Genomic DNA, 72,089 nt, shown 5'->3' with positions numbered 1-72,089 from the left:
TAGAAGGAGTAGTCCTGGGGAGAGAGGAGGATAATAGGAGGAGTAGTCCTGGGGACAGAGGAGGATAATAGGAGGAGTAGTCCTGGGGGGAGAGGAGGATAATAGGAGGAGTAGTCCTGGGGGGAGAGGAGGATAATAGGTGGAGTAGTCCTGGAGAGAGAGGAGGATAATAGGAATAGGAGTCCTGGGGGGAGAGGAATATAATAGGAGGAGTAGTCCTGGGGAGAGAGGGGTATAATAGGAGGAGTAGTCCTGGATGTGAGGAGTATAATAGGAGTAGTCCTGGAGATGAGGAGTCTAATAGGAGGAGTAGTCCTGGGGGGAGAGGAGTATAATAGGAGGAGTCCTGGGGGAGAGGAGTATAATAGGAAGAGTAGTCCTGGAGGGAGAAGAGTCTAATAGGAGGAGTAGTCCTGGGGGGAGAGGAGTATAATAGGAGGAGTAATCCTGGGGGGAGAGGAGAATAATAGGAGGAGTAGTCCTGGGGGGAGAGGAGGATAATAGGAGGAATAGTCCTATAATAGGAGGAGTATAATAGGAGGAGTAGTCCTGGGAGGAGAGGAGGAAAATAGGATGAGTAGTCGTATAATTGGAGGAGTAGTCCTGGGGGAGAGGAGTATAATAGGTGGAGTAGTCCTGGAGGGGAGGTGTCTAGTAGGTGGACTAGTCCTGTGGGGAGGTGTCAAATAGGTGGAGTAGTTCTGGAGGAAAGGTGTCTAATAGGTGGAGTAGTTCTGGGGGAGGTGTCTAATAGGTGGAGTAGTCCTGGGGGGAAGTGTCTATTAGGTGCAGTAGTCCTGGGGGGAGGTGTATAGGGGCTCAATGTGTGTGGGGGGCGTGGTCGGGCGGTCAGAGCGTGTGGGGGCGTGGCCGAGCGGGCAGTGTGTGGGGGGCATGGCCGAGCGGGCAGAGTGTGTGGGGGGCGTGGCCGAGTGGACAGAGTGTGTGTGGGGCATGGCCGAGCGGGCAGAGTGTGGGGGCGTGGCCGAGCGGGCAGAGCGTGTGAAGGACGTGGCTGAGCGGGCAGAGCGTGTGGGGGGAATGGCCATGTGGGCAGAGTGTGTGGGGGGGCGTGGCCGTGCGGGCAGGTTTTTGGGGGCGTGGCCGAGCGGGCAGAGTTCATGGGGGGCGTGGCTGAGCGGGAAACTATGCAAAGCGGAGTAGTCCTGGGAGGAGAGGAGGATAATAGGATGAGTAGTCGTATAATAGGAGGAGTAGTCCTGGGGGGAGATGAGGATAATAGGAGGAGAAGTCCTGGGGGAGAGGAGTATAATAGGTGGAGTAGTCCTGGAGGGGAGGTGTCTAGTAGGTGGAGTAGTCCTGGGGGGAGGTGTCATATAGGTGGAGTAGTCCTGGAGGGGAGGTGTCTAATAGGTGGAGTAGTTCTGGGGGGAGGTGTCTAATAGGTGGAGTAGTCCTGGGGGGAAGTCTCTATTAGGTGCAGTAGTCCTGGGGGGAGGTTTATAGGGGCTCAATGGTTGTGGGAAACGTTGCCGGGTGGTCAGAGCGTGTAAGGGTGTGGCCGAGCGGGCAGTGGGGGGGCGTGGCCGAGCGGGCAGAGTGTTTGGGGGCGTAGCCGAGCGGGCAGAGCGTGTGAGGGGTGTGGCCGAGCGGGCAGAGCGTGTGGGGGGCATGGCCGTGCGGGCAGAGTGTGTGGGGGGCGTGGCCGTGCGGGCAGAAGGTGTGGGGGGCGTAGCCAAGCAGACAGAGTGCATGGGGGGTGTGGCTGAGTGGGCAACTATGCAAAGCGGTTTCCATAGTTGCCCGATGTGTATCATGGTTACCAGCGTAGCCAGCTCCGGGACACGTGTGGCGGGAGTCGGGGTAAGCTAGTAAGCATGGTACACATCAGGTAAGTATTAAAAGCGACAGTGCTGGTTCCCTTGTTATTGTCACAGTGTTTGTGACGCACATCCGCCGTCGTTAGCGACATCGCAGCGTGTGACACCTAGGAGCGACCTTAAACGATCGCAAAAGAGTTAAAAATCGTTGGTCTGTAACACGTCGTTCATTTACCAAAAATCGTTGTCTGGTCAGTAGCAAGGTTGTTCGTCGTTCCTGCGGCACCACACATCGCTACGTGTGACACCGCAGGAACGATGAACATCTCCTTACCTGCCGTCCACCGGCAATGAGGAAGGAGGTGGGCGGCATGTTACGGCCGCTCATCTCCTCCCCTCCTCTGCTATTGGGCTTAGTAACGTCGCTATGACGCCGAACACATCTCCCCCTTGAAGGAGGGATTGTTTAGCGGTCACAGTGACACCGCTGAAAATGTATGTGCGTTTGACGCTGCCGTAGCGTTAATGTTCGCTACGGCAGTGATCACCAAATGTCGCACGAACGACGGGGGCGGGTGCTATCGCGCACGACATCGCTAGCTATTGCTAGCGATGTTGCAGCGTGTAAAGCTCCCTTTAAGGGGGATTTACACGCTAGCGATATCGGTACCAATATCGCTAGCGTGCGTACCCGCCCCCATCGTTTGTACGACACGGGCATATCGCTGCCCGTCGCGCACAAATTCGCGCTCCCCGTCATACGGCTTACCTGCCCTGCAACGTCGCTTTCTTTCTAAGGGGGCGGGTCGTTCGGCATCACAGCGACGTCACACGGCAGGCATCTAATAAAAGCGGAGGGACGAAAATGAGCGGGACGTAACATCCCACCCACCTCCTTTCTTCCGCATAGCCGGTGGAGGCAGTTAAGGAGATGTTCCTCGCTCCTGCGGTGTCACACACAGCGATGTGTTCTGCCGCAGGAACGAGGAACAACATCGCTAATGAGAGAAAAACTATTTTTTGTTTTAGGACGACCTATCCGGGGCAAACGATTTTGGCCGTTTTTGCGATCGTTTTAGGTTGCACAAAAGTGTCACAAGCTGCGATATCGTTAATGACGCCAGATGTGCATCACTAACGATGTGACCCCGACGATAAAACATTAACGATATCATAGTGTGTAAAGCCCCCTTTAGTCCAAGCTGTAGTGAGCAATCACCGGCTCATCATATCCCAAGAGAAAGGAGAACAACTTCCATTACTAGACAGCCTACTCCACTAGATTTCTTTGGCAGCCACACATTGCTTCAATTTTAAAATGAAGCTGATAAACAGCATTTGCTAGAGTGAATGGCAAATGCTGCAGCAAGTGACCTCTCCTCTTCCTGCACCTCAACATCACACACAGTTCATTCCTCAGAGGTGCCAACCCAACTAAACTTGTTTCCGCTCATGTCACAAATCTCCAATCTGCAAACTGACTGTAGGGAACCACACATGGGCTGGTCTGCAGAGCTGTTCACACATTCTATCGCATGGGCATCAGAGGTCTGCTCCAAAGATTCCCAGACTCAAGAGACTCAAGATTACAACACTCACCGATGCCCAAAATCTTTGTGACTTGGATTCTGGCCTGGATGAAGTAGGGTCTGAGCATGATTCTGACCCTCGTCAATTGATGTTAACCCACAGAGGTGGAGGTGATGATGATGAGACTCAGATACCTGAGGCGCACGTGTACTGTCCTGTGATGTCAGGTAAAAAAGAGGAGTGGGACAACATAGAGCATGACGATGAAGTTCTAGCTCCCACTTGGTGTGAACCTAGAGGCACGTAGCTGAGTAGCTCAGCAGATAAAGAGGAGGAAGATGAGGATTTTATGTTGGCAATTCCCACACAAACACATAGTTATGCACTTATGAGAAGCACTGCATCATCAGCCACAACTCTAGCTGCGGCCAGCAGTGGTTGCAGGTCTGCAGTTTGCAGGAAGGGTTGCCTAGCCTAAGCCTTTTTTGATACCACAAAGGATGACCCAACTTTTGCTATCTGCCAACATCGTAAACAATGACTAAGTAGAGTCAAAAATTCAAAAAAATTTACTCCTACACGCCTTATCTGGAATGTAAGCAATCAACATGCATTACTTTGGGAATGTTACTGCAGTAAACTGTGGACTGCCGGGATTACCCAATCACTATCTGCCAAATAAACCAAGTCTATCTTTTCCTCCTCCTACCTTTTCACCATTGAAACTATACTCAAGCAGGTCTCAGACTGCAGAACCTCCACTTGTTAACCCGGTATAGTCGGGGTGAGTGAGCTCCCGTTGGCTGTTATGGAAGTGTCCCAAGTCAGGATAAACTACCCCAATGGGAATACACCCCTCCCATTGGGGTAGTTTATCCTGACTTGGGTGCTGTCCTTGTAAGGGCAGAAGTATTTTGCATGGGCTTGACAGGGGTAAGGATTTATTGAATTTGTCCCCCCCCATTTCCAACTCTGCCCTCTTCTGCCTTTGGTTTTCCGGTGGTGTCTGATCTACTCGGGAGAAGTATCGGGTGAGATCCATCCTTTATTTATTATTTATGCACTGCACTTTATTATCTGTCGATCTTAGACAATTGATATTAAAAGTTATATTGTAATGTGGTGCAGACTGCTATACATGCCCCCCACCCTTTTATCCGCATCTGTGATTGGTTGCAGTCAATTTGCTGTATAGTAGTATAGAATGAAAAATAATAATTTTAAAAAATGAAGCTGGCTCCCACCATATTTTGATAGCCAGGGCGGGTAACAGCAACAGGCTGCAGCCCCCACCTGTGAGCTGTACCGCGGCTAGATATCAAAATAGAAGGGATCCTAAGGTGTTTCTTTTAAATTATTTAAATGAATAATTAAAAAGGCGTAGGGTTCCCACAATTTTTGATAACCAGCCACGGTAAAGCAGGCAGGTGGGGGCTGGTATTATCAGGATGAGAGGAGCCATGGATATTGGCCCCTAATCCAAAAAAAAAAAGCCCGCAGATGTCCAGAATTGGAACATTATCCTCATTTCTATTCTCTACTTTCCCCGCCCACTGGCACTACCAACATCCGTGATTGATTGCAGTCAGACAGTGCCCCCACCCTGTATAATAGCATATGTAATGTATGATAGCATGTGTAATTGCTTGCAATAACACATGCTGTCTGCATTTCTATAGTGGTGTAAACATAAATAAAAAAGTAAATAAACTGGTGAGGGTTCCTCTCATATTATGATACTGAGCACAGATAAAGCATATGGCTACAGGCTACAGCCCCCAGCCATGTAGTTTTATTGGCTGTGGATCAAATTAAAAGGAATGATATGCAGCTTTTTTAAAAAAATACATTTAATTCATTTTAAAAAACGGCATGCAGTCTCCCCCAATTTTGATACCCAGCCATGATAAAGCAGACAGCTGGGGGCTGGTATTCTCAGGCTGAGGAAACCCATGGTTATTAGTATTTTGGTGTTACAAAACTGAACACTATTGCATGATCTGACCAAAGGATGTTTCCAATGCTGGCATTAGAAAGCAAATGTAGGGTTTTATATTGAAGAAAGTTATAACCCTGTCAGCTGTACGAATCCTGTGGGTGAGTGTAAAAACTATAATCCCTATCTGAAGGGTGTGGAAGTCTCCAGGTATCATTTAATTGTAGCTGTAATAATGTTTTCTTAGCACGTATGAAAGATGAGGTCGCACTTTAGCGTTATCTAAAACCGTTTTGAGATTGACATTCAGCTCGCCACACAATAGTACAGTCCCTCGGACCAAAGGAAGAGCAGGATCAAGCAATTTGCTAAAGAACTTAGCCTGGATTTGATTGAGGACAAACACATTAATAATTTTAATCGCTTGGCCACAAATGGTTAAGGAAGAATACACAGGGTAACAATATTTTGAACTTTTGACTTTCAGGCTCCATATCTCACCATCCACTACAGCTTCAAACGTGAGACTACCTTCATTTCAAAGACAATCATCTTGGCTATTTCATACATAAATTTTTCTTACAACTATGTAGCATATGATTAATTATGCAGATTCTTGTCATGTCATTGCATTATTACTATTTTGCTCCTTTTGGTGGAAAAATCTTTTTCTTCCTGTATACTACAAATTACAACCTGCTCTCACATTCCCTATTTGCTCAGTGTGTTACTAGGTTACTAGGTTGATTCCTAAGGAAAATTTACTGGTTTAAATTGAGGAACAGTCATGAAGAAGAAAAGAAAAACAGCATCATCCAGCTCATTGATAGCAGTCTCTTGGACAAGAACATTATCAAACTGCATCATGTGAGTTGGAAGAATATGAAATGAAGTCTGTTCATCCATTTAAAAGCCAAGCAGTGGGTGTCCAGGTAAAATATTGCCGTCAACAAGTCAACTCATCACAAGGTCTATCAGTTCTGGTGCAGCATACACAGTAGTGGAGGTAGCTTGTATGCTTTGTAATAGTGAGATCACAAACATCCATGCAAGCACCGTATGATACACGTTACACCAGTTTGGAATTGTGACCCAAGGTGAAGAAGCCTCGATTTCAATATTGACAAAATTGTCAGCAATAAAAATAATTAAGACATAATAAGAAAGACATAAAAAATAAGACATTGGATGTTGGCCAAGATCAATCGTGGTCTCAATGCTGAGCTATATGTGAATATCCTTCAAGATTAGTTACTTTGTACCCTTGAGTACAATAAGTATAAAAAGGGCAACATATTGTTCCAGTAAGACAAAGACCACATTGTGGAATACATTGTGATTTTCAAATTAATGGTTCAATGACAATGAAGTAGAGGTGCTGGATTGGCCCCTACAGTCCCCAGAGCTCAACTCAATTGAACACTTCAGGGCAGAGTTGAAGAAAACGTTGATTAGGAGCATGCCCAGAAGGATTCAAGCAGTTTTTAAAGCCAAGGATGGATTTACAAAATACTAACAATATAACAATATAGTAGAACTTAAATTTAGATTTTCTTTTTAGGAGTAAATCAGTAATAATACATGACAAGACTCTGCATAACGAATCATACTAAATAGTTGCAAGTCAAATTTATGTATGAGACAGATGATTGGCTCTGAAATTAAGATAGTCTCAAGCTCAAAGCTTTAGTGGATAGTGAGATGTGGAGCCTGAAAGTCAAAAGTTCAAAACATTATTACCCTTTTGCTTGTCACTATATAATGCAAATCAATAATTTGATGTTTCGAGGACTTATGGATAGAAATTGCCATTCCTTTAGAGTGCAAGTCAGTCAGGATTATGGGCATAATGTAAATTTATATAATGCTTGGTGTTTAACTAATGGTGTTTAATTAATCGTGAGTTGTGTGTTTCTTGAAAGTGTGCCACCCTGGCAAAACCAGGGTGTCACAGAGGTCTGCATACATCTTTATGGTGCAGAGCTCACTCTCCCTTGGGGAGTTTCCCACACCAATACACACCAACCAATCAGGCCGCACTTGCTCCCTCCTCAGGAAAACGGGGGGAGGGAGAGAGGAGCTTGGAGAGAGCAGAGTTTAGTTTCAGTCAGTCTGCAGGAGGAGAGAAGTCTGGACGCAGCTCTGATGGGAGCTAGGGAGAGTGGCAGTGAGGGCCTTAGGAATAGGCTAGCCGCTTGTGGGTACCGGTGCCAGCTGTTGGGGCGCTATCCAGACCTGTGCACGGAGAAGACACAGACCTCAGGCAGGAGAACAACACCTGAATTACACACACGGGTGTGGGACCCGTCCTCACAGCAGCCGTGGGCACCAGTTACCAGCAATTTGGTTTACAAAGGACTCTGAGTATTTCTTCCATCTGTGTTCCTGACCCTCCACATCAATCCAGCTTCATCCAGCACCACAATAACTGAACTGTGAGTGTACTATTCCCTGCAATCCCTGCCACCACCTCAACTCCCAATTGGGCCCCGAGACTACACCTCCCCTACCCGAGGAGGGGATTCCTCCTTGCTGCCCCACACCACCAGTCCCGGGCATGGTCCCCAGAGGCAGCGGCGGTTCCACCATCTCATCATCGCAACCCACGGGTGGCGTCATAGACAATTCCCCTGCACATAATCCCCTTTTTGCTGTGGAGCCTGGGATCACAGACCGGGTCACGCCACCGTACACCTACAAAAGTGACCCCTTGGCCCGGATCTGAGTACCCCTTATCCCTGGGCGACACAAAAGCAAATTATATGTACCTAATGCCAATGAAATTTCTGGAGAATTTGTGAAATTTTTCGGGGGTATTGCAGAGATATTTGAGTTTGCCTTTTCTTTCCCCAGGAGGATGTAGCTAATCTTCCATGGTCCCCATGACCAAGGAAAAAATAGAAAAGGAGGGTTAGGAATGAACTAAACCAGGTAGAAAGAATTGTAAACAAAAGGAGAGGGACAGCCTCTGTAACAGTAACTTAAGGATTAGAATCATTTTTAAGGAGCTTGAATGTCCTCAGATGGCAAGATTGAGGTTCCCAACCTATTTGGGGTAAGAAAAGGTAGATGTGTTATGAATCAGCTCCTATAAGGATAAACATATAACAACTGACATATTTGCAATTGTCAAATTGTGTGTGTGTGTGTGTGTGTGTGTGTGTGGGTGTGTGTGTGTATGTTATGTAACATAATGGGTAGTGAACCGAAATGTATCACATCACTCAAAAGAACTAATAAATAGAATATCTGCAGTTACTCTTTTGACTTGAAGGCAAGAGGGATGGGCTACTCGGTTTAATCACCCACCGACCCACAATCCCATTTTGGTATAACACTCTATTTGTTTGAGACTATTATTTTTGATAGACCCTATCAAAGGATAGTGTTAATTTCAAAAGGAAAAATAAATCAAAGATAAAAGTGCTGGTGATGTCCATGTGACGCCCTGGCCAGGCCAGGTAGTCACAGATAGGGCCCTGCATTACACCCTTTCCTCACAGGCAACACACAGCCAACCTTAAAACCCTAGTCACCCCCCTAAGGGCTTGATAGACAAACCAGGGGGGGCGGAACCAGGCGGTTGGAAGATGCCCACCTAGGAGTTTTAGATAGCCCGGGGCGGGAAAAAGCCAGAAAGGTTTTAGAGTTCAAGTTGGAGAGTTCAAGTTGGAGAGGAGTGTGGGCTGGAGCTGTGTCCAGCTCCAGCAGAGGCGAAAACCCAAGAGTACCAGGGTAGGAGCCCTCGTGCCTTTGGCTAGGAGGCAGACGGCGGTCTCTGTCTGCAGGAGCCGGGAAGACGGCTCGGTGGAACCGAGGTGGATCGGGACAGGGTAGTGGCCCGCCGGTTCTGACCCGGGGAACCGACTTGGAAACCAGAGCACAAAGGGGGTACTCAGACCCTGAAGCTAGGCCCAGAAGCTTCTGGAACTAGTTAATTAACTGATTGCGGCCAGGACTAGAGGTCCTGTCCCACCCAAAGTCCTGACTGAAGGCAACAGCCCACTGAGGGGGATAAAAGGCCACCGCCACGGCTCAGAGATCCCACGGGCCAGCGTCTGCGGGCAAAAGGCTCCTAAGGCAACAACAAGCTGGGAGCGGACTCCTGAAGTTGCAAGCGCAGGCAGTCCACCATTCTAAACAGGTGCAAGAGAAAGAAAGAGACCACCAGCCAGGTGGGGGAACCCAAACGCAGCTGGCTGCGGGCACTGACCACCATCACCTTGGTTTACCAGAGACTCATGTGTTTTCTAATAGTGAGTACACCAGCACCCTGCGGTCGCCCATCTCCCTGCACCAATACCCCAACGGGTCCCGGGGCCACCATCCCTGCCCACGGAGGGGTTAACAACTTGCTGCACAACATCTCCGCTGGGTGCCCCGTAACTGCAGCGGTGGTGTCCAATATCACCACACACCGTGGGTGGCGTCAAAAACTCCGTACGGCTCAGCCCGTACATATACGTCCTACATCCACTATCTCATCACTCCCCCTTTTCATTTGAAGTGACCGTGGGGCCCCCGGGTCCGGAGACCCTCGAGCTACCCACAGAAGGGCCGGATCCGAGCAGCTCAGGTGCCGAGAGTGGGGCGGTACACCTCAAATTTCTGGCGTCGTGAACAGGATACTTACTCATCCACTTACCTTGTGGAAGTGCGCCTTGTATTGAAGTCAGCGGTGATCCGTTGGAAAATTTCCAGAAAACGCCATCTTGCCACCATCTTTTGGCATGAAAACTCCCGCCCAAGGTCTCCTTCTCCGAGAAAGGACGCGAAGCTGAAGCCCCAGCACCTGGGAGCACGGCCGAAAAGCAAAGCCGGAAGTCGCAAAACGAAACTTACCGGCCAAAAAGAGGAGTGCCAAGAAAAGACCAAGGGAGGGCGGGTGAAAATTATGCGACATGTGACCGAGCAGATAAAGGGCAGGGACTCCAGGACCCTGCCACCCTTCTGGTTCTTGGACCCCGTGAGAGCGACATAGCTGACCCGTCCAACAAGTCCGGAGTACCGGAGCCCGTGCCCGGAACAGCGGCTTGGGTGGAAGCCCAGACCGTGCGGATGTGTAGCCAGATCCAGGCACAGACGAGCTTTATAATGGAGCGGTGCTAGGCCGAGATGGAGGAGCTGGCTGCAGCCGTGCGGGCACGCGAAGTGGAGGCAACTTTAGAGGAGCGGGAAAGCAACCCACGCCCCTACATCCCCGAGGGACCAGCCGACCAGGCTGAGGGACCCGCTCTGCCCCTGCCCTCTATATTGCCTCCCTCACAGTCCGTACAGGTTGCTGCCGACCCCCCGCTCGGTCCGCTGCTACCAACACCGGCAGTGGAGTCCGTCCCACCGGCCCGCGAGGATCAGCTCGAAGAAGCCGCCAACAGCCAGCCCGTCACCGCCCTGGCACCAATCCTGGCTCCATGAAAGATCAACCTCCGGAAGATGCCCTGTCCTGCCTTGAACCCACCGGTCCCGGAAGAGGCTGCGCCCCAGTCGACCACGGCTCCGGCAATCTGCTCGGCCATGATGGAAGTGGCTGCTGACCAGAAATCGGCCCAGTGAGCAAAGCTGGCGGCTCCCAAAACCCAGGCCTCGGCTGGGGCACCGCGGGGCTGCAGCTGTCAGGCAGCCGAGCAGGCCACGACACAATGGGGTTCCCTAGTGCAGAGAGTGTCGGTCGTAGCCGGCACGTGGGAACTCCGGCTGGGTCCGACCCCCGCGCAGAGCAAACTGGAGCAGGCAGACGCTCCATACTGGGAGCGGCAGCAGCACCAGCTGGGCCGGGAGATCGCCACCTGCGAAAAGAGGAAAGCGGAGGTGCTGGCCCAGACCTACACGGAGAAAGATAACCTACGCAACGCCACCTTTTGGGTAAGGGGCCCAACACACAAAGGCCAGCTCCGGCATTTCGACCCCCAAAGAGGATGGGGTTTCATCTTCGAGCCGGACCTGGAAGCAGAGATCTTCGTGTCCCGGATGGACGTCTACCCACACCTGCCTATTGGCCATCCTGACCGGGACATGGAACCCGGAGAATTGGTAACCTACACCCGACATTGCGGGGAGAGGGGATGGTCCGCCCTCGATGTCAAGAGGAGGGTGAGCAACAGTGCCTGGAGGCACGCCCATTCCCCTCCCCCGCCATCCAGTCCTGAAGATGAAGAATATTAAGTGGTAGCGATTCCCGGCTACCTTTCTGCAAGTCCCCATTGAGACCCTGTTGATGTTCCCGTTGTTTTATTATCTTTCATATCTTTAGTACAAAAAGACATGGCTGAGAACTTGCAGACCAACCCAAAAACTATTGGGCCTTGTAAATAGTCCCTGACCAACCTTTTCATCGTCTCGCAGTCTGCAGAGAGGCTGGTTGGAGGAAGGGCTTACGGCAGAGTAGGCCGAGGTTCCGTCAGCATGGAAACCAGTGACTACCCTCCGGGTCAGGGGTCCCCTGGACGTGGGGCCTCTGAGAGAGACTGCCGGGTAAGGAACTTGTTACCCGGCCAGTGTGGGTAACACCCGGACCCGAACCCGTTTCCTGGACTGAGGAAAAGGGGTGCGCACCAGTGCTTAGCGGTTGCACCAGGGCTAGGTTTGATTGGGAGGCTTAAGGGGAAAAAGACCCAGTCCCGTCCCGTTTCGTCCCGGTTAATGAAAATGTTTTATTGCAACGTTTAAGCAAATTGCCTCCTGTAAGGGAAGAAACTATGCCTTCATATAATGTACATATGTTATTATAATTGTAAATGTGTTTTATCTTTTCCAGTTCGAAAAGCAAAATAAACCGGTGGTGGTCGGACAGCCCGCGGTCTATGATGTCTAACAAGTTCAATGGGTATTAATATAGGGAGCTACCAGGACAGGCAACCAAATAGGAGCAATGGTTAAAGATGTGAATGTTACCACTTCACCCTGATGAAGGCCACGTGCCGAAACACGTGTAGGTTTGGCGTCAGTACGGCAGTGGGACATGACCTCAGGTAAACCCTCTCCTTCACATCTTTAACCATTACTCCTATTTGGTTGCCTGTCCTCGTAGCTCCCTATATTAATACCCATTGAGCTTGTTACATATCTACATTGAGATACTAGTGCCTATTTGGTCACACCTTTATAATGAACCTTATTATTGCACCTTAACCTTTTGCACTTTAGCCTTGCACCTTAAATCAATTATGTGGCATTACTTCCTACATACTATATTCCATTTTATATTACATATTTTACAATTTAATGTGCAACTCTGTGCTGGATATGTGTGTTATCTTTTTGTACCTGTAAATTTTACTTGGGAGAATATACCACCATGGACGTATTTTTTGTATTTATTGCTATTTATGATTGATTATTATCTCTTTTACAATGTTTTGTTATATCATTTGGAGCCTTTAATAATATTCCTGTAAATTTTGATACTACTATATGTCCTTTGCTGTGCCGCCTTGTGGTGCATTTTGCATGATTTTCATTTTGTTTAATCATTCATTAATAAAACTTAATTTTATTGACTCTATTATTGTATTGGCTATTTTTTGTTTATAGGGGTACATGATTTATATTTATAGCCTTTCCATATATATTGGATGGGGGATATGATGGTATATTGATACCATCGAACATTTTGGTTATTCCCCCACGTTTGACATCTTGTAGGCTCTGTAAAACATTGACACCTGTCCCTTTGGTTTGGAACAGTATATCTAGCTTGGAGGTAACTGAGGAGCATTCACTGAAACTGGGCAAACTCTTTCATGCATTCGTCCAGTACTTGGTTAACTGGGGCTGAGATTTTACTTTTGGTGGGTCTTGACTATAGAAGTGCTTGTAAGTCCACTAGTAATGCTGGTCAGTTGTCATCAATGTATAAGGATATTAAGGGTAGGGGACCTCCCAAATGATGCTGACCTTGCAGAGCAGGATTATAGTGCATTTTAGGTTTATGCAATCAATATAGGCATCCAATCTACATCAGGTGTAACAAAAATGGGTCGAGAGGGGTTTAAAATGGTTGTATCAGTTGCACAACATGGTAGCCCTTGGACTGATGCAGATTCTGTGAAGAGATGATGGGAGGATTCAGACCAGGAAGAGCCAGTAGACCATCTTATGAAGGACAGAGGCTGGGTCCTTGAATGCGGCAATGTCGAAGTCAAATCCCCCTTTTTCATAGGAGGATGGGGGTAAGTTCCAAAACTCTTGAGTTCAGGGGATCATGGGGTTAACAATGTTGAGGGAGGCTATGGATAAAAAAAGAGACTTTGCAGCCTAAGTGTATATCACTGTATTGTGAATAGTGTCTACTTTTACCAGTATGGCTTCATTATAAATGCAGTTTGAGAAGGGTTGCAGTGAAAAGGAGACCCTCAACTCCTCTGGTGATAAAGGTAACTCCCTCCTTTGCAGTACCCTCACCTCCACTTGATCACCAGTCTATCCGGAGGCTGACATTAAGCTGGATCAGCGGGAAGATGAAAATTCTACAGCAAACCTCCCAGGATCCCGGGCATGGGCGGGGTCTGGAGAAGTTCCCTCATCCTCCTCCATAGTAGGGCAGCTCAGGTATATAAGCGCCTCTGTCTCTGATGTCGGTTCAACTCTAGAGACATCGCATCAGAGTCTGACGGTAATTGATATGGACATAATACCTGGGCTGACCATTGAGGACCGATGAGATAAGCTTTAAAATCCACATGGGGCTTACGATCTTTTGGAGGATCTGGTCCTAGTTTTTTGTGTTTTTTTCTCATAGTAAATGCAGGATGTAATTTACCTGGGTTATGTTGATGAGCTCTGAGAGACAAATCCTCACTCACTCAGGTCGAGCCTCATCCCCAGTTTATAGATTTTTTTATCACAAATTAAATATTCCTTTTTTCCTATAGGATCAATATGAAATTTAACTTATAGGAGTTGTCAAATCTACCGAAGTGAGGTTTAAAAACAAATGCAAATGGAGAGCAGCATTAATAGGTGTCATATTGTTATCACATAAGAGGAACCAAATAGACAATAAAAAATGGAGTTATGATGTAGGTATGATTGCCTAAATCTGAATCTCCATACCGGAAATTCAAAGCCAGAATATTGATAGTACCCTACACAAAAAGACTGTCACTTAGGTTTCCGACATGCAAGTGTGACGCCCTGGCCTATCAGGTCGTCACAGGGTATTGTGCAATCTGCCCTTCTGCACAGTATCCACTTCTCCTTGGTTACGGATCCTAGTCCTTTGGTGTTGCTAACAGCTTGGCCAGTCAAAATCCTAGGAACACTTTGCACCATACCCACCAGACACACCATTGGGAGGCTTGAAGGGAATAGGGCCGCCCACATGGGGGGTTGGTAGGGGAAAGTGACAAAGTGAAAAGGAGTTGTGCGGTGACTCTCAAGGAGAGAGGTTACAGGTGTGTTGTTGGAGGTCAGGAGCAGGGCTCCTCAGTACTAGGTGGCAGACGTTGGTCTGGGCTTGGTAGGAGCTGGAACCCCGGTCACAGGTGATCATGTCAAGGGACACAGACTGCCGAGGAGGGCAGCCGGTGGCTTTGAGCCATCACCGGGCAGGGGCCAGGGCACAACAGGGTACGTGGACCCTAGGCTGGGAAGTAGCTTCATGCGTCCTGATAATTTACCCGACGGGGGTGAAGACTTAAAGATTCATCCCCAACCCGCTCCAAAATTGGGGTACTAGCGCACCGATGGGATAGGACTTTCCCAAACTACAGTCCAAAGAAATCCTAAGCGTGAACCCTGAGAGCAAGCTCACTCCGTTAGCCACATGGGTGAGCAGGACCCAAATAGTTCCAAACTTGAGGGTCCAATAGTGAGAAGGTGCCACGGAAAAGTCCACAGGCTAACAAGCAACACCAAGGGCACAGATCCATGCATGCTCCCTCCCTGCTACAGTGGTGCTCAGATTTCTGCTTTATAAGCTGTCGGTGTCAGTATTCTTAGACTGAGTGAGTACACTGAAAAACTCCTTTTCTCTCCCCAATGGCACCATGTCACCAACCCCCAATGGGCCCTGGGTCACAACCCCCTACCCACGGAGGGGTTAAACATCTTGCTGCTACACCATCTCCACCGAACTCCCCAACAGCAGCGGTGGTCTCCCACATTACCACGCACCATGGGTGACGTCACGAACTTCTAACTCCCCTGTATATACAACCCCCCTTCTTAGCTTCGAGTGTCCGCATGAACCCCCGGGTCCAGAGACCCCTTGAGCCACCGCGGTTCCGGATCCGAACGGCTTGGCCACTGGCACGGGGGCAGTACACATGTATATTTTGTTATTCACTTTAGTATGCTACAGTAAATTGAAGTTTTAACATTGCATATTCGGTGATTTTAGACATTCATTTGAATGGTCAATTTTGCAACAAAGAATGCACTGAAAAATACATTGATAAGGGCAAAAAATCTTAATTGATATTCAATGCTATATGTTAAGCTTGCCTTTAAAGGGAGAGTTTTAGCAAAAAGAGCATCAGTATTTACCTACAGACACAGTGCTAATCTGCAGGTAAATTCCATGTGAAACAGGTTTAACAATCTAACTAGATGTTCAGCTACAGGGAGAAAATTAATTTATATTCTCCATGCAGCCACTCACTTCCTGAAATGTTCGTGTGCACAGCAGGATGCCAGTAAGCTCCGTGTACTCATTGAATTGTTTCTTGATTGTTTGGTACTGGTAAGTGAAGACTCCCTGCACCACCCCAATGACTAAAAGAAAGTGGCTGCAGGGAGAATATCACTTAATTCTCTCTCTGCAACCGCACTTCAATTTAAACTGACATATTTTTACTTAAAATTACCACTAAATTTACAGGTAAATGCTGTTTTGTTTATAGCAGGTTTCCTTTAATGTACTCTGAGCAGCATTTAACAGCATCACAAATAATAAATAAAAGAAAAATAAAACAAATAAATAATATTACATTTCTGCTGTCAATTGAGTTTATATAACGATAATTTCTCTGACTCTAAATTTTAAACTTTGTGAAATGATTTGACCACTTCTAATTACCTTATTAGTAGAGTTGAGCGCGGTTCGCGGTTCGTGGTTCTTCAGTTCGCGGCTCAAGTGATTTTGGGGCCTGTTCTAGATCGAACTAGAACTTGAGCTTTTTTGCAAAAGCTCGATCGTTCTAGATACGTTCGAGAACGGTTCCAGCAGCAAAAAACCCAGCTAATTCCTAGCTGGCTTTCCGCTGTAATAGTGTAAGTCACTCTGTGACTCACACTATTATGACATTTTAGTGTATAGTGTGCGGGAACAGCGCATTCAGATCACTGCTGTTTGGATAATGGCGATCCCCATTTTTTTTTTTTCCTTGTCTTTCTTTCCTAAGCGCACGCGTGTAGTGGGGCGGGCCAGCATGTCAGCCAATCCCAGACACACACACACAGCTAAGTGGACTTTTAGCCAGAGAAGCAACGGCATGTGTGATAGGATGTCCATGTCACATGTCCCTGCATTATAAAACCGGACATTTTCCTCCAGCACGCCATTATCTGCCTTCTGCGTCCTTGGTGTCAGACATCACTGGCGCAGCTCCTATCGCCGATACAGCTGTATACGCTCCACACACAGCGCTGGACAGCATAGAGATAGCACTTTCTTTCAGTCCTTTTAAGGGCTAATACCGGCAGGGTCAGAGCCATAGGTGACAGGTCCTGAAAACAGAGTTTAACAGCTACACAAGATGACAGCGTCTGTGTAGCTAAGGTCAGGGATTTCCTCGCTGCATTTCCCCATTAGGAGGGATAGAAAGGCAGGCTTCCTTTCCTCTACCCAGAGACATACAACCCTGCCACTGTACCCTCCTGCCCTTTGCACACTCCAACTCATTGTTACTAAGCCATTATACTAGCAAACACTGAGTGAACTTAGTGGCATCCTAAACGTGGCTATTGGACTTCTGTATAGTCCCAGTAGTGCAAAGATATTTGCAGCACATCTGCCTGCATTGCACACTCAAACTCATTATAACTAAGCCATTATACTAGCAAACACTGAGTGAACTTAGTGGCATCCTAAACGTGGCTATTGGACTTCTGTATAGTCCCAGTAGTGCAAAGATATTTGCAGCACGTCTGCCTGCATTGCACACTCAAACTCATTATAACTAAGCCATTATACTAGCAAACACTCAGTGAACTTAGTGGCATCCTAAACATGGCTATTGGACTTCTGTATAGTCCCAGTAGTGCAAAGATATTTGCAGCCCGTCTGGCTGCATTGCACACTCCTACTCATTGTTACTAAGCCATTATACTAGCAATTTTTGCTGCCAGTTTAAGGGCCGTAGTTGCATTGTCAGGGATATTTATTCTTTATTATTCTGCTGTTAATAAAGCTAGACCACCGCTGCAATCTACACCACCTCTCAATTTTTACTACCACATTTTCAGTGCACAATCTTGTCGCAATCAACATGAGTGGCAAAATGACAAATGCTGGTGGAAAGGGGAAGAGGCGTGGTGGAAAAGGAAAAAAAGGGTTTGTCCATGGGGAAGGTGGCAAAGCTCCATTATCATCTGCTGAAGATAGACCATCTACCAGCAAAAATAAGATGTCTACTACTTACCGTGGACAATCCGATGTGCTCTCTTTTTTATGGACACAAACAACAGGAACAAAGGTAGATGATGGCCAAAAAAGGAAAATGCTTGAATGGATCTCAAGTGGTCCAACAAGTGCCCTCTCCTCCACCTCAACTACCGCATCCAAAAAACACCAGTCCTCTGAGTTGTCATTCCAATCAAACTTGCTTTCTCCCAGCTCTGAAGTCTCCATCAGCCCTGCACAGTATGGTGGAACTGAGATGGCTGAGTCTTGAGAGCTGTTCAGTCACACTATAGCCTGGGAATCAGAGGTCTGCTCCCAAGCTACAGTGAGTACAGACCAGGAAATGGTCTGCAGTGATGCCCAGAACCTTTGTGACTCTGATTCAGGCCGTGATGACGAAGTTTCTGAGCATAAAGTTGACCCTTTGTCACAAACTGTAACACCTGTGGTTATAGACAATGAGGAACATACTGATGACGATGAGACGCAGATACCAGATTGGGATGACAACTTAAATATTCGGTCAGGGCAAGAAGAGGCTCAGTCTCAGGGGGAGGGGAGTGCAAACACAACAATTGATGATGAAGTTCTAGATCCCACCTACTGTCAACCCCCAGTCAGGCACTCGAGGAGGTCAACAGAGGCGGTGGAGGAGGATGCAACTGACGACAAAGTTACCTTGCGCCTTCCTGGACAGAGTCGGAGCACTGGTAGCACGTCTACAACTGCATCATCAGCCACCACTCTGCCTCTGAGCACTAGTCGGGGGGGCTCAGCAGGTCGCATGCCCTCTAAGCCTTGCCTAGCCTGGTCCTTTTTTGACATAGAAAAAGATCGCCCAAATTATGTGATGTGTAAAATTTGTCGTGATTCTGTTAGTAGAGGTCAAAACCTCAGCAGTTTGACAACTTCTTCCATGAATCGTCACATGAATAAATACCATAGGTCCCAGTGGGAAGTTCACCGTGCTGCAATGCAGCCTAGCGGAGCGAACCATCCACGGCCTGCCCCTTCCAGTGCATCCGCGCGTTCTTCATCTTCTAGGACTGTGGGGACAGCTGTCACACCTGGGTTTCCATGCACAACTTCCACCACTGTAACCGCAACAGGCAGTTTGCTTGGTAGGTCGTCAGTTGGTTTGGAAGAGGAAACAAGTGAGTGTGCACAGCTCTCTCAGACATCGATAGCACCAACGTTGGATGAAGGCAACATCATGTCTCCGCCTGCACTTTCCTCACAAACCTGCATTTTTCCAGGGACACCCTACTCAACACCGTCTGCACACACACAGCAGCCAGATCTCTGTCCCTCAGATGTGGTCAAATAAAAGGCCATTTCCTGCGACCCATGACAAAGCTAAGAGGTTGACTCTATCCCGCTGTAAGCTCTTGGCTACCGAAATGCTGCCTTTCCGCCTAGTGGATACACAGGATTTTAGAGACCTTATGTCTGTCGCTGTGCCCCAGTACCAGATGCCTAGTCGCCACTACTTCTCTAAGAAAGGTGTGCCCGCGCTACACCAGCATGTCGCACACAACATCACCGCTTCCTTGAGAAACTCTGTGTGTGAACGGGTGCATTTCACCACCAATACTTGGACCAGTAAGCATGGACAGGGACGTTACATGTCGCTGACTGGGCACTGGGTAACTATGGTGATAGATGGTGAAGGGTCTGCTGCACAAGTCTTGCCGTCCCCATGACTTGTGTGTCAATCCTCTGTCTGTCCAAGTTCTGCCACTGCTTCTGCCTCCTCCACCTCATCTGGGTCCTGCACCTCCGCCCCAAGCCTGCCTGGTCAGGCCACCAGAGTTCTCACTGCGCAGAAGGAATCACGCACCCCTCATTACTATGCTGGCAGCAGAGCGCAACGGCATCAGGCAGTCTTTAGCTTGACATGTCTTGGTAAGAGGAGTCACACAGCTGAGGAGTTGTGGCCAGCTCTGCGGTCCGAGTTTAATAAATGGTTGTCTCCACTCAACCTGCAGCCTGGTAAGGCCGTGTGCGACAATGCTGCAAACCTGGGTGCAGCCCTTCGCCTGGCCAAGGTGACACACGTGCCTTGTATGGCTCACGTGTTGAACCTTGTTGTCCAGCAATTTTTAACACACTATCCCGGCCTAGATGGCCTTCTGACCAGGGCACGAAAACTGTCTGCTCACTTCCGCCGTTCAACCGCCGCAGCTGAGCGACTTGCATCGCTCCAGAAGTCTTTCGGCCTGCCGGTTCATCGCCTGAAATGCGATGTGGCGACACGCTGGAATTCGACTCTCCACATGTTACAGCGACTGTGGCAGCACCGCCGAGCCCTGGTGCAATACGTCATGACGTATAGCCTGGGCCAACGAGATGCAGAGGTGGGGCAGATCAACCTGATGGAGTGGTCTCAGATCAAGGACCTATGCACCCTTCTGCACAGTTTCGACATGGCGACGAATATGTTTAGCGCTGACAATGCCATTATCAGCATGACAATTCCAGTCATTTACATGCTGGAGCACACGCTAAACACTATTCGGAGTCAGGGGGTGGGACAACAGGAAGGGGAGGAACTACAGGAGGATTCATATGCGCAAGGGACAACAACATCACCAAGGTCCAGACGTTCATCATCACCAACGCGGCAGGCATGGGACCATGGGGGACAGGGATCAACAAGGGCGCATAGAAGCAGGCGAAATGTTGAGGAAGGTGCAGGAGAACATGAAGAAATGGAGGAAGAACTGTCCATGGACATGGAAGACTCAGCGGATGAGGGAGACCTTGGTCAAATTTCAGTTGAAAGAGGTTGGGGGGAGATGTCAGAGGAAGAAAGAACGGTTAGCACCTCTATGCCACAAACACAGCGTGGACTTGGTCCGCATGGCTGCGCAAGACACATGAGCGCCTTCTTGCTGCACTACCTCCAACATGACCCTCGTATTGTCAAAATTAGAAGTGATGATGACTACTGGCTTGCCACACTATTAGATCCCCGGTACAAGTCCAAATTTTGTGACATAATTCCAGCCATAGAAAGGGACGCACGTACGCAGGAGTATAAGCAGAAGCTGTTACTCGATCTTAGCTCGACTTTTCCACCAAACAACCGTGCAGGTGCAGGGAGTGAATCTCAGTTGTAACTTGACAAACATGGGATGGTCTCTTCATCTTCAACAGTCTACCCGTACCAGTAGGACTGTATCTGGTGCTGGTAACAGCAATTTTATGGAATCTTTTCATAATTTTTTTAGACCCTCCTTTGCAAGGCCACCAGAGACAACAAGTCTGACACATAGTCAACGGCTGGAGAGGATGATACAGGAGTATCTCCAAATGAACATCGATGCCATGACTTTGCAAATGGAGCCTTGCTCATTTTGGGCTTCAAATCTAGAAAAATGGCCAGAGCTCTCCAGTTACACCTTGGAGATTTTGTCGTGTCCAGCTGCCAGCGTTGTCTCTGAACATGTCTTCAGTGCTGCTGGGTGTGTGCTGACAGATAAGCGCACGCGTCTGTCCAGTGACAATGTGGACAGACTAACGTTCATCAAAATGAACAAGTCATGGATCCACCAGGAATTTACTACCCCTGTGTCATCCTGGGGAGAGTAAATGCTTGTGGATTTTGAATGTGCTTGATGCAAATCTAGCTGTGAAGTGTACAACTAGGGCACAAGTGCTGCCACTGAATGGGTGGGTGTGTGTGGGGCACAATTTTTGGAAAAAGGGACACTCCGCTTGGAGTAACCCTTGCTTACATAGTTTTAAAAAATGATCCAAGATGCATACAGCTGGGATCAGGAAAGACTTTGCTACCTACCCCGGTGTCATCCTGGGGACGGTTAAGTATGGCGTATTTTTGAATGTGCTTGATGCAAATCTAGCTGTGAAGTGTACAACTAGGGCACAAGTGCTGCCACTGAATGGGTGGGTGTGTGTGGGGCACAATTTTTGGAAAAAGGGACACTCCGCTTGGAGTAACCCTTGCTTACATAGTTTTAAAAAATGATCCAAGATGCATACAGCTGGGATCAGGAAAGACTTTGCTACCTACCCCGGTGTCATCCTGGGGACGGTTAAGTATGGCGTATTTTTGAATGTGCTTGATGCAAATCTAGCTGTGAAGTGTACAACTAGGGCACAAGTGCTGCCACTGAATGGGTGGGTGTGTGTGGGGCACAATTTTTGGAAAAAGGGACACTCCGTTTGGAGTAACCCTTGCTTACATTGTTTTAAAAAATGATCCAAGATGCATACAGCTGGGATCAGGATAGACTTTGCTACCTACCCCGGTGTCATCCTGGGGACGGTTAAGTATGGCGTATTTTTGAATGTGCTTGATGCAAATCTAGCTGTGAAGTGTACAACTAGGGCACAAGTGCTGCCACTGAATGGGTGGGTGTGTGTGGGGCACAATTTTTGGAAAAAGGGACACTCCGCTTGGAGTAACCCTTGCTTACATAGTTTTAAAAAATGATCCAAGATCCATACAGCTGGGATCAGGAAAGACTTTGCTACCTACCCCGGTGTCATCCTGGGGACGGTTAAGTATGGCGTATTTTTGAATGTGCTTGATGCAAATCTAGCTGTGAAGTGTACAACTAGGGCACAAGTGCTGCCACTGAATGGGTGGGTGTGTGTGGGGCACAATTTTTGGAAAAAAGGACACTCCGCTTGGAGTAACCCTTGCTTGCTGTGTTTTTTAAAAATGATCCAAGATGAACAGAGCTGGGATCAGGAAAGAGTTTGCTACCTACCCCGGTGCCATCCTGGGAACGGTTAAGTATGGCGTATTTTTGAATGTGCTTGATGCAAATCTACCTGTGAAGTGTACAACTGGGGCACAAGTGCTGCCACTGAAGGGGTGTCTGTGTGGCCCAATTTTTGGAAAAAAGGGAGACTCCGCTTGGAGTCACCTTGCGGTGTTTTACATGATTTTAGAAGGGCATGCCATGCCTATATCTGTGTCTCGTCCTCTTTTTCCTCGTAACGCTGTTTTGTTTTCGCATGAGAATTTGTCCTTGTCACTTTCCCATGTGTTTGTGTTGTGTTGTGAGTTGTTTGTCACCTTTTGGACACCTTTTGAGGGTGTTTTCTAGGTGTTTTTATGTGTTTGTGATTGCCTGCCATTGTTTCCTATGCAGTTCGAGTTCGGTTCGTCGAACGTTCGACGACCCGAACTCGAACGGGAGCTCCGTTCGGCGAACCGACCTCGAGCCGAACTGCGACCGGTTCGCTCATCTCTGCTTATTAGGCCAGGGTCACACGAGCGTATGCAAAATCACTCCAGTTGTCATTCAGGAGAGTTAGCTGAGTGCTCTCCATATGGTGATCTGTGTGTGTAATGCAAGTGCAAGGCGAGTATGCGATTTTTACTAACATTTAATCCGTATGTCCAAGGACATCCATATGCAATTTGTATGCACTTCAATTTTCTCCATGCATTTGCAAGTAAAAATCCCTATAAAATTAATTTGCTCAATGCTTTAAACCTATAAAAGCACATTCTACAAGGCCCCGCATTGGGACCACACAATATTTTGTTAAGATATCACTAGCAGGCTTAGCAGAGAGGCATACCTTGATTTTGTTTGTAAAATTATATGTTTTACCACTACACAGTCTGTTGTGTCGATGATTTTGTGACCGTTATCAAGTTGATATGGATCCAAATAGGCTGCGACATCCACTCCTCACGTAATGCTCCACAAAAGGGCACTTAAATCGTCTGTATGGATAGCTCAGCAAGAATCCCGAAAAATTCTTCACCTACTGTCATATGAGCCTGGAAACCTTTGATTTTCTTTTAAAGGAAATGAGACCACAGATAACTTTCCAAAATATGAACATGAGGATATATATTTCTGTGGAGGAGCGCCTTTTACTTATCCTAAGGTAGTTTATATAAATTTGTGGGCAGAGGGTGTAAGAAATCCATAGCCTTTAGAGATGAGCAAACCCATAGTTCAGAGTTTGGTATCCTTACCGAGCACAGACTTTTCCAAAAAAACACGTTTCAAGTTCGGGTGCTTTACATATGCAAACCACTTGCATGAGCATCATTATGCTCGGGTACGCTCAGTGCTCAGCCGAGTGAGAGCCACTTACAGTGTTTAAACAGCGCACTGGAGGTAACAACAGTGTGCACCCCCACAGTGTCGCTTGCAGTGTTTGAATGGCTCACACTGGGGTCAATAACAGCATGATCAGATGTAATGTGCACCATTAAAAATAAAAAAAATTGGAAAAAGAACCCCCCCCCTTCAGCTCATCCCCAAAGTGTTCTATTTATGGCTGGCTACATGTGCACAAAGACCTGAATTGTCAATTAGTGGCTTCAAATATAGTTCAGGTCAAGTCCGGATCCCAAACTGAACTTTATCAAAAGTCCAGCTGAACTCGCCAAACTGAACTTCAATGGGTCTGCTCATATCAAGTAGCCTTACAAGGAATGACATGGGTTTTTTTGTGTGGATAAGCTCTAAGAAAATATTTCCAGCACACCACATATTTCATGCAGCAAAATGTGTCATGTGTCTCTTGAGGGCACATGCCTTTAGTTAACCAATAGTTCAAAATTTTAAATGTGGCAAATGTGTGTGTATGTGCATGTGATATGTAGTGAGAGTATCATAATACACTCAGACAAGCTTACAAGTACTTTCACAGCCATTTTAAAAAAATTTTGGGGGGGGGTCAAAGGAAACCAAAAAGTCCCTTAATCAAGAGAAGATGATGATACACAACATTTGGGGCTAACTTTGCCTTCTCTCATGTCAGCATGGTTTTCTATTAGCCCTTTGAGCCATATCTCCCTTTCTCTCAACATATATATATATTCCAGGCATGGTCCACTCCTTCCCATCTAATCTTAAAATTTAGTCTCAGCACTCAAAAAACTGTGTCTTTTATTCGCTCATTACAGCAATGTTTTGAATCATATGTGGGCCAAGAAAGGTACATATGTGCACCAAAATGTTGCTGTAATAGGCTAATTGACAGATAAAAGACACATTTTTTTTTTAATTGCTAACTAGTGATGGGCGAATAGTGAAATATTCGAGTTTGGATTATTGTCTTGAATATTTCATACTATATATTCACCCCAAATAACAAATCTGAATCTAATACAAGTCAATAGAAAACTCAAATAATTTTTTGCAGTAGATCCTCTCAGGATGTCTGGCAGGGCTGTAAAAATGCTAAAATGGATGGAAATGTGCTGAAATGGAATGAGAACAGCATAGGGGTGATACCTGGAGCTGCCAGAATTGACCCCAAGTGAACTCCGTGCAGGACTGTCTGACTATCTGTCTTGGCGGCAACGCGGTCTGCCACTGACTTAACCTGAGGTCAATTCTGGTGGTTGTCACTGTACTCTCTTTGTGAGCCACCAGCTGTAACCTCAGGTGAACTCAGTGCCGGTTTATCGGACTGCGTGCCACGACGGCAGCTGATGGTTGTGAGCTACAGTAACCATTTAGGTTATTAGAGCTGACAGTCACCAGGTGTTAAGTCAGCTGTCAACCTGGTAACTTTAAGGAGCCTTTATTTTCAGGACTAAGGGGTACTTTGCACACTATGACATCGCAAGCCGATGGTAGCGATGCCGAGCGCGATAGTACCCGCCCCCGTCGCAGCTGCGATATCTTGTGATAGCTGCCGTAACAAACATTATCGCTACGGCAGCTTCACATGCACTTACCTGCCCTGCGATGTCGCTCTGGCCGGCGAACCGCCTCCTTCTTAAGGGGGCGGGTCATGCGGCATCACAGCGAGGTCACACGGCAGGCGGCCAATAGAAGCAGGGGGGCGGAGATGAGCGGGACGTAAAGATCCCGCCCACCTCCTTCCTTCCTCATTGCAGCCGGGACGCAGGTAAGGTGATGTTCCTCGCTCCTGCGGCTTCACACACAGCGATGTGTGCTGCCGCAGGAACGAGGAACAACATCATAACATCGGTCCTTCCGAAATTATGGAAATGACCGACGCTACATCGATCATACGATTTCGATGCTTTTGCGCATCTCCATATTGATGTGATGAGCAATGTTGAGGATTTCTGTCTAGGTGTTCACAATCCTTTTCATATGTTGCCAGGACAATATTTAGAGCAAACTTTCTTTTGAAAGCTGATGTAATTTCCTGGCTATTGAGAGATGAGTGCGTATAATTAGCATGCCTCATGGATGATCTGTGTTCCGCCCCTTTTTTTTCTTGCACTCATAGTAGTGCATTGGTGAGTATGCAGATCTGATCTGCATCATTAAATAACAGTGGTCCCAATGCAAACCGAATTTTTATGGGATTGCACTCGTCCGATTTATACGCTCACTTACCCCCAACCTTATTGAGAGTATTGCATCCATAATACAACAATAATATACATGTATGAGGGCATTTCACTCATGCCTGTTTTGCTGCAAAAAAAGCTGTGACTAAAAAAAAAAAATCGGTCCCAAATATCTGAATAAGGGCTGTAAAAATATCAAGCAAAAACTGCAGAAAAGTAATTTTTATATAGAATGATTTTTTTTAGAATCTTGTGCAAAGAAGCTGCACCATGTAAACATAATATCTATAGCCTGCTGCACATAGTCTTTTGCAGTCATGGCGAACCTTTTACAGGCCGAGTGCCCAAACTGTAGCCCTAAACCCAATTTTTTTTCCGAAGTGCCAACCAATCCTATTATGTAAATAATTAATTGTAACCTTACATTTGCCATCTTCTCTTCTCCTCAGCAGGGGCATCACGCTCATGCATGCTTACCACACATTGAAGCTGAGCCCCTGCCCTTTCCAGACACAGCAGTTGGATTGATCTTTCTGGAAAAAATTGCAGCATATTAGACAGAGATTTTAGCATGGAATGCAGTCAGATGTCACCCTGTAATCCACATCTACATTTCAAAGTCTGAACATCTTGAAATCCCATAAAGACGTACGAGTGGCTCGCCTCCCCATCATTGTGTAGTTCTGTCCCCTTCCTCGGCCACTTCCTGGTAAACATGTCCCCCATCCTGATATATATTTCCTACATTCTGGTATATTTGTCCCTATCACGGCCCCATCCTGGTAAATGTCCTCCATCCTGGTAAATGTTACCCATTCTGGCATGTTCCCCCATGCTGGTAAATGTACCCCATCCTGACATATTGCCCATCCTTGTAAATGTTCCCCCATCATGGCATGTACCCCATTCCTGGTAAATGTCCTCCATCCTGGTAAATGTTCCCCCATCCCGGCATGTACCCCATTCCTGGTAAATGGATTTTTTCCATCCTGGTAAATGTTCCCAATCCTGGTTAATTTACCCCCATCCAGGTAAATGTACCCCTTCCTGGTAAATGTACCCTATCGTAGCATATTTCCTCCATCCTGGCATGCAGGTTTCCTCCATCCTAACATGCATGTTTCCTCCATCCTGACATGCATGTTTCCTCCATCCTGGCATGCATGTTTCCTCCATCCTGACATGCATGTTTCCTCCATCCTGACATGCATGTTTCCTCCATCCTGGCATGCATGTTTCCTCCATCCTGGCATGCATGTTTCCTCCATCCTGGCATGCATGTTTCCTCCATCCTGACATGCATGTTTCCTCCATCCTGGCATGCATGTTTCCTCCATCCTGACATGCATGTTTCCTCCATCCTGGCATGCATGTTTCCCCATCCTGGCATGCATGTTTCCTCCATACTGGCATGCATGTTTCCCCATCCTGGCATGCATGTTTCCCCATCCTGGCATGCATGTTTCCTCCATCCTGGCATGCATGTTTCCTCCATCCTGGCATGAATGTTTCCTCCATCCTGGCATGCATGTTTCCTCCATCCTGGCATGCATGTTTCCTCCATCCTGGCATGCATGTTTCCTCCATCCTGGCATGCATGTTTCCTCCATCCTGACATGCATGTTTCCTCCATCCTGACATGCATTTTTCCTCCATCCTGGCATGCATGTTTCCTCCATCCTGGCATGCATGTTTCCTCCATCCTGGCATGCATGTTTCCTCCATCCTGGCATGCATGTTTTCCCCATCCTGGCATGTATATTTCCTCCATCCTGGCATGCATGTTTCCTCCATCCTGGCATGCATTGTTCCCCATCCTGGCATGCATGCCTCCCCCCCATGCTGGCATGCATGTCCCCACCCCATGCTGGCATGTGCGTTGCCCATCCCCCACCCCATGCTGGCATGTGCGTTCCCCCACCCCATGCTGGCATGTGCGTTCCCCCACCCCATGCTGGCATGTGCGTTCCCCCTCCCCCACCCCAAGCTGGCATGTGCGTTCCCCCACCGCCACCCCACGCTGCCAAGTGCGTTCCCCCCCACCCCACGCTGCCATGTGCGTTCACCCCCACCCCACGATGCCATGTGCGTTCACCCCCACCCCTCGCTGCCATGTGCATTCCCCCCACCCCATGCTGGCGCTGCCCCCACCTTGGCACAGCCGCACACGAGTTATAAAAAAAAAAGCAACACATAACTTACCTGCACACGCTCCCCTGCTGCACGCTGCTGGGTCCTCAGTTCCCACGCGGCCAGCAGACGGCGCCGGCACCGCTCCTCCGTCTCCTAGGCAACACACCTGCAGCCTGGGAGAGGAGTGTCAGAGCGGAGGGGAAATATCTCCTCCGCTCCAACACAGATTTGATCTGCCGGCACCACTGCACTAGCAGATCAAAGCTGCAGAATCAGGTGACAGCACGTGTGCCAGCAGAATGGGCTCAGCGTGCCCCTGGTGGCACGCGTGCCATAGGTTCGCCATCACTGGTCTATTGTGAAGGCATGATGTACATCCAGGAACTCCTGATTATATAGCGAGCTATATGAATTTTTTACTTATACATAGTGATGGGAGGACCCGGACTGCAAAAGTCCAGATCTGAGCAGTTTCAAAAGTAAATGTTCACCGACTCCAGGGAACACCGGGTACCGATCCAGATCCGGCAACTTGTGTAATTTAAAAAAAAGAAAGGAAAAATAAGGCAAGAAAGGGGAAATCAGGCGTGTTATACTTACCAGTCTCCGGCTCAGCTGCAACACTAGTTCTAGGGCCACTCATGCTACTTCTGGGACCACTCATTACCGCTTATTCATATTCACTGCTTTCCCTGCCCACTGGCAGTTCCAGCATCTCTGATTTGTTGCAATCTGACAGTGCCCCCAACCATAGGTGAGGTCACTGAGTTCAATGAGGTCATCTGAGGTCATTTTACCTGTGGTCAAACCCGAGGTGCCATATGAACCTCCAGCTATGACTGCAGATATACTGAGAGATATCACCGCTAATCACTGTGGCTCAGTAACTCTGTGCCAGAAGTCCACAGTATGCAGTTATGTTCTGTGCCCGTGCACTGTGCCTTCAGTATGTATGTAGCAGAGGTGGAAATGTTGTGGGATCTCGCATGGATTAAGTTGGAATTGGGTAATTTGGGGGTTTATTAAGGTAAGAAAGAGGGTGATTTTTTGTATTTTATTTCAACTAAAGGATTTTTCTGTTTTGTGTTTTTATGTCTTCTCACTTACAGATTAGTAATGGGAGGTCTTACAGATGCCTCCCATTATTAATCTAGGGGTTAGTGGCACCTATGAGCTGTCATTAACCCCTTTTTACCCAATTGCCACCACACCAGGGCAATCAGGATGAGCCAGGTAAAGTTCCGGGATTGTCACATCTAATGGATGCGACAATTCTAGGTGGCTGCAGGCTGCTATTTTTAGCCATGGGTCTTCCCAGCCTGAGAATACCACCACCCACCTGTCGGCTTTATCATGGCTGGGCACCACACGTCGATCTTTTAAATTATTTATTTAAATAATATAAAAAAGCAACATGGGGTCCCTCTTATTTTGATATAAAGCCAAGATAAGCACACGGCTGGGGCTGCAGCTTGTAGCCGCATGCTTTAGCTGTGCAGGGTATCATTATATGGTGGCACCCTATGCCAATTTTTATGTAATTTATTCTTACACCAAAATAGACATGCATACAGCATCTGTGACTGAAAGCAGTCAGACACACTTTCACACAGGGTAGGGGCGTTGTCTGACTACAATCAATCATGGACTCCGCGACTGCCAATGGGCAGGGGAATGTCACGGGAGTGATGAGTAACTGAGCAGGGGCACCTACACTGGCACTCAGTCTGGGGACCCTGCACTGTCCCTTACTAGAGATTCATCTTATGGTGGTGAGATCTGGACTACCAGTGTGACCCTAACTCCTGCCCATACCAAGGTCTAACCCCCCTTCTCCCCTACTCCTGGGTAGGGCTAGGACCAAAGTAACAAAACCCCAAAAATAACGCAGACCGAGGACAACCAAAACACAAACACACTGCAAACAGAAATTGGGGAGAGACAACACATGCACAGGAAGAACTAAGATACAGGAAGGAAATAAACTGACAACAAGCATATTTCCACACCGCACAAGATATCACACAACTGATCACCAGAAACTGGATCACACGCTAAAGACCAGTATCTGGAACAACACTGGAGCTATAATCAGTGATGAGGAACTGGATCTAGCACCTTATAAAGGGTATAGCCGGCTGTGAGTGGTCATAAGCAACCTGAGCTCCTAGCAGCAGTTCACAAGCCAGCAGGAATTAACGGCTCTGGCTGAACAACTCAGAGAAACCAGATTGCCTGTCAGACTTTGCAGTGAGAACAGAGTCCAATGCCACCATGACTCCTAGTGAGTACGGAGCAGAACACTACATGACACTACAAGACAGGGAATCTGTGCATATGCATGAGGGTAATGAGCAGCCCGGAAAGTAGTATGAGTTACCCTGGAAGTAGCATTGCAGCCGCATTGCACACTGGTAAGGCTACTTTCACACTTGTGTTCAGCGCAGTCCGTCACTATGGAGAATAGCGCAGTCCGTTAACGCACTGCGCTATTCTCCATAGACTTGTATGGACGACGCACTGTAACGCAAGTGTCAGCGTTGCATCCGCTGGACGATGCAGCGTCGTTATTTTGACGCTGCGCCGGGCGGATGGAACGCTGCATGTAACTTTTTTTGAGTAGCGGAAACCTTTATTTTTCACTCTCTTTTTTTTTTTAATCACAAACTTTATTTTATTTCTCGGTGGCCGAACGTTCAGCTGAGCGCTTGGCCGCCGGCATGTCAGGGCACTCAGCTGATTGCCCGGCAGCCGGCATGCTCGGCCGCCGGCATGTGAGAGCACTCGGCCGCCGGCTATTAAGAGCGATCAGCTGATCGTTCACAATAGTCGGCTACCGGAACTGTAAAGAAGAAAAAATAAATAAATAAATAACGCTTTCCGTTATTTTGTACAATCCGTAGCATTGCGTTGTGCCACTATATGCAACGCGTCCGTTGCATCTGTCACACAACGCAATGCTACGGAAGACGTCCAACGCAAGTGTGAAACTAGCCTAAGTATAACTCACTTGCTCTAATCCCCTTATTTCTTCAACCACTATTTTAAAGCTCCAGATTCTGGTCCCCCTAGACTATTGTTGTCATGTATCTGGGCAGATATCCAGGATCAATTCCGAGCAGGACCCGGGTGTTTTTTTTTTTTTTACTTATACATAGGCAATCCAAATGCTGTATTAAATCTATCGGTCTTTAAAAATGACTAAGGCGGGCTTTGCACACTACGATATCGCAGGTGCGATGTCGGTGGGGTCAAATTGAATATGACGTACTTCCGGCATCGCATGCAACATCGTAGTGTGTAAAGGTTCGATAATACGATTAACGAGTGCAAAAGCATCGTAATCGTATCATCGGTGCAGCGTCGGCGTAATCCATAATTACGCTGACGCGACAGTCCGATGTTGTTCCTCGCTACTGCAGTAGCACACATCGCTGTGTGTGAAGCCGCAGGAGTGAGGAACATCTCCTACCGGCATCACCGCGGCTTCCGTAGGTTATGCGGAAGGAAGGAGGTGGGCGGTATGTTTACATCCTGCTCATCTCCGCCCCTCCGCTTCTATTGGCTGCCTGCCGTGTGACGTCGCAGTGACGCCGCATGACCCGCCCCCTTAATAAGGAAGCGGGTCACCGGCCAGAGCGACGGTCGCAGGGCTGGTGAGTCCATGTGAAGCCGGCGTAGCGATAATTTTCGCTACGCCAGCTTTCACAAGATATTGTACCTGCAACGGGGGCGGGGACTATCGCGCTCGGCATCGCAGCATCGGCTTGCGATGTCGCAACGTGCAAAGCCCGCCTAAGTCCCATATTACAGATCACTACCATGCTCAGGTGCTCGGTAGTCGTAAGGAGCAGTTGAATGCTCAGGCAGGCTCGATTCATGTACTAAGTATAATGGAAGTTGATGGTGAACCCGAGCAATTTCCAGAAAAATGTTCGAGTTCTCCATGGACTTCCATTATACATGGTACACGAATCGAGCCCGTCTGAGCATCCAACTGTTCCTTACGAGTACCGAGCACCTGTGCATGGTAGTGATTAGTGATGAGCGAGTACGCTTGTCACTACTCGGTACTTGCACGAGTATCACTGTACTCGGGCTACTCGGCGGGTACCGAGTAATTTCGCGATACTCATGCTGTACTCGTGGTCTTCATCCCTGCAAGTTGGTGCTCTTTTGAGAGCCAGCCCTCATGCAGGGATTGGCTGGCAGACCACTGCAATGCCACAGACCTGCTAGTTGTGGAATTGCAGTGATTGGCCGGCCCGCACAGCGTGACCGAGCCTTTATACCGGCGGGCGTGCTGTGCTCTGCACACAGCCATCTCGTATTCCCTGCTTTCCCCGCCCACAGGCGCCTATGATTGGTTGCAGTGAGACACGCCCCCACGCTGAGTGACAGGTGTCTCACTGCACCCAATCACAGCAGCCGGTGGGCGTGTGTATACTGTGCAGTGAAATAAATAATTAAATAATTAAAGAAACCGGCGTGCGGTCCCCCCAATTTTAATACCAGCCAGATAAAGCCTTACGGCTGAAGGCTGGTATTCTCAGGATGGGGAGCTCCACGTTATGGGGAGCCCCCCAGCCTAACAATATCAGTCAGCAGCTGCCCAGAATTGATGCATACATTAGATGCGACAGTTCTGGGACTGTACCCGGCTCTTCCCGATTTACCCTGGTGCGTTGGCAAATCGGGGTAATAAGGAGTTAATGGCAGCCCATAGCTGCCACTAAATCCTAGATTAATCATGTCAGGCGTCTCCACGAGATACCCTCCATGATTAATCTGTAAATTACAGTAAATAAACACACACACACACGAAAAAATCCTTTATTAGAAATAAAAAACACAAACCAATTCCCTCGTAACCAATTTAATAAGCCCCAAAAAGCCCTCCATGTCCGGCGTAATCCACGGACCTCCAGCGTCGCTTCCAGCTCTGCTGCATGGAGTTGACCGGAGCTGTAGCAGACACCTCCGCTCCTTGAGCTCCACGCAGCAAATGAGGTGAGTAGCGCGATCAGCTGCTGTCAGTCAGGTAACTCACGGCCACCGCTGGATCAGTGGTGGCCGCGGATAACCTCAGTTACAGCTCAGCTGATCGCGCTACTCACCTCATTTGCTGCGTGGAGCTCACAGGAGCGGCGGTGTCTGCTGCAGCTCCGGTCACCTCTATGCAGCAGAGCTGGAAGCGACGCTGGAGGTCCGTGGATTACACCGGACATGGAGGGCTTTTTGGGGCTTATTAAATTGGTTACGAGGGAATTGGTTTGTGTTTTTTATTTCTAATAAAGGATTGTTTCAGGTGTGTGTGTGTGTTTATTTACTGTAATTTACAGATTAATCATGGAAGGTTTCTCGGGGAGACGCCTGACATGATTAATCTAGGATTTAGTGGCAGCTATGGGCTGCCAATAACTCCTTATTATCCCGATTTGCCAACGCACCAGGGCAAATCGGGAAGAGCCGGGTACAGTCCCAGAACTGTCGCATCTAATGTATGCGGCAATTCTGGGCGGCTGCTGACTGATATTGTTAGGCTGGGGGGCTCCCCATAACGTGGAGCTCCCCATCCTGAGAATACCAGCCTTCAGCCTTATGGCTTTATCTGGCTGGTATTAAAATTGGGGGGATCGCACGCCATTTTTTTAAATTATTTAATTATTTATTTCACTGCACAGTATACACACGCCCACCGGCTGCTGTGATTGGGTGCAGTGAGACACCTGTCACTCAGCGTGGGTGTGTGTCTCACTGCAACCAATCATGGGCGCCGAAAAGCAGGAAAGCAGGGAATACGAGATTGTTTAATGAGCGGCCGGCTTTTTCAAAAGAGGAAAAGCCGCTGGAGTTTAGTGAACAGCTGTGCAGCGCCACGGCAGTGATCAGGGAACGGTAAGTATGAGAGAGGGGGGAGACTGACCGACAGACTGTGAGAGGGGGACAGACAAGACAGAGAGAGACCAACAGACAGACAGAGAGACCGACCGACGGACTGAGGGAGATAGAATGAAAAAAAAAAAATGACCGACATCGCTAGTAAAAAGCACAAAACGTGCGTTTTGGACATCGGAGTGCCACACAATGTTTTCACGTAAAATCTTTCATGTAATCTCAAAAAGTAACATACACCAGCTCTATCTCACTATTGGGTATGTGCCCTTAACATTTCCGCCATGAAAATCATTTTGGTGTCATTTTGGAAGGTTTTCTGGTGAGTCCGTAAAAATGGCGTAAAACGCGGACAAAATTGTTCACAGCTGTGACTTTTGAGTGATAAATGCTTCAAGGGGTCTTCCCCATGCTGTTGCCATGTCATTTGAGCACTCTTCTAAGACTTTTGTGACATTTTTAGGGTTTCTACATGCTGCCGGGGGGTCATTTCATAAAAATACTCGGGTCTCCCATAGGATAACATTGGGCTCGGTGCTCGGGCCGAGTACACGAGTATCTTGGGATGCTCGGCCCGAGCCTCGAGCACCCGAGCTTTTTGGTACTCGCTCATCACTAGTAGTGATCGCTCATCTGAAATATGAAATTTAATCATTTTTACAGACCGATAGGCAATCCAAATACTGTATTAAATCTATGTATAAGTAGTGATGAGCGGACCCGCAGATACCTGGGATCAGCGGGTCCAACCAGGTTTTTACAGACCGATAGATTTAATTTTTTTATTATTGCAATGACAATACAGTAATATAATAAATCTACATCAATAAAGGTTTAAAAGGTTTTAAAGTGTGAACTGTACTCGCCATTGCATCCACTGAATTCTGTACATACTGTTTAAGAAGGTAAGAAACAGATATGATCATGTATCTCTCTCTCTCTCTCTCTCTATATATATATATATATATATATATATATATATATATATATATATATATGATATATATGTACAGTTTAAATATATATATATATATATATATATATATATATATATATATATATATATATATATACACACACTGTACATATACATTTGTAGAGAGAAATAAAAATAAATTAAAGAAATGTAGGTAAAAAAGTATTTATGCTGGTAACAGACAAAACCTTAATTTACTGCTAGTTAGTAATGTCGGATGTAACAGTTGTATCATTCTAGTGTAAAAAAAAAAAAAAAAGTTCAGTTTATACATAGGGCAACAGTGCCACATAGTGGACATCATTTTAATTGCATTAAGTTTAATGGTCACAATGGGAAATATATGCAACCTAAAGGAACAATTGGGGCAAAAAAAATGAAAAAAACCCCATACATCACTTTATATTTATATTTGTTACCTATTCATGAAAAGGCTATCACTCTTCTTTATTTGCTGCTTGCCTATACCCTATGGGTAATATCTATAAGACTAGGGACATCTCATTTGTAACCACTGTCTGATGCATACGCTTAGAAGGTATAAGCCTGACAATGGCCACGGTCTGGATAAATGTCTAGGAATCCATCCAGGGTAGAGAGCCATTGCAAACACTACATGATATGTATGTTTATTGTAAAGGAAAGCAGAGTCTTCAGTGCCTTCTCATACCAGCCAGACTGAGGTCAAAAGAACATACTTCAGCCGCTATCTAATGAACACTGCCCAATGTGAGCTTTGTGAACAGTGAAGTCTATGTGGGGAAAGCTTTTTCTGCTAAGTGCACAAACTGGCCTTATACAGGTGAGCTGGAAATGAACACAACTGGTAAGGTAAAATGGGAAAATGGCACTGTAGACATAAGTAATCTAAAAAATATTGAATTTCTCAATTATATGTAATTTTTTTAGAGATGATTAAACCAGCTAGTTACAAATCAAATTTATGTAAAATGTTAGGAAATCCACAAGACCCGAGGAATATGATATTGTGCAATTTGCTTCACATAGATGGACAAAAATGCCCACTGCTATTTTACACAATGCAGCTATGACGTGCTATACTATGTGACGTGCTATAATAATAATCTTTATTTTCATATAGCACCAACATATTCCACAGTGTTTTACATACAACAGCAACACTGTGCCCATTGGGTCACACAATTTAAATTCCCTATCTGTATGTCTTTCGAGTGTAAGAGGAAACCAGAAGAAACCCACACAAACACAGGGAGAACATACAAACTCCTCCAGCAGTGGCTTCAACGTGTAAGTGCTGCCGGATTGTCGGACTGAGGGTCATGGCCATATCCTACAATCTGACAGGCAGGAAGCAGCTTCAAAGTGAAAGTGAAAATACTGCCCTTCTGGCAAACTGGCAGCACTTTCACTTTGAAGCTGGTGCCGGACTGTCAAATTTCGGGTCATCTTTTGGCAGAAAACTGTGTTTTTTTTGCCAAGAGATGCAGATTTGGCGCTGAAATTTATTTACCAAATTCCTGCACTAACTCTGCATTTTCTGGCAAAAAACGTGGTTTAATGTGTTTTTTGCTAGGAGATGCAGATTTGGTGGAAGAATGTGGTGTATAAATCTCCACACCAAATCTGCATCTCATTACAAAAATTGCAGTTTTCTGCCAGGAGATGGCACGCAACTAATTATGAGCGAGTTTCGAAATCCCCGGATTCTCGATACTCATAACGAGTACTGTCTAATACTCGCATATGCATTCCGAATAGTGTGTGCAATGGAAGTCAATGGGGAATACTCGCAATGTAACGAGTAACCCAAATGCCATACTATTCGTGCGAGTAGCGAATAGTACGGCATTGGGGTTACTCGTTACATTGCAAGTATTTCCTATTCACTTGCATTGCATGCACTATTCGGAATGCATAGGCGAGTATTAGAGAGTACTCGCTACGAGTATCGCAAATCTGAGTATTTCGAAACTCTCTCATAATTACCTGCAACCTGACAGTCTGGCAGCGGCTTCAAAGTAAAGTGCTGCTGGATTGTCAGACTGCGAGAAATGACTGTGACCCACAATCCAACAGTCTGACTGCGGCTTGAGAGTGAAAGTACTGCTGGATTGCGGGACCAGCAGTACTTTCACTTTCACTTTAAAAGTGCTGCCTAACTTTCGGATTGCAGGTCACAGCCATGTTTTGCAGTTCGTCAGTCCGGCAGTCTGGTCACCGGAGTTCATACCATGAGAACCCAGCTGTGACCTCCGGTGAACTGAGTGACGTTATTGCTCAGCCGGACTCTCTGTCAGTGTTACCCAGAGCCTGTAGAGAGTCAACATTTTTCGCTGTTTTCAGGCTCCTGATGTAGCAGTGCCAGGATCATCTTGGGACTTCGTATGGATTACATCGGATCTTCAAGGGTGCTTTGAAGGTTAATAAAGGGGGTGAAAAAGGGAGTGTGTATTTTATTTCAAATAATGGATTTTTTCTGTTTGTGTTTTGTTTCTTTTCACATACAGGATTAGTAATGGGGGGTCTCATTACAACCCCGAACATCTCATCTCCATTGACTTGTATGAGGTTTGTTGTTTGGGGTCAAATTCTGCATCAAATTTGCTTGCCAAACCTTATTATGTTTTTCCCATGCTGGTTCGTCGAACCGGAATATCCACGGGTTTGCTCATCACTAGTCTCGAATGATGAACCCAATACAAGTGAATAGGAAGCTCAAATAATTTTCAGGAGGACCTTGGAAGCCGGTCTGGGAGGGCTGTAAAATTGTTGAAATGGATGGAAAAGTGTTTAAACTGAATGGAAACAGCATGGAAAAAATACCTGGATACATTTCTGAATCACATTTGATTTCTAGGAATAATATTGTCAGAGTTGTATGTGCATTAAAAGCATGAAAGTAACGCTTACTAGCATTCCCCATGGCTGTCACACTACTTCTGGGTCCGTTCATTAGCTGTCATATACAGTTAGGTCCAGAAATATTTGGACAGTAACACAATTTTCGCGAGTTGGGCTCTGCATGCCACCACATTGGATTTGAAATGAAACCTCTACAACAGAATTCAAGTGCTGATTGTAACGTTTAATTTGAAAGTTTGAACAAAAATATCTGATAGAAATTGTAGGAATTGTACACATTTCTTTACAAACACTCCACATTTTAGGAGGTCAAAAGTAATTGGACAAATAAACCAAACCCAAAAAAAAATTTTTTATTTTCAATATTTTGTTGCGAATCCTTTGGAGGCAATCACTGCCTTAAGTCTGGAACCCATGGACATCACCAAACGCTGGGTTTCCTCCTTCTTAATGCTTTGCCAGGCCTTTACAGCCGCAGCCTTCAGGTCTTGCTTGTTTGTGGGTCTTTCCGTCTTAAGTCTGGATTTGAGCAAGTGAAATGCATGCTCAATTGGGTTAAGATCTGGTGATTGACTTGGCCATTGCAGAATGTTCCACTTTTTTGCACTCATGAACTCCTGGGTAGCTTTGGCTGTATGCTTGGGGTTATTGTCCATCTGTACTATGAAGCGCCGTCCGATCAACTTTGCGGCATTTGGCTGAATCTGGGCTGAAAGTATATCCCGGTACACTTCAGAATTCATCCGGCTACTCTTGTCTGCTGTTATGTCATCAATAAACACAAGTGACCCAGTGCCATTGAAAGCCATGCATGCCCATGCCATCACGTTGCCTCCACCATGTTTTACAGAGGATGTGGTGTGCCTTGGATCATGTGCCGTTCCCTTTCTTCTCCATACTTTTTTCTTCCCATCATTCTGGTACAGGTTGATCTTTGTCTCATCTGTCCATAGAATACTTTTCCAGAACTGAGCTGGCTTCATGAGGTGTTTTTCAGCAAATTTAACTCTGGCCTGTCTATTTTTGGAATTGATGAATGGTTTGCATCTAGATGTGAACCCTTTGTATTTACTTTCATGGAGTCTTCTCTTTACTGTTGACTTAGAGACAGATACACCTACTTCACTGAGAGTGTTCTGGACTTCAGTTGATGTTGTGAACGGGTTCTTCTTCACCAAAAAAAGTATGCGGCGATCATCCACTACTGTTGTCATCTGTGGACGCCCAGGCCTTTTTGAGTTCCCAAGCTCACCAGTCAATTCCTTTTTTCTCAGAATGTACCCGACTGTTGATTTTGCTACTCCAAGCATGTCTGCTATCTCTCTGATGGATTTATTCTTTTTTTTCAGCCTCAGGATGTTCTGCTTCACCTCAATTGAGAGTTCCTTAGACTGCATGTTGTCTGGTCACAGCAACAGCTTCCAAATGCAAAACCACACACCTGTAATCAACCCCAGACCTTTTAACTACTTCATTGATTACAGGTTAACGAGGGAGACACCTTCAGAGTTAATTGCAGCCCTTAGAGTCCCCTGTCCAATTACTTTTGGTCCCTTGAAAAAGAGGAGGCTATGCATTACAGAGCTATGATTCCTAAACCCTTTCTCCGATTTGGATGTGAAAACTCTCATATTGCAGCTGGGAGTGTGCACTTTCAGCCCATATTATATATATAATTGTATTTCTGAATATGTTTTTGTAAACAGCTAAAATAACAAAACTTGTGTCACTGTCCAAATATTTCTGGACCTAACTGTATATGCATTGCTTCCCATGTCCACCGTCTCTGCTATCGTCTATGATTAGCTGCAGTGAGACTGCTGCTTTCAGGCATCTCTGATTTGCTGCCCTCACAGTAGCTGTCTAGGTCCCCTAATAGAGAGCAAAAATAAATTTAAAAAAATTGTGCAGGGTCCCTTATACTGTATATAAATACTATGCACAGATACAGCAGACGGCTATAGGCTACAGCTCCCAGCCATGTGCGGTATCTTGGCTGTGTATAAAAATAAGAAAGACCCCATGCGACTTTTTCAAAATTGTTAAATAAATATTTTTTTTAAAAAAACCATGTGGTCCCCACCAATTTTGATACTGAGCTGAGATAAAGATGACAACTGGGGGCTGGTATTGTTATTATTGTTTGGTTATTGAACTCTCTAACCAAACAATAGCAACCCGCAGCCACCCAGAATTATCACATTCTTTAGACTTGACAATTTTGGCTCATCCCGATTGCCCTGGTAAAGGTGGTTAATCAGGGTAATATAACAGGTTAATGACAGCTGTCATTTGTCACTCTCCATTAGGGGACCCAGACAGCTACTGTTAAGGCAACAAATCAGAGACACCCGCACACCGGCAGTCTGACTACAGCCAAACACAGACACCGGCAGAGAGGCTGGGCAGGGGAAGCAGGAAACAGTGAATGCATATGTATGACATCTAATGATCAGACCCAGAAGAAGTGTGACCGCCACGGGGAAATTCAGTAAATCGTTTTTTTTTTCTTTGTGCCTCCCAATCATAGTAATGCAAGTATCAAAGATGGCTATGACATTACTGTGATTAGAAGGCAATCAAAGCATGTTTAGTGGCTGAAAATCAGACACCAAAAATTCTGGGAGAGTTCTCGAATTTGACAAGGTGAATACCAAACTACTCGACATGTAGCGAATATTGCGAATACCTTAATATTCGGGTAACGAATAGTGCAGAGTATATTCTTCATCATTAACAGTGTTCAAAAAATATGTGGCTTAAAATAGTACCAATAAAACTTCCACCTCATCCTGCAAAAAACAAGCCTCACAGGATTCTATCATCAGAAAAATAAAAAATCTATATCCTTTTGGTAATGTGTTGTGAATGCTGTCTGGATGGGTTCCGCTCTTGGGCTCTCTCTGGTGGTCGCTGGTGTTGGTGCATTGAGGTCTGTGACTGGATGGTTGTACAGCTGATTTTCAGTGCTGGTTTGATTTGGATATAGGTGTGTTTGGACCTCATGCAGTTGCCAGTCGTCTGATAGTTTCAGGCCAGAGTGGTTCTGCTCTCCACTAAGATAAGTCCATCAGTTTTGTTTCATACATTTTGTATGCTTTGTGATTCTTGCGTTTGCAACTTATTTCTGAAGGTATTTGTGTTTTACTTAGAAGTGTTTGTACCTTCAGAAAGGGGGAATTTTCTCCCTGGTAATCCATGTTAGAGATCTTAGTTGCAGGGTTTTTTGTTAGTCATTTTTCTGCAGTGTTACCTGAGCATTGTCCGGAGTACGTACATATGAGTACTAGGTTACTCACCCCTTTTTCCATACTCCGTGTAGGATATTAGGATTTTTATGCAGACTACAGAGTTCACTATCCTGTCCTTTTTGTATTCTAGAAATTAGCATATGGCCTCACTTTACTCAATCTAGCTCTGACTGTGTGCGTCCTTTCATCTTGCTAACCGTTATTCTATGTGGTGGTCCTCCTATCTCTTGGGGAAAATCTGCTCTGAGGCAAGTTAGCTTTTCTACTTTCTGCCTTTAGGTTTATGTAGTTCTCCGGCTGGGTTTGAGGTACATAGGAATGTACATACATGTGTGCTGTGGATGAGGTGCAGGGCCGAGAGGACAGTATAAAGGAACAGACAGACAATGATTCTCTTTACCTTCTCCTTTACTTGTCTTTGGCAACTGGGGAAGTCCTGGGAGCCTGTTACAGGTGGTACGGTGGTCCGGAGGCCTGGAAGCAGTCGGGGGTCTCACACTGGCCAGATGAGTAATGAGGCCTGCTCCCCATGCTCTGTGTAACCGGGGTTCCACTGTTTCAGTATACTGAGACCCGTTCTGCTGCTCTGAGGTAATTTGTTACCTTCACCGTATGGCGGGCTGCGTGGACTATCAAAGGTGCCGTTCTTTATATCCGGACGCCCAGTCCTGGCTCTCCCTTCCACCTCCGGGTGTGGGGTGGACAGAGAGCTGCAGTCCTCTCGTCCTCCAGATGCGACCACTGGTACTCGAGTGGCCCTGAACTCTGATATTCAAGTTTTCTAGCGATTACGTCGGGGTGAGCTGGCTGCGCTCCACTCCCCAATGTTCTTCTCCTCTTTTTCCCCTCTGTGGCCTGTGTTTTCCTGGGCTGAGCAATCTGGCTCAGCTCCCAGCTCACACACCACACTACTCGAGTTCCTCTTTCACTGAACTCTCCTCACAGACTAACTAACTCCTCCCCAGGTCAGGGCTTAAGGGATCCTCCCTGGAACTCCAGGTTTAGATCTCCCTCTGCTGGCCTGGGAGAGAAACTGTGTTGGATGATGGTACTTACTGGCCAATGGATTTCCCCAACTACCTCCAGGCTCAGCATTAACCCTTTTGAGGAGGGCAACACTGCTGTGGCAATCAGACTGCTGGGGCGCCACACTAACAAAAGATAGTATGCTTCAAAAATGGTGCTTATGTAAAGTAGATACAGTATGTGGTAAATGTTATTCATTAACGATTTTGTGTGATAAAGCTATCCGGCTTAAGAACATAAAAGTTCACATTTTGAAAATTGGCAACGTTTTCAAATTTTTTTGTCAATTTTATGATATTTTCAAAACTAAATTCAAATTCAAGCATAAGATAGGCAAAATGATTGTTTATAAATTGAAGGTAGTCTCTCACTCACAGTTTTAGTGGATGGTGAGATATGGAGCCTGAAAGACAAAAGTTCAAAACGTTGTTTTAGTGATGGGCAGACTCACTGATAACTGGGACCAGGAGCTCTAACTGGGTAAAAACAAAATCCCGGTTACAGCCTGGGATTGGTCCCGGTTATCTGGCTAGACACCGGTCTCCATATACGTCTATAAGGAGCAGAATTCGGTGATTAAAAATGGTGGTAGAAGGGATAGGGGGTAGGAGCAAGCACTTCATACTTACCGAGGCTTCAGCGTGGCTCTAACTGTTTCCAGGCTGCTGATTCACTTCCGGGGCTGCTAATTATTGCTCATCCATATACACTGCTTTCTCTGCCAACTGGCCATCCTGGTGTCGGTGATTAGTTGCAATAAGACGCGCCCCCAGCCTGTGTGACAGCATCTGACTACAACCAACCACAGGCATTGTCTGCAGGTCTATATCATGGTGTAAAAATAAATTAATAAAACATTTGGTGTAGGGTCCCCCCATATCATGATACCCAGCACAGATAAATAATATGGCTATAGGCTGCAGCCACCAGTAGTGCGCTTATCTTCCAATTTAAAACATAACTCTGGACCAGACCTACCCCCGCTGCTGTGACAAAGGACATAATCCCCATTATTTATGCTACCCATGCACATATACAGCATACACCTCATATACATATACATATACTCCCATATTACCCCCCCATCTTATTCACCCACTTGCAAGAATTTCCAAATGACAATATACATCACAATCCACAAATAAATAATCTCTCTTCTTTTCCTCGTTTTTTTTTTGTTTTTTTTTTATACAAGACACTTTCTCCACTCCTTTCTTTTTTTTTTTTTTTTTAAATAATGCCTCTTAAAATTGAATAATTATACATGCATATAAACACAACAATAATAACAATACACAATAGAAGGGAGGGTGGGTGCGAAGCTGTCATCCAGGAAGTGCAAGAGGAGGTAATTGACTCCCACCTCCTATTATATACGCCATGAAGCTCCCTCCTTTCCTACCACCACACTCCACCCCCTAACCAATCGCCTTTTTCCTCATTCCTATACTAACCATCACCGTTTAACCCTATCAACTCCATACCCTCCAGACTGTCATGTCGCCCCTACACCCTATGGGTTCCATGGCTTTCTTGACATTCTAGGAGGGATTTTCCGGTCATTGATTCCTATATTATTCCCAATTACCCTTACGGACACTGCTTGCGACTTAGGCAATAAAGGGCTGCTGTGGCCATTTTTTACCATTGTTTACACACTAACACAAGGGGGCGCCGTCCAACGTGCAATGCTATGGAAATCCTGAAAACATGCACTGTTGGCGGCCCTTGAGGACTGGAGTTGGGGAACCCTGCCCTAAGCCATACGACTTACACTCTACGCACCACAAGTACCCAATCCTATAGTCCAAACCATAACTCGCATAGTCCCCACCCATAATCACGGCTGTCCAAAGGACTCCATTATTCCATCCGCAGCCCACTATTGCTGATAAACCGAGTTCACCTGCAGCAACCCAAAGCTGCCCAATACCTACGTTAACACCAATTCAGGCCCGCTGGACTCAACATTCCTCCCAGCACCAAACTCCACAATGGGATAACATGCTAACTACCCACAAATTAACCCCATGTTACCATAGATGTGGTTGCAAACCTACAAAAACATTACAGCAACCAACACCTCACCTTCTCCCACATTTCCGCTCTCCTTTATTCAATTATCCACAGCAACCCTTGCGCTATACCGGAGCCCTGCACCTACACATCACTCACGAAATCCCCTGAAAACTCCCCGCACACTCCGTACTGCAGAACCCCTCGCCCCTTTACCTTACCTACCATAATTCATCCAATAGGAACCACCATGCATTAGAAGATTTGTAATAAAACACACCAGCAAACCTTCAATAACTGCGCCGTCTCACCCGCTCACGTGTGCCACAATCATCAGCACCCGTAACCAAGTCTCACAAGACCTAAACTGCGGTGAACGTTGAACCTCGCCATCGCCCATCCTGAAACTGTGACCACCGGACCTGACGCCACCTGCACCCTCACGGCCGTGCCGCCATGACACCACCCCGTTCGTAACTCTGCCCCCGGCCTCCAGAACCTGAACCCACACCCCCCAGGGACCACGGCACCAACCGACCTATGAACTAACCACATGCTCCAAACCCCCCAGCTGCTACCCATATCTCCAGTCACTACTCCACTATAGCAACTGTCCCCCACTACTACAAAAGGCTGAAACTTAAATTGATTACCGCACCATGCTGCCTCCAGAGGACGCCCTCAGATCAGCTGTCACCGTCTTTTTCGCCGGTCGTCCATCGTTGATGCCGGGACAGTCACTCATGCTGCAGCCACCGAATGCCCGCTGGGTACGCCCCCTGATGGCAGGAGCACCATGTCCACATGCCCTGTTTGTCGCCTTCCAGAATGCTGGGCACTCCTCCTGGGCGAAGCCGCTACTGATATGAGCTACACCTTTGTCCCAATGCCTGCTCCAGGATAGACAGCAGGCCTCCTGTCTCTCCTCCTCACCGCTGCCTGCTGCTCCCAGTCCTCTCCCAACCTGATGAACCAGCCACACAGGTGAGGTGACCCTGCAGGCAGCCATCCTCCAGCCCCCATGCGGAGGAAGGGGGGGGTATGTAGTCAATCCACCGCCGCATCGCTCCAAAATCCAACCCGAGTCCTCACACTGGAAGTAGGCCCCCCGGGCTGGACACGTCCCCTTTTTGGCTGTCGCGGCCCTGCAGGCGATTCCTCCCGCTGGCCAGAACGGGCGCAGCAAGCTACCGCCGCCCGCCCAGCTGTGGAGGGTCCCCACGGGAGTGGGGGCTCTCACGTTTTCCTCCTCACCCCCCACCTTCCCCAAAATATCCCGGCGAGTTGTGAAACTAAAACCGCTGCCAGCACTGTAGCAAAGAGGGGGGGGGGGGAAGGTGCCGAGGAGACACCCAGGCAGCCTGGATGTGGGACTGCGCTGCCCAGGTACCCTGCACCGCAATGCTGACCAGATCCGAGGATTCATCAGGACATCATGATGGAGGTTCCCCAAGCTGTCATCCAAGAAGTGCAAGAGGAGGTAATTGACTCCCACCTCCTATTATATACACCATGAAGCTCCCTCCTTTCCTACCACCACACTCCACCCCCTAACCAATCACCTTCTTTTTCCTCATTCCTATACTAACCATCACCGTTTAACCCTATCAACTCCCTACCCTCCAGACTGTCATGTCGCCCCTACACCCTATGGGTTCCATGGCTTTCTTAAATACTGTTTGGGTTTTTTTTTGTTTTCTGCAGGTGTCCGCACCAAACTGTACTATTAATCTTCTCTGGTTATTGCATATATCTTGCATTTTTTATGCCTTTTATGCCTTATTTGATTGATGCATTTTAATGTAGATGTGAAGCTTTGTTATTAATGTTAATCTTATAGTACAGAAAATGATAATGATTATGCACTTAAAAAAGTAACTGCAGTTTTTTCATGTTTTTTTTTAGGTTCCACCTTGAAGCCTCTAGAGATAAAAAAAATCCCCAAAGCCGCACAGTTCTTTAAATACACATTGGGTGTAGTTTTCATGAAATCACATCCTCTTAGCGTGGGCAGCAAAGCAACAGAAACAAACTCAAAATGTAGGTTATGTGTGAACATGACAAAGTGTCCAAGCAAAGTGGAGTATGACAGAACTTAGAGACAACATTTTTTATAATAAATTGATGAACAAGGGATAGCGTGGGGGAATCTTTATTCACATAAACTACTTTGTGTGCATCTTTGTTTCTTTTCACCTACTGGGTTAGTAATGTGAGTGTCTGATAGGCACTAGTGATGAGCAAGCACTAAAGTGCTAGAGTGCTCACTATTCGAATCTAGCAGGTCAAAAGCTTGGACATGCTAGATTCAAGTAACGACTATAATGGAAGTCTGTGGGAAACAGGATCATTTTTCTGGCAGACCCTGCTACAGGACAGAGGAGGCTGGAAAAATGCATGTTAAAGATGCCTGGACGCATCCAGATAGGTCTCCTTTACTTTGGCTGGTTATCAAAACTATTGGGACCCCACACTTTTTTCTTAAATTATTTTATTTTTTACTTCCCAATAACAACCTGTGAGTCAGCAAGTATAAAAATAATAAAACACACAAAAATATTTTATTTTAAAAAATACTCGGCAACTCTTGCCCTGGTTTACTAATTTATAAAAAATTGAAAAGTTATGAAGATCAGAAGTAGTCTACTGAAACCGATGTTGTCCACAAAAAACACATAAAGAGAGAGAAATAAAAACAAGGAACAATCGCTCATTAAAAAAATTATTATTTTAAACAATCCCCACAGTTCCGATTTAGTCAATGGCGTTTCCACGACATCCACCATTTCTGTAGCACAACCTCTGAACCTCAATCTAAGAATGACACTTCATAGGTCACTCCCGGTCAGGATGCACTTTGCACGGTTGCCGGGTATCACAGAGCGCAATCTGACCTTGAGTGATGTATGAAGGGTTGTTCTCAGAACGAGCTGGATAGGTTGTGCTACAGAACTGGTGGACACCGTGGGAACACCACGGACTATGTGAGAGCTGCAGGGATTTTTTTTAATAATAAATTGGTGAAAGAGAGACTTTCTCTTGTTTTTATTTTCTTTACCTTTCTATTTTTAAGTCTTTCAGATTACCATTTGTGGACTACATCGGATACGGTGGGCTACTTTGGATCTTTTATGGCTTTTTTTAAATAAATTAGTGAACCAGGGCTTCAGAGTTTTTTAAAATAAAAATTTTGTATGTGTTTTATTATCTTTATACTTACAGAGCTAATAATGGTGGTGTCTGATAGACGCCTTTTCATTAGCAATCCCTGGGCTTCATGACAGCTAACATTACACAGCTGACATCAACCCCCAAATATATTGCTCTGATTGCCCCTGCACCACTGCAATCAAGAGGAGCTGAGGCGAAGTACCAGACTTGGTGCATGTAATGTGAAACATCACTTCTAATGGAGGCTGTGAGCTGTTATTTTATTTTTATTCTGAGAAGGATCCAATAACCATGGACCTTTCTAGCCTAATAATACCGGCCTACACTGTCTGCTTTACCATTGCTGGTTATCAAAAATAGGGGGAACCCAACAATATTTTTTTAATCTATTTATTTATTAGGTTAAACCAGGTTAAAAACACCGTTTAGTGTCACATGAAAGGCACTAAAGGGTGCAAATGTACAAACCCACTCTAAACTGATCTCTTCCTCCTACATCAAGTTTCCCTAAACTGCTTCCAGAAGACAGTGTCTTGAGCATCTCCCACCTCATGTCTCATATAAGACCCAATAATGTGATGCAACCGGCCCATCACAGTAATGCCAGTAACCAACATGAGTACGGCATTACAGTGTATGGCAGGCATGTTCATTGGCTGTCTAACAGCCACAGAAGATGTAGAGCAGGGATTAAAGTATGGCGCTCGAGCACCCATGATATTCGACCAAGTAACGAGCTTGCCCATGCACACTGCTGCTCAATCGAGTATAGAGCAGTGCTAAGCACGCTCGATCATCACTACTACTCATACATTGTATCAAATTTCAAACAGGATGACTCATAGTCCAGGCAACTTAGTCAGTGATAGTTCCAGAAAATGTTGGCTGCTATGCAACTAAACAAAGTAAAGGCTGCTTTACACGCAGCGACATCACTAGCGATATTGCTAACGATCGCACCCACCCCCGTCGTTTGTGAGTCACGGGCAAATCGCTGCCTGTGGTGTACAATATCGCTAGTAGGAGTCACAAGCACTTACCTTCCTAAGTACGTCGCTATGGCCGGCGAACAATCTCTTCTTTAAGGGGGAGATCGTGCCACGTCACAGTGACGTCACACAGCCGGCGACCAATAGAAGCGGAGGTGCGGAGAGCAGCCGTATTAATAACACTCCCACCTCGTTGCTGGAGGATGCAGGAACACTGTTGTTCGTCGTTCCCGGGATGTCACATGTAGCGATGTGTGCTGCCTCAGGAATGATGAACAACCTGCAGCCACAACGAGCAACGACATTTGGAAAATGAACGACTTGTCAACGATCAACGATTAGGCGAGTATTTTTGATCGTTAGCAGTGGCTCGTAGGTGTTACACGCAATGACGCCGCTAACGACCCCGACGACATATCGTTAGATATGTCGTTGCGTGTAAAGTGGTCTTTAAATGGTCTTAACACATGCTCATTTAATGTACATGACCTCAATTTGATTATGAAACATTTTAAAAATATATATATATATACTCCCTGGAATATATTTATGCCAGAAAAGTTTGTGTTCCCTACAACAGTTCTTAAGTGGCAAAGGATGGCCACCAGAATTTGTAATAACTGTGTGATAAAAATTAGCCACTGGATGATTTGCAAAATTAAAATGTGATAAAATTTACCACAGCATATGTTGAAACGTCCATACAAGCAAAATAAGGCAGTTAGGTGATGAATACTATTATGCATCATGAAGCTTATGTTTATTTGAAATCTGTCAATGGAGTTGATGAGGGTAGTGTGTTAGTTATTAAAGCTTTACAAAAAGGGCACAAAATTGCTATTCTTCTGTAAAGGCTACTTTACATGCTGCAACATCGCTAGCGATCTCATTAGCGATGTGAAATTCTAGATCGCAAGTGCGATCTTTTGAGATCGCACATAGGTTATTTTACGCATGTGCGATCTCGAAAGATCGCACTTGCGATCTAGAATTTCACATCGCTAATGAGATCGCTAGCGATGTCGTAGCATGTAAAGTACCCTTTACTCAAATTTTTGGATGTCACAGCATCCTCATTTTAAATAAAATTATTTTTTTGGGATGCAACATCTGGGCTACATTTCCCAGCATAGAGTGATGGCAATAGGCAGGGAAAATTGGATAGAGGATAGAGCGCTGTAAGTGCAGGAGTAAACTCCCTGCCCTTGCAGCTCATTAGTATAAAAATTGAATAGAGATTACAAAGATTAAGGTCTGGATTGATTGTAGATTAGCAACCTAAAGGGTACTTTACATGCTACGACATCGCTAGTGATCTCATTAGCGATGTGAAATTCTAGATCGCAAGTGCGATCTTTAGAGATCGCACATGCGTAAAATGACCTATGTGCGCTCTCTAAAGATCGTACTTGCGATCTAGAATTTCCCATCGCTAATGAGATCACTAGCGATGTCGTAGCATGTAAAGTACCCTTAACATTGATATGTTTCTTTTGTGGCAAAAAAAACTGCTGACCCTTAACTGCAGCAAGTTTGCCCAGTAAGACCACACATAAGCTAAGGCAAAAAGAAAAAAAAAGTTGCAACTTTGCAAACAAAAATTGATGGTATCCCCTAATTCAATGTATTAACAAAATTATACATTTTGTAGAAAGTATGTATAATTTTTTTATATTTTTTTTTCCTTGGGGGAGCAGGGCGCTGGTGAATATACTGATTAGAGATCTGCAGAGAATTGGGCCAGTGTTCAATGTGTTTCTATGTACACTGACTTCTTCCTCAGAATCACAGACACATATACACAAAAAAAAAAAAATCACAGCCATTTAAATAGAGGATTCCATTTTCAAAAGGCGCTCTAAAACAGGTCATGAGATGTGCTTCCTGAATCACTGAACCGAGATTTAAAATATTCATGTGAAAACAGGTTAAAACATGAGAATAAACATCATATGCGAAAGAATTTTTAAAAATATTTTAAAAAGTTAAATTAAATGATTATTAATATGTATAAATATAATAACTTTACAGTTACACATCTTTACAGTAGTGCGGAGCTTGTCGGTTCCATTACTTTCCAGGAACAGACTCTCTATACCAAAATCTCATCAGTGCTAAAAGTTTGGGTTCTGGTGGTTATCACAACACACCTTGCAGAATTTTACACTTTCCATCAACAACTCTAATAATAACAGCTAATAGTTAGTGAAGGGTGAACCCGAACTGTAAAGTTCAGGGTCCGTACCGGAAACTGTGTCCGTGCACGGACCCCAAACACAGGTTTCTCATGGAAATCCATGCTACTGTTTGGGTTCGGCCACCAGGATAAAAGTGTGATAATAAATTAAATAATTGAAAAATGTGGTCCCCCCCATATTTTGATACCCAGTGCAAATAAAGCATACAGCTGGAGGCTGCATTCCCCAACTGTGTGCATTATCATGGCTGTGAATAAAAATACAAGGGACCCGATTCAGCTTTTTTAAATTATTTAAAAAAAATTAAAACCAGCGTGTGGTTCTCTCCCCAATTTTGATACCCAGCCAAGATAAAGCAGACAGCTGGGGGCTGGTATTCTCAGGCTAGTGAAGCCCTTGGTTATTAGACCCTCTCAGCCTAAAAATAAAAACTTGCAGCCACCCCAGAATTGATGCATCCATTAGATGGGAAGGGTCTATGAGGCGCTTTGTGTAAGTATATAAAGAAATAAACATAAATCAAACAGAAAATCCTTTAAATACAATAAAAGCATCCTCTTTCCAATTTTGTAAGCCCCAAAACACCTCTGCATGTAAGACCTAATCCACACCATGATATCCTACAACGATCCTGGCTCTGCTGCATCCTGAGGTGTCAGTGCACTCTCACATTAGAAAATATGACTCCTCACTGTGGCAAAACGGACACACTGACAGAGCCGCAGCTGTGAGAGTGGTGAAAATCACTAAGTTCACCTAAGGCCACAGCTGATTGTTCCCATGATACCTCACCTGTGACCTCAGGTGAACTCACCTCAGGTAAACTCTATGAACTCACTTTACGTGAAGTCAGTAAACTCAATCCCACATTATTGGCTTAAGCTATGTGTACACAATGAGCATTTGGTTGCAGAAAATCTTCAACTTCTGGCAGAAGAATGCACCAAAATCAAGATGCAGTTTTGATGCATTTTTCTGCCAGGATATGAAGGTTTGGTGCAGGAGTCTGCACCAAATCTGCATCTCCTGGCAGAAAAATATACTAAAAACACTGACTCAGTTTTGATGCATTATTCTGCCCAAATACTGTTTTTGAGGTGTGTTTCTGCCAGGAGATTCAGATTTGGTGCAGATTTGTTGCAGAAATTTGCAAAAAAATCTACATCTCCTGGCAGAAAAATGACCAGAAATGCAATGTGGTTTGATGCATTTTGGCTGCATTTCTTTTGCCAGGAGATGCAGATGTGTTGCAGAAATTTGTTGTAAAAAAACTCTGCATCTCCTGGCAGAAAAATGCACCAAAAATGAACATTTGGTGCCAAAATTTGTTGAAGTCTGTACCAAATCTGCATCACCTGGTAGAAAAATGCAATAAAAATGTGATAAGATTTTGATACATTTTTGACTTTTTTTTTTTCTGCCAGAAAAGGCAGATTTGGTGCAGAAATTTCTCAACTTGCTTGTATTGCCCAAGCTGGTAATCTGGCTTTGAGTTCACTTAAGGTGACTTCATAGAGTTCACCTGAGGTGAGTTCACTGAGTTAATTGAGTTCACGGAGTTCATTGAATTCCCCTGAAGTCACAGCTGGGGTACATTGGGAACCTGCAGCTGTGACCTCAGGTGAACTCACTGACACAACCACTGCAGCTCCATTACTGTGTACCACAAGTCACAGTGATCTAGCAAGACCAAGCAATGGCGACCTCGGGATGTAGCAGAGCTAGGTTTGTCATGGGACGTTATTGTGTGGATTACATCTAACTTGCAGGGGCGTTTTGGGGGTTAATAAATTAGAAAAAGTGTGTTTTTTTGGTTTTTTTGTTTGTTTTTTTTTTTTAATGTTTTTTACATAAGTGGCTTTTTAATATTTCCTTTTAATTACATGGTTAGTAATGAAGGGTCTCATAGACCCCTTATCCATTACTAGGCTTTGTGATTACTTTTTTTTTTTTTTTGACAAGCACAACTGTCATTAACCTCTTATATTATCCCGATTGCCACCATTCCGGGGCAATAGGAGAAAGCAGAGTATGCCCAAGGACTGGCGCAACTAAAGGATGCGCCAATTCTGGGCTTGTAGGGTGCTATTTTTAGGCTGGGGGATCAAAAACCAGCCTGAGAATACCAGCCCCCAGCTGTCTGCCTTATCTTAGCTGGGTGACCACATGCTGGTTTTTGTAATTATTAATTTAAATAAATTTAAAAGTCACATGGGGTCCCTCATATTTTGATAAACAGCCAACGTAATGTACAATGGTTGGGGCTGCAGCATCCAGCTGTCTGCTTTATTTGTGCTGAGTATCAAAATATGGGGGACCATATGCCATTTTTTTCAATAATTCTTTTCAATTTTAAACTTCATTTTCAGGACTCAGATAGTTAGTGTGAGGGCAACCAATCACAGATGCCGGCACACTGGCATTCGGACTGCAACTAATCAGAGATGCTGTCAGAGAGGGTGGGAGAGGTAAGCAGTGAATATTAATGAGTTTTAATGAGTGGACCCAGAAACAGTGTGACAGCTGTGCGAAAACTTGGTAAGTATAATTGTCCTGCTTGATCCCCATTTTGCTTCCTTTTGCAGTCCCCAAGCCTTCACTAACACCATTTTATAATACTTTAGTTTGGGTCCCTTAGACTTATATGTAGAGATGAGCGAACCCATTGAAGTTCTTTTCGGCGTGTGCAAATGGAAAAGTTTGGTTTGGGACCTGGACTTGACCTAAACCCAATGGAAGTCACTAATTTGGCAGTTCGGATCTGCGCCCACATGCAGCCAGCCATAAACAGATTACTTCCAGCGGGGAAGGGGGGTGGGCGGGGTTTTTTGGGGGGGTGTACACTGTTATTACCTCCAGTGTGCTGTTTAAACACTGCAAGTGGCTCGCACTGGGCGAAGCACTGAGCATACCCAAGATTAGTGATGCTAACGCGGGTGGTGTTCATTCATAAAGCACCCGAACTCCAAATCTGAACCGAAACTGAATTTTTTTTTCTAAAGTCTGTGTTTGGCAAGAACACTGAACCTTGGGTTCATTCATCTCTACATATACGGGGTTCGGTGTTCAGGGTCAAGTTCAGGTCAAGTCCGGTCCCAAATCAGACTTTTTTTTTTTTAAGTGCGGCCATACCTGCCGAACACCAACATCTGTGGATTAACCCATCTCTATTCATAATATGTACTCACAGGGCATAAAAATTTCAGGGACAAGAACTCTGAACAGGTTTCGTTGCTGCTTTAGACCACAGAGGCCCACTGTAAACGCCACAGGTCCCTTTGCATTGTCTTGGGCCACATCAGAGCTAGTTTTCCCAGGCTACAGACTTTCACATTATCTAAGGCACTGCAGCTCTCCACATACAGGCTTCTACACCTTTTATTGTCTCAGTCAAAGATACCTTTGCATAGTTGGTCTCAGGGTAGGCAGTCTGGCTTGGTCTAGAATTGCAGAGCACACTTGTTCATGTCAAATAATGTTTGTCAGAGTTTCAAAATCACAAACATGTAGTTCTCAGAGACAGGTCTGTAACTATCTACTTCTAAAGCCACTTTACTGTAATTTCTCCTTCTCTTTCTCTGCTGACTCTATGATTACAGTGCTTTTGAGAAGAAAAAATCCTATATACTGTAAATATTTTGTATTTCAATTGGGAGGCCTACAATGCTTTAAAAGTGACTTTTTGAAGCCAGAATTCTGCTCGTCTATTCCTCGAATGTTCATACTATGTTCGTATCAACTGCAAATTTTGTGTTCCAGAAATTCCATTGTCAAGATCATTTTATATCCCAACCCTAACCCATCTCTTCAACCTATCACTAACAACTGGTGTATTCCCTTCATGCTTTAAACATGCCTCAATCACACCCATCCTCAAGAAGCCCTCCCTTGACCCTTCCTCTGCGTCAAACTATTGCCCCATATCACTTCTCCCCTATGCCTCAAAACTACTGGAACAGCATGTCCATCTTGAACTGTCCTCTCACCTCTCTTCCTGCTCTCTCTTTGACCGGTTACAATCTAGCTTCCGACCCCATCATTCCACTGAAACTGCCCTGACCAAAGTCACTAACGACTAGAGTTGAGCGCGGTTCATGGTTCGTGGTTCTCCAATTCACGGTTCAAGTGATTTTGGGGGGGTGTTCTAGATCAAACTAGAACTCGAGCTTTTTGCTAAAAACTCGATAGCTAGATTTACGTTCAAGAATGGTTCTAGCAGCAAAAAGCCAAGCTAATTAGTAGCTGGCTTTTCGCTGTAATAGTGTAAGTCACTTTGTGACTCACACTGTTATGAAATTTCAGCGTATAGTGTGCGGGGACTGCGCGCGTGTAGTGGGGCGGGCAGCATGTCAGCCAATCCCAGACACACACACAGCTAAGTGGACTTTTTGCCAGACAAGCAAGGGCATGTGTCATAGGCTGTCCATGTCACATGTCCCTGCATTATAAAAACGGGTATCTGCCCGTCTGGATGCCATTATCTGCCTTCTGCATCTGGGTGTCAGTCACCGCAGGTGCAGCTCCTGTCGCCGATACTGCTGTAAACGCTGTACACATAGCGCTATACAGAATAGGGATAGAAGTTTCTTTCAGCCCTTGAAAGGGCTAATTACAGCAGGCTCAGAGCCATAGGTGACAGTCAGGTCCGTGGAAACAGATTTTAACAGCTACAGATAACAGCGTCTGTGTAGCTAAGCTCAGGGACTTCCTCGTTGCATTTCACCATTAGGAGGGATAGAAAGTGAGGCTTCCTTTCCTCTACACTGACTCACAACCCAGCCACTGTACCCTCCTGCCCTTTGCACACTCAAGCTCATTGCTAGTATAATGGCTTAGTAACAAACACTGTGGAAACTTAGTGGCATCCTAAAAGTGGCTGTTGGACTTCATTAGTGTCCCACTGGTGCAAAGCTATTTGCAGCACCTCTGCATTGCACACTCAAGCTCATTATTACTAAGCCATTATACTAGCAAACACTGAGGAAACTTAGTGGCATCCAACAAGTGGCTGTTGTACTCCATTTGTGCCCCAATGGTGCCAAGCTATTTCTAGCACCTCTGCATTACACCCTCCTGCTCTGTTTTTAATAAGCTATAATAATAGCAAAAAATGCTGCAACTTAGTGGCATACAAAAAATGGCTGTTGTACTCCATTTGTGCCCCAATGGTGTCAAGCTATTTCTAACACCTCTGCATTACACCCTCCTACTCATTTAGCTACGCTATTTTTATAGCATACTCATGGAATTCCTTGCTGCATTTCATCATTAGGAGGGATAGAAAGTGAGGCTTCCTTTACTTTCCTGGTACCCACAGAACACGGCCACTGTACCCACCTGCCCACTTTTTCCACGCTATTTTATTTGCCCAAAGAGCTGACTCTTTTTCTGCTATCATAAAATTGTTTGGAATACTAAGTTATTGTTCCTTTGCTGACAAGCAAGGTACAACACATGTGCATTCTACACTCCTTTCCATTTGTGTAACGCAATAATTAACTGCAGGTAGTCCAGCCAATCTTTGATGAAGGTGCAGGCGTGGATATAATGTTTCCTTCATCCAATGGTGGTTCTCTCGATGTCTGACAGCTCAACAATACCATTTGTTTGCACTTACAAAACAAGTGACGACCTGCCAATCACACTCCCGCTTACGGGTAATGGGGTGGAAGTTCAGTGTGAAAAAGCATGTGTGACTGCTATCCCCACAGTCACAGAGGATGAAGAGCACGCAGATGCACGTGATGGGGCAGGCGGTGGTTGCACAGCCCCGCTAGGCCGCATTGTAGCACAGGGAAATTCCCATTGCGACTTATGCTTCATTTTAAGTCTTGTATTTGGTGTGATCCCCAGTATGCAGCAAAACCACGCAACATGAAAAGCACTGTATGCAGTTGGGTTCATAAATGATTGTTTCACTTTCCCAAAAAAAAACAATAAGAACCATGCATTAAATTGAAATAATAGAACAATCTATTCAGTTGCCTACTGCTTGCTAAGCCTTCTGCGTAGCAGCAGTAATTGTGTGTGTGCGCGCGAAGACAACTTACTAGTGGCACATCACAAGAGCTTTCCAGTTATCTACCTAAACATAGACAAAACACATCACCCACCCTGAATACCCTTGTTAGCTGAAGCCTCACAGATAAGGCAGATGATAACCGTGTGAATGCAAACCACACAGCTCTGCAACACAGATCTTGAAAAGCAACATTCAATGCAAACATGTGTCACTGTCCCTCTATAATTTAAACTGTACGTGACAATGGGACAGTGCAGAGGCAGCAAGTGTGATTGTCTATATAGTCATACTACCCAGAACAGATGTGTTTTCAGAATAAAACAAAGTGTTGCGTGCACGCATTACTGTCTGGGCACAGCCTACCGTACCCGGGTAATGTGATGTCCATTTGCCATAAATACAGACTTTACACTCCTATCATGGTTAACAGTATAGACAGCACCGGAAGAATGTTGGTCTGTGGCACAGGATGCTGCTCACTGGCGTTACGGTACTCCTCACCAAACCCCAAAATGACTCCCCTCACAATTGAACAAAGTGTTTCCGCGGTTGATCCTTGCTGTAACACACACCTTTTTTTTTCATTCTGTTCATAGACAGCATCTCCAAGTCCACAACCGAAGATCATTTTGCTATTGCTATAGTGAACAAACAGACAAAAACAGCTCCAAAAAAACTGCAGCCCCTTGTGTGTAGTCTGCAACAATGCATGCAATGAACGGCAAATAAGCATGTTGCATTGACAGTGGCTAAAGCTGAGCAATACATCCTCATGCTATCAATTCATATCCATGTGACACTTCATGGTGGTAGTACTCAAACTTGAAATTTTTTGACTTCTACTTAGAGATTGTTACAGATTACATGACTTGGGTGATCCTTTGCTATGTCCAAAAAATTCCCAGGCTAGGCAAGGCTTACAGCCCATGCGAACTGCATAGCCAACATGACTTAGGCTCATAGGCAGAGTTGTGGCCGAGGATTCAGTTGTTGACGTGCTGCCAGTACTTTGTCTTTGTCCATGAAGACACAACGTAAACTCGTCGTCAGTAGCATCCTCCTCCACCTCCACTGCTGACGTCATGGATTGGCTCACTTTGGTTTGACAGTAAGTGGTGTCTCCAACCTCATCATCACCCTGTGTGTTTTCATTCCCCTCATCCTGAGTCCTCCGTGACAACCTCTTCCTGCCCTGACCCAATTGCAAAGTTGACGTTACAATCAGGAATCTGAGTCTCATCATCATGTTACCCATTGTCTCCACCAGGACGATGTACGGTTTGGAAATGAGGGTGTACATTATGCTCAGCACCTTCTTCATCAGGGCCTGGATCCAACTCACAAACCTTCTGGCCATCTGTGCAGATTATTTCCCCTGTCTCCTATAACTCGCTGCCTCAACACGTCAGATTATCTGCTACACCCGCAAGCTTCAAACTAAACCTGAAAAATCATCTGTTCATTAATTATTATAACCATTAAATGACACCACCATGGTGCGGAGCTTCTGCCCAACCTACACCCCACCTACTGTGTACTCCACAAAATACTTTACAATGTAATCCCGCAAGGGCTGAGTCCTGTCTATTGTTACTTGTATATGTATTCTGTATGTAACCCCCTTGTCATGTACAGCACCATGTAATCAATGGTGCTCTATAAATAAATATTAATAATAATAATAATACTAATAATAAGAACTTTTTTGTACTCACTGGAGCTTTAGAGCAGACTTCTGATTCCCAGGCTACAGTGTGACTGAACGGCTCTGCAGACTCAACCATCTCTGTTACCCCTTATTCAGCAGTGCTGGTAGAAACTTGAGAGCAGTTATGAAGCAAGTGCGATTAGGTTTACACCACTGTGGAATGTAGTATTTGTATTATTGAACTTGTGGTGGAGGAGAGCCCACTTTATTGCGCACTTCACATCCATTGAAGCAGCTGCTGTTTAGGTACCTCCTCTACTTTTGTTAACGATGGTCATGTCCGTGAAAAAAAGATCATATCAGATTATCTACGGGAAGAAGTACACCTGTTATTTTAGCTGTTATTTGTTGGTACGAATTGGTGCCACCGTAAACGCAAGCAACCTGCTGCGGTTCCAGTTGCGCCCAGGCGTCAGCTGACATTTAGGGCTGTGCCTCGGGTTGTCCAGCTGGCTGCTTTCTCAACCACGTGTAAGTGTGGAGAGGCGGCCAGTGCGCATGTGTACCGATTTACCCCAGCTGCAGCCTAACTCCAGTGTTTCGCCTACTGAGTATGCTCAGCCTGACTGTGTCATTCCTGAGGTAAAGTCTTAAATTTGGGCTACAGCGCATGCTCGTTTGGACTGTGCCTGAGTCATTCTGTGACCTGTGGCTCAACACAATTACACAGGGCCCTGGGGCTTGACTCACTCTCGGGAGGCCTCCAAAACTAACTGCACCAAACATCAGCCCCAGGTGTCCCCTTACACGGCAGTGGCGGTCCCCACTAACCGCAATACCAAGAGTGGCATCACGAAAATACATATAAAGAAGCAACCTAAGTGTGACCAGACTCTTCCTCCACGTGGAGTCCCTGAAGGTAATGCACCAACACAACACCTGTGGGGCTTCACACTTACTGAGAAAAGCCTCTTTGCACAGGTACTTGCACTCCGTGCCAGGTCTAAGTCCTGTGTTGTGCCTAGACACCATGCTGAAGCGGATAGTCTTTTTTTCAGAAACTGTATTTCATGCTACTGAGCATGCTCAGGCACTTACTGCATCAGAGGCTTTGTCCGGTAATGAACTCTTTGGCCCTGCCCCTGATGTGGGGGGCCCATATAGACCACAGGGCATCAGGTGTCCTGACAATTTGGCTTGCAAAGGCCCGCCCCTATGATTTGTCACCTCATTGTTGCTGGTCAGACGATGACTGTTGAGGTGTTTTGGTTGTGGCACCCATGAGGTCATCATTCCAGTGGTGGTTCAAAATAGGACGCTAGCTATGCCACTCATGATGTGTCACTCTGCTTTTGTCTCCAGGAGGTGCATTGTGGTCCACCCTGGTTTGGGGCAGACCCAGGTTATAAAAGGGGTTGGAGCCAACAAGAAGGTGCCCAGTCTTCTATTATGCTACGAAACAGCACACCTCCATGTGTTGAACACATTGCGGCTTTAGCCCAGAGGTAGGCAGGGATAGGTCATCGATGCAGGCCGCCACCACAGTTGGTAACGTAGAATGTTTAAGAACAGCTCCTGTCCTACCAGTCCTGCTAGTGCAGCCCAGTGGCATAAACAGGCCTGCTGCTGCTGATGCGCCTGCTGTCCACAGGTGTGTCCCCTACGCACACGGACAGCGTACCCAATGGCCCCTGTGTTGTTAACAGGGAGTTCCGGGGCTGGGTGGTCGTGTGGACCCTGTCACGCTAGCAGGGCTCCCAGTCTCCAGATCCGAGTGGCGTCTAACTTGGTCCAGGCTACTATTTGTTTGAGAGTCAACCTGCTCTGTATCCTCCACCTAACCTTCCAGTTGCCAACCTCTCCTTTTCCATCTGTGAGCACGGTGGACACCGAATGGCGATTGGGATATCTACCTTTCTCTTTCTTTTCTTAATTTTTTTTATATAGCGGTAACATAGTATATACCACCTTATCCAAATCTGCCAGTCCCACCATACCAGATGTTGTTTCTTCAGCAAATGTTAATGTTGCTTAACCACCAAACCCACGGACACAAACTTTTTTACCCTTTCCAACACACCTGTTCCCCTTTCCCCCAGCATCTGTCCTTTTTCAACTCCGTTTGTATATGACCAAAAATGCAACTCTGCAGGGACACCTTACTCAACGCCGTCTCAGCACAGCAGCCAGCCCTCGGTCCCTCAGATGTGGACAAGTAAGACCATTTCCTCCTATCGATGAAAAAGCGTTGAGATTCACTCTGTGCACCACTGGTGTTTAGTGGAAAAGCAGATGTAAGATTGCGTAACACCTTCTGCTGATACTCCTGCATACGTGCGTCCCTTTCTATGGCAGGAGTTATTTCGCAAAATGTTGTGTTCTACAGGGGATCTAACAGTGTGGCAACCCAGTAGTCAGCATGACGTGGAATTCGTACAATCCGAGTGTCATGTTGTAGATAGTGCAGCAAGAAGGCGCTCATGTGTCCTGTGCATCCAGGAGGACCAAGTCCTTGGTGTGTTGGTGGCGGAGAGGTGAGAATCGTGCCTCCTTCCTCTGCCCTCTCCCCCCAACCTCCCACAACTGAAATGTGAGCAAGCTCTCACTAATCTGCTGAGTCTTCCATGCCCATCGCCAGTTCGTCCTCCATTTCTTCCTGGGCTCCTGCACCTTCCTCAACTGTTTTGCTGATACTATGCGCCCTTGATAATCCCTCTCCCCCACCATACCATCACTGCCGCCAAGGTGCCGCTGACCGTCTGGACCTTGTAGATCTTGTTATCCCTTCCGCATATGACTACTCCAGTACTTCCTCCCCTTCCTCTTGGACCAACACCTGACTCCGAATAATGCTTACAGTGTGGTCCATGTAGATGACTAAAATTGTCATGCTGAGAATGTCATCGCCAGTATTAAACATCTGCATCGACATTTGCAAACTGTGTAGAACGGTGCATAGGTCCTTGATCTGACACCACTCCAGCAGCGTGATCTGCACCACCTCTGGATTAAGTTAGCCCAGGGTATACATCATAACGTATTTCAACAGGGCTCTGCGGTGCTGCCACAGACGCTGCAACATGTGCAGATTCAAATTCCTGCATGTCGGAACATCGCATTTCAGGCATTTAACCGCCAGACCTTAAGACTTCAGGAGCGATGAAAGTTGTTGAGCTACTGGGTGCGAACGATGGAAGTGAGCATATAGCGAGCGTGCCCGCTGTACAAGGCCATGAAGGCCGGGATGTTATTTGAGGCCCAAAACACACTTCCGCAAAAAGACGTCCGTGTGACACGGTCCGTTTTTCGGGTCCGTGTTCCGTTTTTTTGGGGCGTTTCTCTGGTACTTATGGCATCCGTGTGATGGCGTATGCGAGCCGTGTGTACCTGTAAAATGTCCGTGTTTGTGTGTAAAATGCCCGTGTATGTGTACGTGGAATGTCCGTGTGGAATGTCGTTGATACATGTCGGCTGACAGCAGACAGAGTTGCGCGATGAGAATGAACTCGGGTGAACTTCACCCGACTTCATTGTCATGCCGCGGCTCTGTCTGTGTGCCACGTACTGAATAGCGGTCACCTGTGAAGGATTCACCAATGACCGCTAATCGCCCGAGTTACTGAAGTGAGCAGCCGTCTCTCATACTTACCGCTCCTCGATCACCAGCGCGGCGAGGAACAGCTGTGCAGAGAATACGCGGCAACAATAACTTTGAATATGCCGGCCGCTCATTAATCAATCTCGTATTCCCTGCTTTATCCACCCACAGACGCCTGTGATTGGTTGCAGTCAGACACGCCCCACACGCTGAGTGACAGCTGTCCCACTGCACTCAATCATAGCAGCCGGTGGGCGTGTCTATACTGTGCAGTAAAATAAATAAATAAATAATTTAAAAAAACGGCGTGCGGTCCACCCCAATTTTAATACCAGCCAGATAAAGCCATACGGCTGAAGGCTGGTATTCTCAGGATGGGGAGCCCCACGTTATGGGGAGCCCCCCCAGCCTAACAATATCAGTCAGCAGCCACCCAGAATTGCCACATACATTATATGCAACAGTTCTGGGACTGTACCCGGCTCTTCCCGTTTTGCCCTGGTGCATTGGCATTCGGGGTAATAAGGAGTTATTGGCAGCCCATAGCTGCCAATAAGTCCTAGATTAATCATGTCAGGCATCTCCCCGAGATACCTTCCATGATTTAATCTGTAAATTACAGTAAATAAACACACACACCCGAACAATCCTTTATTAGAAAAAAAACCACTAACAAATTGCCTTGTTCACCAATTTTATATTTGTTAGTGTTTTTTAACGACCTACTCACCGCAAAAACCAAGTGACACTACTCTGTCCTCATCCTCCCGGACCTGTTCTCTGCCTTTGACACAGTGGACCACTCTCTTCTACTACAAATTCTCTCATCTCTGGGCATCACAGACTTGGCGCTATCTTGGATCTCCTCATACTTAACCAACCGAACTTTCAGCATCTCCCACTCTCACACCACTTCCTTATCTCGCCCCCTATCTGTCGGTGTCCCCCAAGGTTCAGTTCTTGGACCACTGCTGTTCTCCATTTACATATTCGGCCTGGGACAGCTCATAGAGTCCCACGGCTTTCAGTATCATCTCTACGCTGATGATACACAGATCTACCTCTCTGGACCTGACATCACCTCCCTACTAACCAGAATCCCACAATGTCTGTCTGCTATTTCATCCTTTTTCTCTGCTCAATCCCTAAAACTGCACATGGACAAAACTGAATTCATTATCTTTCCTCCTCCTCACTCAACCCCCCCCCCACCTGACATATCCATCAATATCAATGGCTGCTCACTTTCCCCAATGTCACATGCTCGCTGCCTGGAAGTAATCCTAGACTCTGATCTCTCTTTCAAGCCACACATCCAAGCCCTCTTCACCTCCTGCCGCCTCCAACTCAAAAATATTTCCCGGATCCGTACATTCCTTTCCCAAGAAGCTGCAAAAACCCTAGTACATGCCCTTATTATCTCCCGCCTGGATTATTGCAACCTCCTGCTCTGTGGCCTCCCATCTAACAGTTTCTCACCCCTATAATCTATTCTAAACTATAAAAACCTATAGAGAACTATGAATGGACGAGCCAGATGATTAAAATTGTAAACTTTATTGAAAAATTTAAAAAAAAAAAAAAATAAAAAACACATATAAAAGACAAAGAATGAGGTTAAAGTCAGATACCATCAGGTGATCACAGAAAATAGATCAATATATGTACGGCAGTAAATGTCTAAAAACCTATACCTCAGATTGGATTAATGGTGTGAAAAAATAATAAACCAAAGTGAGAATGAACACCATTTAAAAATGGAAAATCCACAAAAACACCAAAAAAAGGCACTACGAAGTAGATACCTCATAGAGCTACCCTATTAAAGATAAACACCTTACCTGCAGCTTAAAAAGATGCAAAAGGGAGAAAAACAATAGGGTTTAAAAGGCCAAGAAACAATGCCCTTTGTAGCCACTAGATGGTGTTAAAGCAACGAGGATATAGGAAGGCTGGAAGGAGAATAGAGTCCTTATCGCAGGAAACTACAAATAGTGGCAGAGGAAAAAATAGGCAGAAAACTGCGCCATAAAAACTAATATTTCCAAAGCCAATCCTGCAATAAAATAATGCAGAGAAAGAGACACCAAGTCTAAATAGAAGTCAAGGGTAGAGATGAGCGAACCTGTCGCGGTTCGGCTCGAGGTCGGTTCGCCGAACGGGGGTCCCGTTCGAGTTCGGCTCGTCGAACGTTCGACGAACCAAACTCGAACCTATAGGCTATAATGGGAGGCAATCACAAACACATAAAAATGCATTATAAATGTACACAAACAGTTAATAAACATTGCCATAACACTTACCGGTCCCCGCGATCCCTTCTGCACTGTGTCTCCTGCCGCTATTCCATCCGACGATCGCTGAATCCTCCCGGTGACCAGCACTGCCAGCAGAGATGCAGGACCTATCGTGACGTCAAAATAGCCATGTGACCAGTCACGTGGCTATTATCTCATTGGCTACAGACTGGTCACATGACTATGACGCGTCAGGTAGGACCTGCGAGTGCATCTCTCCGGTACACGGTGCACATATGTGTATCGCCGTGTACCGGCGACATACTCTAGCACACGGTCGACTCCCCATTCCGTTAGGGACCGGCTGACACAGCCGGTCATTAACGGAGATCACCGTTGCCATAGTAACGCAGTTAGCGGTGACGTCACCGCTAACCGCAGCTCCGAGAGCACCGTTGCTATGGTAACGCATCTGTCAGCGTTACCGCTGACAGCCAGCACTGATCACTCACGGAGTGAAGGCTGCACGCTGCTTCCCGATTGTAGTGAGGATTGTAGTGAGGATGAGGTTCCCCAGCCCCAAGTGATGAGCTGGTGAACCTCATCCTCACTACAATCGTCACTACTACTACACTAGTGAGGATTGTAGTGAGGATGAGGTTCCCCAGCTCATCAAGTGATGAGCTGGGGAACCTCATCCTCACTACAATCGTCACTACTACTACACTAGAAAGAAAGAAGACAGAAGAGCAGGATCGTGGAGGGCTGACAGGGGGTAATAAAGATGGAGTCTCTAATGTGTCTGTGTATTTATTTCTATTAAAGTATTTTTTCTCTGTGTGGTGTTTTTTTTTAACCCTTTATTGGAGATTCTTAATGGCCGGGTCAAACGTGCCTGACATTAAGAATCTCTGGCTTAATACTGGCTAGTAAAACAAAGCCAGTATTAACTCATGATTACCCAACAAGCCACCCGACTCCAGGGCTGTTGGAAGAGTTGGATACAGCGCCAGATGATGGCGCTTCTATGAGAGCGCCATTTTCTGGGACGGCTGCGGACTGAAATCCGCAGCAGAGGCGCCCAGAAACCTCGGGCTAACCTGTGCTGCGGATTCCAATCCCCAGCTGCCTAGTTGTACCCGGCTGGACACAAAAATGGGGCGAAGCCCACGTCATTTGTTTTTTAATTATTTCATGAAATAAGTGAAATAATTAAAAAAAAACGGGCTTCCCTATATTTTTGGTTCCCAGCCGGGTACAAATAGGCAACTGGGGGTTGGAGGCAGCCCGTGGCTGCCTGCTGCACCTGGCTAGCATACAAAAATATGGCGAAGCCCACGTCATTTTTTTGGTGGGCAAAAAAATTCTGCATACAGTCCTGGATGGAGTATGCTGAGCCTTGTAGTTCTGCAGCTGCTGTCTGCTCTTCTCCATACAGACAGACAGCAGCTGCAGAACTACAAGGCTCAGCATACTCCATCCAGGACTGTATGCAGAAGTTTTTTGCCCCCTGAAAAAATTATGTGGGCTTCGCCATATTTTTGTATGCTAGCCAGATACAGCAGGCAGGTACGGCTGCCCCCAACCCCCAGTTGCCTATTTGTACCCGGCTGGGAACCAAAAATAAAGGGAAGCCCTTTTTTTATTATTTCATGAATTTCATGAAATAATTAGAAAACAAATGACGTAGGCTTCGCCCCATTTTTGTGTCCAGCCAGGTACAACTAGGCAGCTGGGGATTGGAATCCGCAGCACGGGTTGGCCTGAGCTTTCTGGGCCCCACTGCTGCGAATTGCAGTCTGCAGCCACCTCAGAAAATGGCATTTTTATAGAAGCGCCATCTTCTGGCGCTGTATCCAACTCTTCCAGCACCTGCCTGCTATACCTGGCTAGCATACAAAAATATGGCGAAGCTCACGTCCTTTTTTTGTAGTTTTTTGGCAAAAAAAATAAAAAATGCTTCCCTGGATTTTCCATTGCCAGTGAAGGTAACACCAAGCAGTGGGGGTTAGCAGCCAGTAGCTGCTTGGATTACCCTTAGCTAGCAATACAAAAAATGCAGCGGGAGCCCATATATATTTTTTTTAATTATTTATTTAAATAACTAAAAATAAAATGGGCTTCCCTGTATTTTGATTGCTGGACATCACAGTGCTGTAAAAATAAATCTTTAAAAAAATGACGTAGCGCTCCGCGGTATTTTTGATTCTCAGCGCAGATAAAGCAGACAGCTATGGGTTACCACCCCCATCTGCCTGCCGTTACCTTGGTTGGCAATCAAAATACAGGGAAGCCCATTAATTTTTTCTATTTAAAAAATAGTTAAAAAAAAAATGACGTTGGGTCCCCCCATTTTTGATAGCCAGCTAGGGTAAAGCAGACGGCTGTAGCCTGAAAACCACAGCTGGCAGCTTTACCGTGGTTGGGGATCCAATGTGGAGGTCCCCTCAAGCTCTTTTTTATAATTATTTTATAAATATTAATAATTACACAATAAAAGTAGGGTCCCCCCCAAATTGGATCACCAGCCAAGGTAAAGCGGACAGCTGAGGTCCATAGTTATTGGGCCTTCACAGCCTAAAAATAGCAGGCCGCAGGCACCCCAGACGTGGCGCATCCACTAGATGCGCCAATCCTGGCGCTTCACCCCAGCTCATCCCGTGCCCTGGTGCAGTGACAAACAGGGTAATAAATCGGGTTGATACTAGCTGTAAAGTCACCTGAGATCAAGCCCAGCAGTTTGTGATGTCATGGCGTCTATTAGATACCCAACATCATAAACTGTCAGTACTAACAAAAAAAAAAATCGACAAAAGAAATTTATTTGAAAAAACAGTCCCCAAAACATTTCCTCTTTCACCAATTTATTGTAAGAAAAAAAATAAAGGGGTCCCACGACGACTTTGGACCGTCTAGAATATGGGGGGGAGACACTCAGGTAACGTATCCCCCATTTTCTAGGAGTGCGGACCCTTCATGCGAGGAGTGTGGGTGCAATGAATCTGCACTCACTCTCCCCGGGTCCACAGCAGCAGAGTCCATGTCGTAATGGTTGCTACCAAAGCTGCAATGCCCTGCTCATGAGGTAAGGGCATGCCTAATCAGGAGAACTACTGTAGAGGAAGCTCTGCTCACTGGTATATAGGTGCTCAGAGGTAATAATAGATAAAATTAGTGAGTAACCTCGGCGCTCTAAATCTCCCAGACTAAGTCAGTAAGTCACAACGGATAGTAATGCAAAACCACTCTTTATTGGTCCGTATTAAGAAAAATTTTTTTTCATAAGCATATATGTTTTTGTCCAAAACACGTTACAAATGACGTTTCGGCCTGAGCCTTCGTCAGATTGGACTTATCTGCATGTAATCATGAAAAATGACAATAATCAGTATCATATAAAAGTGAGAGAACAATAACATAAACTCGAACAATGTAGAGGTACAATTGGGATGCAGCAAAAAAATTGCAACACAGCAAGAAATGAAACACATGATACAAATGTCATAATACAGTACAAGGACAATATAGTAATGACAAATATGAGGTCAGAGTAGACTTAGACAGCTCTGGTACGAAAGAGATGTCAATCATAAAGTAACATGTGCAGTAGGTGTAGAGCTACAGTATGCATGGCAGAGCTAATGGGTAGACCGACCATAGAAAAAGTGGAGAAAAAGTGGAGAAAAAAATGGATAAAAAGTGGAGAAAAAGTGGAGAAAAAGTGGAGAAAAAGTGGAGAAAAAGTGGAGAAAAAGTGGAGAAAAAAAATGGAGAAAAAGTGGAGAAAAAGTGGAGAAAAAGTGGAGAAAAAAAGTGGAGAAAAAAAGTGGAGAAAAAGTGGAGAAAAAGTGGAGAAAAAATGGAGAAAAAGTGGAGAAAAAAATGGAGAAAAAGTGGAGAAAAAAATGGAGAAAAAGTGGAGAAAAAGTGGAGAAAAAATGGAGAAAAAGTGGAGAAAAAGTGGAGAAAAAGTGGAGAAAAAATGGAGAAAAAGTGGAGAAAAAAATGGAGAAAAAGTGGAGAAAAAAATGGAGAAAAAGTGGAGAAAAAGTGGAGAAAAAATGGAGAAAAAGTGGAGAAAAAGTGGAGAAAAAGTAGAGAAAAAAATGGATAAAAAGTGGAGAAAAAGTGGATAAAAAGTGGAGAAAAAAATGGATAAAAAGTGGATAAAAAGTGGATAAAAAGTGGATAAAAAGTGGATAAAAAGTGGAGAAAAAAATGGAGAAAACAAATGGAGACAAAGTGGAGAAAAAGTGGAGAAAAAGTGGAGAAAAATTGGAGAAAAAAAATGGAGAAAAAGTGGAGAAAAAATGGAGAAAAAGTGGAGAAAGTGGAGAAAAAGTGGAGAGAAAGTGGAGAAAAAGTGGAGAAAAAATGGAGAAAAAGTGGAGAAAAAGTGGAGCACCCTTTGGTGCCTTTCATGTGGCACTAAGGGGTGCTTAGCTTTGTATTTAGCCAAAAAAATGAAAAAAAAAATGACGTAGGGTTCCCCCTAGTTTTGTAGCCAGCTAGGGTAAAGCAGACGGCTGCAGCCTGCAGACCACAGCTGGCAACCTCACCTTGGCTGGTAATCCAAAACTGAGGGCACCCCACGCTGTTATTTTAAATTAAATAAATAATTAAAAAAAAAAACACGTAGGGGTCCCCCAAAATTGGATCACCAGCCAAGGTAAAGCAGACAGCTGGGGCCTGATATTCTCAGACTAGGGAGGTCCATGGTTATTGGACTCTCCCCAGCCTAAAAATAGCAGGCCGCAGCCGCCCCAGAAGTGGCGCATCCATTAGATGCGCCAATCCTGGTGCTTCGTCCCAGCTCATCCCGCGCCCTGGTGCGGTGGCAAATGGGGTAATATATGGGGTTAATACCAGATGTGTAATGTCACCTGGCATCAAGCCCTGGGGTTGGTGAGGTCAGGCGTCTATCAGATACCCGACATCACCAACCCAGTCAGTAATAAAAAAAAATAGACGACAAACACATTTTTATTTGAAAAAACACTCCCCAAAACATTCTCTCTTTAACCAATTTATTAGAATGAAAAACAAATCCAGGTCTGCTGTAATCCAAGGGGTTGCCATGACGATCCACACTGTACCAGTCAATGAAGAGCAGGATGTTCCCCATTGGCTGGGAGAGCAATGCAGTGACCTGAGCTAACATCAATGGGTCAGCCCAGGTCACTGCAGGGCATGACAAGTGCTGCTGTCAGCGAGGTACATTACCTGCGCTGATCTCCAGCACACTGACAGCACCTGTCACTGAGTTCAATGACCGCCGCCTTCACAGCCAAGTATCGCGAGAGGCCCGTGACGTCACCGCTAGTCAGTCTCGGGTCGGAAGCGAGAGAAGGCGATGTGACAAGCGGCGGCCATGGAGGACAGTGACAGCGCTGAGGTCGGGATGGCGGGACTTCATCACCGCAGGTAAGCTCAGCGGGACCATGTGTGCAGAGTGTGTGTGTGTGTGTGTGTGTGTGTGTACGTGTGTACATGCCGCGGGCAGGAGGGGGCGGAGCGAGCTGAGCGTGGAAGTGTCGGCTTCCTGCACGTAACTAGGATAAACATCGGGTTACTAACCAATGCGCTTTGGTTGGATACCCGATGTTTATCTTGGTTACCAGCTTGTGGCAGGCTGCCAGCGATGGCTCCTGCACACTGTAGCTGTAAAAAGCCCTGCTTTTTGCTGCTAGAACCGTTCTCGAACGTATCTAGAACTATCGAGCTTTTGCAAAAAGCTCGAGTTCTAGTTCGATCTCGAACAGCCCCCAAAATCACTCGAGCCTAGAACTGGAGAACCTCGAACCTCGAACCGCGAACCGCGCTCAACTCTAGTCAAGGGCCAATGCCCATTATATCCATAGGAAAACGATCCTGCAAGGTATTACAAAGCCATAAGAACCAGCCTTAAAGATAGAAGACACTAAAAATGCCAAAAGATAAAACAACCTGAGGGTGAGAGATTGCCCCTAACACGTGTTTTGCATTAGCTTCTTCCAAAGGGGTTGTTAATGGCAGTAAATGCCCAGATATATATACCCCTGCTCACCAGAGATAATGTGTAACAGCGTCGCTCCGTCTCCCAGCTCCACTCCCAAAAACCATGAGGCTCGGCGTCTGATGTCACTGTGATCCACCCATGTCAGACGCGTCATGACATGGGAGGAACACAGCAGGATCCAGAGACACGTCACCCGACGGGCAGGAGATAGGCGGTGATAGGGAGCGCTCCACACCACACTGGAAGTTGACAAACCCTGAGGTGGGATCAAAACAGCAAAGTTTCAGTGGCGAATGAACAAGCACCATCCATGTTAATATAAATACAAAGTGCAGAAGTGCAAGATGTTCCAGACGAGATAGAAACAGATAATAATGTAACATCAAATATAATAGTAGAAAAAAATATAAGAAGTGCATACAAAACAAAAAGTGAAAACATACAAAATAAAAAGTAAAAAAGTAAATAAAATAAAAAGTGAAAAACAGGAAAATGCCTAGAGATAAATATGAATAATCAATTAAAATTGTAATATTTTAATGATTATATATAAAAAAAGCATAAAAGTGTAAAATATGGGAAATGCCTACTCAATAAATATAATTAATATAATATATATATAAAAAAAAAAATAATATATAAAGGGGGGGAGGAAAAAGTGAAAAAAATATAATAGTATGTAAGGTGAATAAAAAGACATATAGCAAATGTGAATAAACATGATTGCTCATAAAATGAATATGGATGTGCCAAAAAATACTCAGTGTATTAAAATCGCAAAAAGGTGCCATGTGCAGATATGCAGGTATATAGTTTATAGATCCACTTCACGAAGGTGCCAGCAAGGACAGGACTGAAAAACAATCAGAGACAGAGGAAATTTACTGCCTAAAGTTCATAAGGATGTGGTGTCACCCTCTGGCCGTCCCATTGTTTCTGGGAATGGGAGTTTGTGTGAAACTATAGGTAGGTACATAGATTTCCATCTTAAGCGTATTGTGGAAAGCCTACCATCCTTCCTTAAGGACACTAACGACTTCCTTAGGAAAATGAAAACATCCAAATAGATGAGGACATGTGGTTAGTGACCTGTGACATTGAGTCACTATATACGTCCATACGCTTTAGGATGGGATGAGAGCTGTAGAGACATTTCTCAACATGACCACCATGGATCAAGGGGATATCTTTTTTCTTCTTTCCCTCATTGATTTTGCTCTCACCCATAATTACCTCCTGTTCAAGGGTGCCCTCTACCTGCAGCTCCAGGGCACTGCAATGGGGGCGACTTTTGCGCCCTCATATGCAAATTTGTTCCTGGGGCTGTGGGAGAGGGACGTATTTTTTCCGTCTGACTTCTCTGGATATATAGAACAGGTTTTGGTATGGATACGTTATATTGACGATGTTTTTATGGTCTGGCAGGGCTCCAAAGGGATTTGGCGACTTTCTTACAGAAGCTCAATTCAAATTCTATGAACATCAAAGTAACGCATAAATTTCATCAATCTAATATAGAATTCCTTGATGTTCTGGTTTCTAAGGGTGCTGATGGTTTCTTACAATCTGAGGTTTATCGGAAACCTACTTCTGTTAATGCGATTTTGCATGCCACTTCATCACATCCCTATCCCCTGATTTCTGGTATCCCCACAGGCCAGTTTTTGAGGACCCGACAAATTTGTTCGTGGGAAGAGGCTTTTTTCAAACAAGCAGAAGATCTAGGCAATCGTTTTATGAACCGTGGCTTTTCAAAAAGGAGCATAAAAAAGGCCTTTTTGAAGGCCAAGAGCATGAAGAGAGAAACACTTCTACATGCACGAAGGCCTAAGCAGAATGATCAGCAGGTAGGATTCATCTCTACCTACAATAATAGATGGCAAGAGATCAATGCAGTGCTGGAGAAATTTTGGCCTATCCTGAGATCTGATCCTACCTTATCCAAAAATTTTCCACCTAATCCGGCCATTACATATAGGAGATCCCCTAATTTGAAAGACCTC

This window comes from Anomaloglossus baeobatrachus, chromosome 3 (genome assembly GCF_048569485.1).
Source record: "Anomaloglossus baeobatrachus isolate aAnoBae1 chromosome 3, aAnoBae1.hap1, whole genome shotgun sequence".
NCBI classification, from domain to species: Eukaryota; Metazoa; Chordata; class Amphibia; order Anura; family Aromobatidae; genus Anomaloglossus; species Anomaloglossus baeobatrachus.
The sequence above is the reverse complement of the archived record's forward strand: the minus strand, read 5'-3'. Positions refer to the sequence as shown.